This window comes from Bos indicus, chromosome 3 (assembly GCF_029378745.1).
Source record: "Bos indicus isolate NIAB-ARS_2022 breed Sahiwal x Tharparkar chromosome 3, NIAB-ARS_B.indTharparkar_mat_pri_1.0, whole genome shotgun sequence".
Classification (NCBI taxonomy): domain Eukaryota; kingdom Metazoa; phylum Chordata; class Mammalia; order Artiodactyla; family Bovidae; genus Bos; species Bos indicus.
This window is the reverse complement of record NC_091762.1, coordinates 54,584,643-54,656,731: the sequence shown is the minus strand read 5'-3', so window position 1 is coordinate 54,656,731 and position 72,089 is coordinate 54,584,643. Positions and strand designations below refer to the sequence as shown.

The 72,089-nt window shown below is 39.2% G+C and overlaps 2 pseudogenes; one reads left to right on the top strand and one right to left on the bottom strand.

Annotated features, from left to right (window-relative positions):
- Positions 1-23,579: 23,579 nt before the first annotated feature.
- On the bottom strand, positions 23,580-56,321 carry LOC109556816 (guanylate-binding protein 2-like; annotated as a pseudogene).
- LOC139182425 (U2 spliceosomal RNA) lies at positions 23,696-23,859 on the top strand (annotated as a pseudogene).
- Positions 56,322-72,089: the final 15,768 nt, after the last annotated feature.

Here is a 72,089-nt window from a genome sequence, read left to right as displayed (position 1 = left end):
CTTTTGCTACAGGTTGCTTGTCCCAAATGACAATTCCCCTGCTATTCCTGAGTAATTCCATTTTTACTTGAAAAATCACTATTTTTAAGGTGAACAGATTTAAGCAACAGGAATAGTAGCATTTACTTCTGAGTCAGAATATTCATAAAGCTTTGTAGGAGACCATAAATTTACCATGTACTTTTTTTTTTTTAATTAAAAATATTCTGAGGTTTTCAAACCAAGAAACTTCAAAACTAAATAGAATGAAATAGTGTTACTAGATGGCAGAAAATGATGAACAGTTTCCAATGGTTACTATTCAGTAGAGTTATCTGAAGTGATAGTTAAAAGTACCCCACACTCTGTATTTTCAGCAAGCATCAGAAGTTATAAGAGACAGTATTTGTACGGGCCAGGTATTAAAAAAAAAAAAAAAAACATGGTAAATACACATGAATAGGTTTACAGTTAGTATTTTTTCATTAAGAATGAGATTGAATTATTTCAAATAATAGTTTTGTATTATTCAAAATATTAAATGTTAAGAAAAAAATAATCCACTGTTTATCTGCTAGGATTTAAATTGTCTGTGGACTACCACCAGTGCCCAGCAGGGTGCAGTCATGATGGAGGGGGCTGGAGGAGGAGACTGCACCCAGGGCTTCTGCGAGGGGGCTGGGAGTTTGGGCCCTCAGTCCTAAAAAGGACTTCAGCCCCTTTTTCTCAGAAGATGAAGCATACTCTCTTCCTTGTCCCATGCCAGATTTTTGCTCCAGCCCTGCTTAGGGGGTTTCCTTGGACAACAAGGAGATCAAATCAGTCAACCTAAAAGAAATTCAATTCTGAATATTGATTGGAAGGACTGTTGCTGAGCTAAAGCTCCAATATTGGCTACCTGATGTGAAGAGCCAACATATTGGAAAAGACCCTGATGCTGGGAAAGATTGAGGGCAGAAGCAGAAGGGGTGAAAGAGGATGAAATGGTTGGATGGCATCATGGACTCAGTGGACATGAGTTTGAGCAAACCCCAGGAGGTAGTGGAGGCTGGGGTGCTGCAGCTCATGGGGTCGCAAAGTGTCGGACACCATCTTAGCAGCTGAACAACAGCAACTCCTACATGATCCAGGAGGAGCAGAGCATCAGGGTGACATGCCTCAAAGCCAACCCACTCTGAGCTGCTTGAGCTACACTCTGACCCCACGGGGCCATCCTTGCCTCCCCTCCCCCAGGATAGGGCCTGCACTGGGGGATTTTATTGTTGTTATTTAACAGAAGAGTGCTTGGAAGGTCAAGTTTAGGAGCAAACTTACTTGGAGCAGACACTGCAGCTAGGAGTCAAGTCAGCTGCTCCAGATCGCCCCTAGGGCTCATTTTGCTTCTGGCTCCTCTGGATACTACTCTTACTCAGAAGCTGAAAGCCAGTTGGTTATTAAAAGTCACCTGGTGTGGGTGGGGTTTATGAGAATAGTAATTGAAAAGACAGAAGGACTTGTATTTTTTTTTCCCTTTCCTGGAGGCAGTAACCTAATTGCCTTCCAGGAAAGCCAGGGAGATAAGGGTTCCTCCCTGCCTGGCTGGGTAAACCCAACTTCGTCCCTCCTCCACAGGTGACTTAGGCATTCCTGACCCCACAGTGAATGAGACCCAAATAATGGTAGGATGAGAGTTCAACAGCCCGTCTCTCGGGGTGTTTTTATGAAAGAAAGGGTTTATTTATTAATTTTTTTTCAGTTGAAAAGCCTTTAATTCTTTTATTTTTCTCTTTCCTTTTTAAAAAAGTACTTTCTTTTTAACTCTATGATTTCTTTCTTCACTGGAGAAGAAAATGGCAACCCACTCCAGTGTTCCTGCCTGGAGAACTCCATGGGCAGAGGAACCTGTGTATTTAACCCTTGATTTTATAGCCCAGAAATATTCACTGTTTTTTGTTTGCTTGTTTTTTTCCTGCTCTTTTACTAAGGTGGATCCACCTTTGGGGTTTGGGGGTTGATTCAGATTTCTTCCATTCTTTTCTATATCCTAAGGTGTTGTACTAACCTACAAGTTAAAAGCCTGACTGCTGCTGTTAGGAAACCAGGTTCTTTTGCCCAAGGAGCTACGAGCCAAAACACTGAGACACTAAGGTTTGCAGCAGAGGCCACCCAGTAAGGAGGCAAGAGAACAAGTCTCAGGTCTGCCTCCCAAGAGGACAGGGGCTTAGAATATTAACAGAAGCAAGAAGCAGAATGGTCTTAGGCCTTAGAGAAAGGTGATTGGTGGTAAGGAAAAGTGAGATAATTGGTGTTCTGTGCAAGTTTATCTTGGTTACATGCTTCTTCATGGGACACGTGCAAATACAGAGGATTCAGTGTGAAACAGGTTGGTGAATTTTGGGCTGTGATGACAGTGGGTCACCTATGGGACAAAAGGTCTCTTCTGTGCAGATTCTGATGAGCTGTATTGGTTTGACCTGGTATCGGCCAGTTTTATTTTGTTACAATAGGAGTTTTCAAACAACCTGTTCCCTTACCTGCTGTTCTGTAAAAGGAGCTCAAGAATTTCACTTAGTCACCAGTTTCTGTTACAGGTCTTTAACCCTGTGAATCAGGGTTTGGTTATCTGCCAGGAGCCAGCATGGGAGTTCCCACCCATGACAAAGGTCATGCGGAGAGGATTTGACATGCAAAGGCGAATCAGAACTCGAGAGGCCCCCTGGACCTGCCCAAGCATCTACCCCAAAAACAAAATCTGTCTGTTTTGCTATTTCACGGCTTTCACCAACTCTTCTGACATTAACGGGGGGCTATCCCCGATCACCTTTCTCTGAAGAAAATCAACTTAGAGCTCTAGTTAATAAGTCTCCTGGGCATAATAGGAGTGTTTCAGTTCAAACCCCTCTGATGACTTTCTAGCTTGCCTGACAGGTTTGTTCGGACTCCTGCAGCTACGCATGTGATTGTTCACAGCCTCCCAACCATGAGAGGCACGGGAAGCTTAAGATATTCTAACAGTGCAGAGCTTCTCAGAGAGTTAAAATTGTTAGAATAGAACTAGTAGAGGATTTCTTTTTTGAGCTAATGCTTGTTGCCAAGTTTCCATATCCCTTACCTACTGTGTCCCTGGGAGTGTATTGATTAATATAGTTGGTATATAGAAATGTAAGGAGTAGCTTTAATGTTTGTAACCTTGGACCCTTGAGTTAATTCTTTTCTTGTTATAACCCACCACACTTTTGCCCTATAGGCATGCAACTTTATCTAATGCTTTCAGAGGGTGGCGCCTGACTTTAGAATAATCACCTTTAGAGAAAACAAGTTTTCTGATTGACTAACCATTATTCAGAAGAAAGGGTCATAAAATGTTAACAAGCCTCCTGGCCAGAAGATGATGTAAATCACCTAAAGCCTTTGCATATGATAAGTTTTCAGAAAGAAAACCTGGCTTCGATAAGGGTCAAGGACTGTTGACCTTGCATGACTCCACACCCCCTATTATCCTCTATGCACAACTTAAGTTATAAAAGCTACTTTGGAAAATAAAGTTGCGGGCCATGCTCATCAAACTTAGTCTCCCCATGTTGTTCTTTCTTGTTTCCTTTTCTCTCCTTTTCTTCTCTGTTCTTCCTTCAGAATGACTAATTTGGAGCACAGGGGCCCTCTGAGACCATTTATTTGCCCGGGCTTCTAAGACCCACTCGAGAAGGTGCCTAAGGTGGGGCACTTTCCATGATTTGAGAGGGTGCCTGTGGCCTCCATGGTCAGTGCAATCCTGATGTCCCAGGTTTTATTGGCTTTCTGCGTAAACCAGTTAGTTCAAGCTTCTGTCTCTTTCTCCTTTTATCTATCCTTTTGCCAATGCCGTCCTCCCGAGGGAGTCCCTGGATCCAACCGGGCATGGGCACCGGTAGTTATCCCATCTGTACCTAGACAGCAATGAGGAGAAAGGAAGGACAGGCAGAATGTAGTCTCAAAGTTCTATGGCCAAGACTCCCCAGGAGCTAGTGCTTTGGCACGTATTCCATATGCAGACTTTTCTAGCTGCAAAATCAGCTAGAACAGTATTAAAATCCTTAGTCAGATTGCCATATGCTTATTTTATAAAATAAAATGATACTGTATTTGGAGCTGCAGAGTGTGTTGTAACTGTAAAGGTATATGTGACAATATCAGGGACAGATTTTTCTAGAATTCTGAGACTACACTGGGTAGATTCAAGACTTAAATCCAATCTGGGAAAATTACTGTGGCCATATAATTCCTGAGCCACCAAGACTGATTTAGGGGGGAGATTAAATACGTGAACTGTGAACTTCCAGATGTTCAAGCTGGTTTTGGAAAAGGCAGAGGAACCAGAGATCAAATTGCCAACATCTGCTGGATCATGGAAAAAGCAAGAGAGTTCCAGAAAAACATCTATTTCTGCTTTATTGACTAGGGTAAAGCCTTTGACTGTGTGGATCACAATAAACTGTGGAAAATTCTGAAAGAGATGGGAATACCAGACTACCAGACCTGCCTTTTGAGAAACCTGTATGCAGGTCAGGAAGCAACAGTTAGAGCTCGACAGGGAACAACAGACTGGTCCCAAATAGGAAAGGAGTATGTCAAGGCTGAATATTGTCATCCTGTTTATTTAACTTATATGCAGAGTACATCATGAGAAACGCTGGACTAGAAGAAGCACAAGCTGGAATCAAGATTGCCGGGAGAAATATCAATAACCTCAGATATGCAGATGACACCATCCTTATGGCAGAAAGTGAAGAGGAACTAAAAAGCCTCTTGATGAAAGTGAAAGTGGAGAGTGAAAAAGTTGGCTTAAAGCTCAACATTCAGAAAACGAAGATCATGGCATCTGGTCCCATCACTTCATGGGAAATTGATGGGGAAACTGTGGAAACAGTGTCAGACTTTATCTTTTGGGGCTCCAAAATCACTGCAGATGGTGACTGCAGCCTTGAAATTAAAAGACACTTACTCCTTGGAAGAAAAGTTATGACCAACCTAGATAGCATATTCAAAAGCAGAGACATTACTTTGCCAACAAAGGTCTGTTTAGTCAAGGCTATGGTTTTTCCAGTGGTCATATATGGATGCAAGAGTTGGACTGTGAAGAAAGCTGAGCACCAAAGAATTGATGTTTTTGAACTGTGGTGTTGGAGAAGACTCTTGAGAGTCCCTGGGACTGCAAGAAGATCCAACCAGTTCATTCTGACAGAGATCAGTCCTGGGTGTTCTTTGGAAGGACTGATGCTAAAACTGAAACTCCAGTACTTTGGCCACCTCATGCGAAGAGTTGTCTCATTGGAAAAGACTCTGATGCTGGGAGGGATTGGGGGCAGGAGGAAAAGGGGACGACAGAGGATGAGATGGCTCAATGGCATCACCGACTTGATGGACGTGAGTTTATGTGAACTCCAGGAGATGGTGATGGACAGGGAGGCCTGGCATGCTGCTATTCATGGGGTCACAAAGAGTCGGACATGACTGAGTGACTGAACTGAACTGAGGCATATGACCTAAAATAGATAAAACTAATCATTTCTCAGTTACATGGATCCAAGAAAAAAAATTTTTTTTATTGCTCTTGCTCTTGTTCTGTTTCTCTGAATCTCTTCTCTTGTTTTCATCAACTTTTTGTTGTTGTCAGTGAGGGTATAAAGATTTGTGTTTCTAGATGAAGACTGTAAGCCATTCCGATATGTTTGGCTCTGGAACGTGATATATACTATTACCAAAGTATCTACAAGTGTTATATGGAAACAGATTATAGTGTGTGAGAGTAATACATATAGCAGCATATAAAAATAGATTTTAAGAGCAAAAATGCCTGTCTATAGGCATGCAGAAATTTGAAGACAATTTCAGCTTTATAGAAAACATAATATTGTTGTATTTGTATGTACCTTGTGGCTCAACTGGTAAAGAATCCACCTGCAATGTGGGAGACCTGGGTTCGATCCGTGGGTTGGGAAGATCCCCTGGAGAAGGGAAAGGCTACCCACTTCAGTATTCTGGCCTGGAGAATTCCATGGACTATACAGTCCATGGGGTCACAAAGAGTCGGACACGACTGAATGACTTTCACTTTCACTTTATAATATGGCTTCCAATAAATTGAGAAATGGCAGAACTGAAAGAATAGGGAAAGTCACAATTTTAAGGACACACTTATCCCACTTCAGAGATTAATTAATAGAACGCACACACAAAATCAGTAATGGTGTTGAAGACTTGAAGTGAAGTGAAGTGAAGTGTTAGTCACTCAGTCATGTCTGACTCTTTGCAACTCCATGGACTGTAACTCATCAGGCTCCTCTGTCCATGGAATTCTCCATCAAGAGTACTGGTGTGGGTTACCACTTTATTCTCCAGGGGAATATTCCTGACCCATATCTCCTGCATTGTAGGCAAATTTTTTAACATCTGAGCCACCAGAGAAGCCCAAAGCTTTGAAGAGGATAATTAGCAAATTGAACAAATATTTAATATGCTGATAATTGTGATCAAACACTGTAGAAAACATTTTTTTTAGGTTAACAAATTAAAGTTAAGCAGAGTATACCAATTTACCATAATACTATGTTAAAAAAATATTCCCTGGTGGCTCAGATGGTAAAGAATCTGCCTGAAATCCAGGACACCCAGGTCCAATCCCTGGGCTGAAAAGATCCCCTGGAGAAGGGAATTGCTACCCATTCCACTATTCTTGCCTGGAGAATCCCATGGACAAAGGAGCCTGGTAGGCTATAGTCCATGAGGTTGCAAAGAGCTGGACATGACTGAGCAACTAACACTTTCACTTTTCAATGTTATAAAACAGTGACAAAAAGATAACTAAAGATTCTTATATTTTTATGTTATAATTCTAAATAATCTATACGCCACAAAGAATTTTATTTTGAAAAATAGAAAATATTTTTAAATGAGCAATACTGATAATACTATATTTCAGACTTCAAGATGCAGTTAAAACACTAATTTCAGTGAAATTCATATCCTCAGGCCATAAACTAGTAAAGAATTAAAGTAGAAAACAAGCTAAATATCAACCTCTTCAAATGATTCAAATGCAGAAAAAGTAGAAGAAACCAAAATAAAAGCAAAACAGACTTAGTGAAGTAGATAACCACTATATAATAAGAGAGTCAAAGCAACCAAACTGTTTGTAAAATTGGTAGTTTATGAAATTGGTAAACCTAGAGTGACTAATCAAGAGAAATGAGATCCATGTTCCAAACTACTAAGAATCCAAAATGTCTCAAGAGAACATTGATCCAATCTGAAAAGAAAAAAAGGTCCAAATAACCTATAAAATCATTTTTTTAAAAACCTATCCCAAATTAGGTCACAAAGCAAGAAGATAGAATTTCAAAGAGTTGCAATCCCTTTTGATAAGATGAGCCACATAAACAAGTTATCTTTTATCTGATTACAGATATTAGAATAACAAAAATTTTAATAAACTTCTTGCATATTGCACAATGGCCAGAATCCCCAATAAACCTTGACATAAGAGAAATTCACACACACTCATAAAATCTTCCACTGGCCTCCATCAGGTATCATAAGAAATAGTAGATGGAGGGCAGGAGATATGCAATAAGCTTTGTTGGGCAGACTGACTGAGTTTTTCAAGGTTTGAGGTGCAACAGATTTACCTGGAAAACCTAAGAGTATGCAGGCATTCAACGAAGCCTTGCAGTAAGTAAATAAACAACAACAACAACAAAACAAAAACAGCAGTCTACCATTGGAATAGGTCAAGAGCACAGAGACTGCCCACAAGACAAGTATGCAGGGTCTGCTAAAGGTTTAGGATGGAACAGGAAAACTAAAAGAGTCTTCTGGTGCTTCAGGTCTTCCACTACAAATAGTAGAATTCCACTGGAGGAATGTGAAGCTTGTGGTGGACTTGATGTAGTGTAGCAACAACAAAACTCAGCACAGATGTATTACTACACTGAATAAATGCCCCCCACAATCATCCTAACCAAAATAGAGGTTGTGCTATTTTTCAACTATAAATCTTATTATCTCAATATCCACTTTTTTTTTACAGTGCTAAGCATATAATAAAAATGGAGTCAAGCAAAAACAAGAAACAAACAAAAACAAACAAACAAAAAAACCCAAGTTAAAACTATGCATCATAATGAGATAAGACAAAGAACAGAAACAATATCAGAAATAAACCTAATGTGGAACAATCAGGGCCTTTGAAATCACTATTACTATGTTGAAAAATCTCCTGGAAAGGTGAATAACACACATGAACACATTAAAATTTTTAAAGACTGCATGCTATTAACAGAGTTAAATGGAAATCCTATAAAAGTAAAGCACAATATCAGTGACTAAGAATCCTTTTAAAGGAATTAACAGAAAATATGTGAACAAATTGGTGGAAAGAACCATACAATCTGAGATAGATCAATAGTCATTAACCACATGGAAACACAGAAACAGAGAGAAAAAAATATTCTGAGCCTTCAATAGTTTAGGATATCCCCCAGTACAATGACAAAAGGTTTCCGTGCACATAACTGGAAAAATAAAAATAGAAGAAGTAAAGAAAGAGGCAGGAAAAATACTTGAAGAGAAAATTTCCCAAAATTAATAAAAGAGACAAATGACCAATCAAAGGTTCACAGAACCCCAAACAAAACAAATATAAGATAAATACGGCCTTGCACCCCACAGACTAGTAATAAAAGCCTATTATGAACAGAAAATCTTAGAGACAAGCAGTGAAAAAAGAAACATTGCATACAAAAGAGCAAAAACTAGGCTTGGAAAGAAACATTGCTGGAAATTACATAAGTTAGGAGAAAGTGGAATAACATCTCTTTTAAAGTGTTGAATGAAAAATGTCAACCAGAATAATCTACAGAGTAACAATGCCTTTAAAGTGAATGCAAAAGGTTTTTAAACTATAGCGTTTGTTATGTACCCTATTGGTGGGAATGTAAATTGATGGAGTGACTATGAAAAACAGTATGAAAGCTCCTCAAAAGACTAAAAATATAACTACCATAGCAAGGGTATGGTATGGGCATGGTACGTGGTATGAATTTATGTAAACATTACACTCATTCATGATTGTTCTGGGCTCATGAACTAATCACTTCCTAAAGGCCCCACCACCAAAACCAGCACATTGGGCATAAGTTTTTCAACATATGATATTTGGGGAGACGTACTGATTTTCATGGTAGTATAAAATGATATCCAATTAACCCTTGAGTTAATTCTTTTCTTGTTATAACCCACCACACTTTTGCCCTATAGGCATGCAACTTTATCTAATGCTTTCAGAGGGTGGCACCTGACTTTAGAATAATCACCTTTAGAGAAAACAAGTTTTCTGATTGACTAACCATTATTCAGAAGAAAGGGTCATAAAATGTTAACAGGCCTCCTGGCCAGAAGATGATGTAAATCACCTAAAGCCTTTGCATATGATAAGTTTTCAGAAAGAAAACCTGGCTTCGGTAAGGGTCAAGGACTGTTGACCTTGCATGACTCTACACCCGCTATTATCCTCTATGCACAACTTAAGTTATAAAAGCTACTTTGGAAAATAAAGTTGCGGGCCATGCTCATCAAGCTTAGTCTCCTCATGTTGTTCTTTCTTGTTTCCTTTTCTCTCCTTTTCTTCTCTGTTCTTCCTTCAGGATGACTAATTTGGAGCACAGGGGCCCTCTGAGACCATTTATTTGCCTGGGCTTCTAAGACCCACTCGAGAAGGTGCCTAAGGTGGGGCACTTTCCATGATTTGAGAGGGTGCCTGTGGCCTCCATGGTCAGTGCAAACGTGATGTCCCAGGTTTTATTGGCTTTCTGCGTAACCCAGTTAGTTCAAGCCTCTGTCTCTTTCTCCTTTTATCTATCCTTTCGCCAATGCCGTCCTCCCGAGGCAATCCCTGGATCCAACCGGGGCTGGGCACTGGCAGTTATCCCATCTGTACCTAGACGGCAATGAGGAGAAAGGAAAGACAGGCAGAATGTAGTCTCAAAGTTCTATGGCCAAGACTCCCCAGGAGCTAGTGCTATGGCACGTATTCCATATGCAGACTTTTCTAGCTGCAAAATCAGCTAGAATAGTATAAAAATCCTTGGTCAGATTGCCATATGCTTATTTCATAAAATAAAATGATACCATATTTGGAGCTGCAGAGCGTGTTGTAACTGTAAAGGTATATGTGACAATATCAGGGACAGATTTTTCTAGAATTCTGAGACTACACTGGGTAGATTCAAGACTTAAATCCAAGTTGGGAAAATTACTGTGGCCCTATAATTCCTGAGCTACCAACATTGATTTAGGGGGAGATTAAATACGCGAACCGTGAACTTCCAGATGTTCAAGCTGGTTTTAGAAAAGGCAGAGGAACAAGAGATCAAATTGCCAATCATGGGATCATGGATCCCATGGGAAAAGGGATCATGGGAAAAGCAAGAGAGTTCCAGAAAAACATCTATTTCTGCTTTATAGACTATGCCAAAGCCTTTGACTGTGTGGATCACAATAAACTGTGGACAATTCTGAAAGAGATGGGAATACCAGACCACCTGACCTGCCTCTTGAGAAACCTGTATGCAGGTCAGGAAGCAACAGTTAGAACTGGAAAGGGAACAACAGACTGGACCCAAATAGGAAAAGGAGTATGTCAAGGCTGAATATTGTCACCCTGTTTATTTAACTTATATGCAGAGTACATCATGAGAAACGCTGGCTGGAAGAAGCACAAGCTAGAATCAAGATTGCTGGGAGAAATATCAATAACCTCAGATATGCAGATGACACCATCCTTATGGCAGAAAGTGAAGAGGAACTAAAAAGCCTCTTGATGAAAGTGAAAGAGGAGAGTGAAAAAGTTGGCTTAAAGCTCAACATTCAGAAAACGAAGATCATGGCATCCGGTCCCATCACTTCATGGGAAATAGATGGGGAAACAGTGGAAACAATGTCAGACTTTATCTTTTGGGGCTCCAAAATCACTGCAGTTGGTGACTGCAGCCATGAAATTAAAAGACGCTTACTCCTTGGAAGGAAAGTTATGACCAACCTAGATAGCATATTCAAAAGCAGAGACATTACTTTGCCAACAAAGGTCTGTTTAGTCAAGGCTATGGTTTTTCCTGTGGTCATGTATGGATGTGAGAGTTGGACTGTGAAGAAAGCTGAGCACCAAAGAATTGATGCTTTTGAACTGTGGTGTTGGAGACGACTCTTGAGAGTCCCGTGGACTGCAAGGAGATCCAACCACTCCATTCTGAAGGAGATCAGCCCTGGGATTTCTTTGGAAGGAATGATGCTAAAACTGAAACTCCAGTACTTTGGCCAGCTCATGCGAAGAGTTGACTCATTGGAAAAGACTCTGATGCTGGGAGGGATTGGGGATAGGAGGAGACGGGGATGACAGAGGATGAGATGGCTGGATGGCATCACTGACTCGATGGACGCGAGTTTGAGTGAACTCCAGGAGATGGTGATGGACAGGGAGGCCTGGAGTTCTGCGATTCATGGGGTCACAAAGAGTCGGAAATGACTGAGTGACTGACCTGAACTGAGGCATATGACCTAAAACTGATAAAGTTAATCATTTCTCAGTTACGTGGATCCAATAATTTTTTTTTTTTTTGCTCTTGCTCTTGCTCTTGTTCTGTTTCTCTGAATCTCTTCTCTTGTTTTCATCAACTTTTTGTTGTTGTCAGTGAGGGTATAAAGATTTGTGTTTCTAGATGAAGACTGTAAGGCCACACAGATATGTTTGGCTCTGGAACGTGATATATACTATTACCAAAATATCTACAAGTGTTGTATGAAAACAGATTATAGTATGTGTGATTAATACATATAGAAGCATATGAAAATAGATTTTAAGAGCAAAAATGCCTGTCTATAGGCATGCAGAATTTGAAGACAATTTCAGCTTTATAGAAGACATAATATTGTTGTATATGTATGTACCTTGTGGCTCAGCTGGTAAAGAATCCACCTGCAATGTGGGAGACCTGGGTTCGATCCCTGGGTTGGGAAGATCCCCTGGAGAAGGGAAAGGCTACCCACTTCAGTATTCTGGCCTGGAGAATTCCATGGACTATACAGTCCATGGGGTCGCAAAGAGTCGGACACGACTGATGACTTTCACTTTCACTTTATGATATGGCTTCCAATAAATTGAGAAATGGCAGAAATGAAAGAATAGGGAAAGTCAAAATTTTTAGGACACACTTATCCCATTTCAGAGATTAAGTAATAGAACCAGCACACAAAATCAGTAATGGTGTTGAAGACTTGAAGTGAAGTGAAGTGTTCATCACTCAGTCGTGTCTGACTCTTTGCAACTCCATGGACTGTAACTCATCAGGCTCTTCTGTCCATGGAATTCTCCAGGAAAGAATACTGGTGTGGGTTGCCACTTTTTTCTCCAGGGGAATCTTCCTGACCCAGAGGTCAAACCCATATCTCCTGTATTGTAGGCAAATTCTTTAACATCTGAGCCACCAGAGAAGACTAAAGCTTTGAAGAGGATAATTAGCAAATTGAACAAATAGATATTTAATAGGCTGATAATTGTGATCAAACACTGTAGAAAACATATTTTTTCAGGTTAACAAATTAAAGTCAAGTAGCATATACCAATTTACCATAATATTATGTTAAAAAAAAATATTCCCTGGTGGCTCAGATGGTAAAGAATCTGCCTGAAATCCAGGACACCCAGGTCCAATCCCTGGGCTGAAAAGATCCCCTGGAGAAGGGAATCGCTACCCATTCCACTATTCTTGCCTGGAGAATCCCATGGACAAAGGAGCCTGGTAGGCTACAGTCCATGAGATTGAAAAGACTTGGACACAAGTGAGCAACTAACACTTTCACTTTTCAATGTTATAAAACAGTGAAAAAAGATAACTGAAGATTCTTATATTTTTATAGTATAATTCTAAATAATCTATAGGTCACAAGGAATTTTATTTTGAAAAATAGAAAATATTTTTAAATGAGCAATACTGATAATACTATATTTCAGACTTCAAGATGCAGTTAAATCACTAATTTCAGTGAAATTCATATCCTCAGGCCATAAACTAGTAAAGAATTAAAGTAGAAAACAAGCTAAATATCAACCTCTTCAAGTATCCAAATGCAGAAATAGTAGAAGAAACCAAAATAAAAGCAAAACAGACTTAGTGAAATAGAAAACCATTATATAATAAGAGAGTCAAAGCAACCAAACTGTTTGTAAAATTGGTAGTTTATGAAATTGGTAAAGCTAGAGTGATTAATCAAGAGAAATGAGATCCATGTTCCAAACTACTAAGAATCCAAAATGTGTCAAGGGAACATTGCTCCAATCTGAAAAGAAAAAAGGTCCAAATAATCTATAAAATCATTCTTTTAAAGACCTATCCCAAGTGAGATCACAAAGATAAAATTAGATTAAAATTAGATTGAAATTAAGATATTGAAGATAAAATTTCAATGAGTTGCAATCCCTTTTGAGAAGATGAGCCACATAAACAAGTTATCTTTTATCTGATTACAGATATTAGAATAACAAAAATTTTAATAAACTTCCTGCATATTGCACAATGGCCAGAATCCCCAATAAACCTTGACATAAGAGAAATTCACACATACTTATATAAATCTTCCATTGGCCTCCATCAGGTATCATAAGAAATAGTAGATGCAGGGCAGGAGATATGCGATAACCTTTGTGGGGCAGACTGACTGAGCTTTTCAAGGTTTGAGGTGCAACAGATTTACCTGGAAAACCTAAGAGTATGCAGGCATTCAACGAAGCCTTGCAATGACTAAATAAACAAAAACAAAAAGCAAAAAAAGCAGTCTACCATTAGACTAGGTCAAGAGCACAGAGACTGCCCATAAGACAAGTATGCAGGGTCTGCTAAAGGTTTAGGATGGAACAGGAAAACTAAAAGAGTCTTCTGGTGCTTCAGGTCTTCCACTACAAATAGTAGAATTCCACTGGAGGAATGTGAAGCTTGTGATGGACTTGATGCAGCAACAACAAAACTCAGCACAGATGAATTACTACACTGACTAAATGCCCCCCACAATCATCCTAACCAAAATAGAGGTTGTGCTATTTTTCAAATATAAATCTTATTATCTCAATACCCACATTTTTTTTACAGTGCTAAGCATACAATAAAAATAGAGTCAAGCAAAAACAAGAAACAAACAAAAACAAACAAACAAAAAAACCCAAGTTAAAACTATGCATCATAATGAGATAAGACAAAGAACAGAAACAATATCAGAAATAAACCTAATGTGGAACAACCAGGGCCTTTGAAATCACTATTACTATGTTGAAAAATCTCCTGGAAAGGTGAATAACACACATGAACACATTAAAAATTTTTAAAGACTGCATGCTATTAATAGAGTTAAATGGAAATCCTATAAAAGTAAAGCACAATATCAGTGACTAAGAATTCTTTTAAAGGAATTAACAGAAAATATGTGAACAAATTGGTGGAAAGAACCATACAATCTGAGATAGATCAATAGTCATTAACCACATGGAAACACAGAAATAGAGAGAAAAAAATATTCTGAGCCTTCAATAGTTTAGGATATCCCCCAGTACAATGACAAAAGGTTTCTCATGCACATAACTGGAAAAATAAAAATAGAAGAAGTAAAGAAAGAGGCAGGAAAAATACTTGAAGAGAAAATTTCCCAAAATTAATAAAAGAGACAAATGGCCAAAGTTCATAGAACCCCAAACAAAACAAATATAAGATAAATATGGCCTTGCACCCCACAGACTAGTAATAAAAGCCAATTATGAAGAGAAAATCTTAAAGACAAGCAGTGAAAAAAGAAACATTGCATACAAAAGAGCAAAAACTAGGCTTGGAAAGAAACATTGCTGGAAATTACATAAGCTAGGAGAAAGTGGAATAACATCTCTTTTAAAGTGTTGAATGAAAAATGTCAACCAGAATAATCTACAGAGTAACAATGCCTTTAAAGTGAATGCAAAAGACTTTTAAACTGTAGCATTTGTATGTGCCCTATTGGTGGGAATGTAAATTGATGGAGCCACTATGAAAAACAGTATGAAAGTTCCTCAAAAGACTAAAAATATAACTACCATAGCAAGGGTATGGTATGGGCATGGTACGTGGTATGAATTTATGTAAGCATTACAGTCATTCATGATTATTCTGGGCTCATGAACTAATCACTTCCTAAAGGCCTCACCACCAAAACCAGCACATTGGGCATAAGTTTTTCAACATATGATATTTGGGGAGACATACTGATTTAGATGGTAGTATAAAAGGATATCCAACCAGTCCATTCTGAAGGAGATCAGCCCTGGGATTTCTTTGGAAGGAATGATGCTAAAGCTGAAACTCCAGTACTTTGGCCACCTCATGCGAAGAGTTGACTCATTGGAAAAGACTCTGATGCTGGGAGGGATTGGGGGCAGGAGGAGAAGGGGACGACAGAGGATGAGATGGCTGGATGGCATCACCGACTCGATGGACGTGAGTCTGAGTGAACTCCAGGACTTGGTGATGGACAGAGAGGCCTGGCGTGCTGCGATTCATGGGGTCGCAAATAGTCGGACACGACTGAGCTACTGAACTGAACTGAACTGATAAAAGTTCTCTAGGGCAGGCAGGGGTCTCCAACTCCCCTCACCCCCTGCTGCAGACTGGTACTGGTCCATGGCCTGTTAGGAACTTGGCTGCACAGCAGGAGATGAGCTGCAGGGCAAGAAAGAGAAGCTTCATGTGCCACTCCCCATCACTAGTATCACCACTTGAACTATCCTCTACCTCCACTCCCATTGTCTTCCATAAGACCAGTCCCTGGTTCCAAAACGTATCGGGACCACTCTTCTAGGGAAACCAAAAGATAGCAAAGAGACAAAAACATTAACAGTAAGGAAATTTTATTTCCTGACACAGCAGCTAAAACAAGTGGTAAACACAATCTAACCTGTTGACCGTTAACATAAAACCTCACACTATGGACATATTTACCTCAGGTCCTTCAAAATATTAAACTATGCCAGCTTTCAACAAAAAATTACTAGACATGCTAAAAGGCATAAAAGCAGTCTGAAGCATCAAATCAAGTATCAGAACCAGACTCAGACAAGGCAGAAATTTGCAAATTATCAGACAGCTAAATTTAAAATTACTGTGACTAATATGCTAAGAAATCTAATGGAGAAGAGGAAAACGTGAATGAACAAGTGAGTAATGTAGGGAGAGAAATGGAAACTCCCACAATTGTAAGGAGATACAAGAAACTAAAAACATGCTGACAGAATGAAGAATGTCTTTGGTGGGTTCATCAGTAGACTGAACATGATTGGGACGGACTCAGTGAATTTGGAGGTGTGTCAATAGAAACTTTCAAATTGAAAAGCACATCATATTCAACTACAGAAAATCAAAGGCAAAGAGAAAATCTTGAAATAAGCCAAAGAGATTTTATTTTACTCATAGAAGCACTAGGGTAAGAATTATATCAGACGTCTCCTTTGAAAGCATACAAGCAAGAAGAGAATGCAGTGAAATAATCAAAATCATGAAAGAAATAGCAACACCAAATTAGAATTCTGTGTCTACTGAAATTATTCTTCTGAGTGAAGGAGAAATAAGTACTTCCTTAACAAGCAAAAATTGAGGGAATCTCTCACCAGGAACCCTGATTTGTAAGAAATGTTTAAAGTTCTTCATAGGAGGAAAATGATATATCAGAAATTTGGATCTACATAAAGACTGGAAGAGCACTGAAGGAGGAATAAATGGCAAGAAAATAAAAATATATTTCTCTTAATCTAAGTTGATCTAACATACAACAATTTACTAAAACAATAATAGCACCAACGTATTTGAAGATTGAAGAGTATGTATGAGTGAAATGAATTATAGCAATGATACAAAAGACCAGAGAGAAGAGTTAGGAATATTTTGTTATTTTAAGGTGCTTGTGCTATTGGTGATGTGGTATAGTGTTATTTGACACTGTTATTTAACATGGATTGGTTAGAAATGTATATTGCAATCTCTAGGGCAAACAGTTTAAAAAAAATTTTTTTAAAGGTATAATTGCTATGCTAAGAAAGACTGCAAGGAGATGCTAAGAAAGGATAGAAAATGGAATCATATAAAATGCATAATTAAAACCAAAAGTTAGAAAAGGAGTGAAAGATTAAAAAAAAAGATATATATATGTCATATACGGTATATATAGATGATGGTAGATAACATCAGTTTAGTTCAGTTCAGTCCCTCAGTCATGTCCGAGTCTCTGCAACACCGTGGACTGCAGCACGCCAGGCTTCCCTGTCCACCACAAACTCCTGGAGCTTGTTCAAACTCATGTACATCGAGTGGGTGATGCCATCTAACCATCTTAACCTTCTCCTCCTTCCCTCAATCTTTTCCAGCATCAGGGTCTTTTCCAATGTGTCAGTTCTTCACATCAGGTGGCCAAAGTATTGGAGTTTCAGCTTCAGCATCAGTCCTTCCAATGAATATTCAGGACTGATTTCCTTTCAGATTGACTGGTTTGATCTCCTTGCAGTCCAAGGGATTCTCCAGAGTCTTCTCTAACACCACAGTTCAAAAACATCAATTCTTTGGCACTCAGCTTTCTTCAGAGTCCAATTCTCACATCCATACATGACTCATGGAAAAGCCAAAGCTTACTCTAGACAAAAGTTTTGTTGGCAAAGTAATATTTCTGCTTTTTAATGTGCTGTCTAGGTTGATCACAGCATTTCTTCCAAAGAGCAAGCCTCTTTTAATTTCATGGCTTCAGTCACCATCTGCAGTGATTTTGGAGCTCCTCCAAAAATAAAGTCTGTCACTGTTTGCATTGTTTCCCCATCTATTTGCCAGAAGTGATTGGACTGCATGCCATGATCTTAGTTTTCAGAATGTTGAGTTTTAAGCCAACTATTTCACTGTCTTCTTTCACTTTCATCAAGAGGCTCTTTAATTCCTCTTCACTTTCTCTCATAATGGTGGTGTCATCTGCATATCTGAGGTTATTGATATGTCTCCCAGCAATTTCATTCCAGCTTGTGTTTCACCCAGCACAGCATTTTGCATGATGTACTCTGCATACAAGTTAAAGAAGCAGGGTTACAATACACAGCCTTGATGTACTCCTTTCCAGATTTGCAACCAGTCTGGTGTGCCATGTCCAGTTCTAACTGCTGCTTCCTGACCTGCAAACATATTTCTCAAGTGCAGGTCAGGTGGCCTGGTATTTCCATCTCTTGAAGAATTTCCCAAAGTTTGTGGTGATTCATACAGTCAAAGGCTTTAGCATAGTCAATAAAGCAGAAGTAGATGTTTTTCTGGAACTCTATTGCTTTTTTGATGATCCAATGGATGTTGGCAATTTGATCTCCAGTTCCTCTGCCTTTTCTAAAACCAGCTTGAATATCTGGAAGTTCACAGTTCATGTAGTATTGAAGCCTGGCTTGGAGAGTTTTGAGCATTACTTTGCTAGCATGTGAGATGAGTGCAATTGTGTGGTAGTTTGAGCATTCTATGACATTGCCTTTCTTTGGGATTGGAATGAACACTGACCTTTTCAGTCCTGTGGCCACTGCTGAGTTATCCAAATTTGCTGGTATATTGAGTGCAGCACTTTCACAGCATCATATTTTAGGATTTGAAATTGCTCTACTCGAATTCCATCACCTCCACTAGCTTTGTTTGTAGTGATGCTTCCTAAGGCCCACTTGATTTCAGACTTCATGATGTCTTGCTCTAGGTGAGTGATCACTAGTTAGCTGTGTCATGAAGATCTTTTTTTGCATAGTTCTTCTGTGTATTCTTATCACCTTTTCTTAATATCTTCAGCTTCTGTTAAGTCCATGCGATTTCTGTCCTTTATTCTGCCTATCTTTGCTTGAAATATACCCTTAGTAGCTCTAATTTTCTTGAAGAGATATCTCAGTTCAGTTCAGTTTAGTCGCTCAGTCATGTCCGACTCTTTGTGACCCCATGAATCCCAGCACGCCAGGCCTCCCTGTCCATCACCAACTCCCGGAGTTCACTCAGACTCACGTCCATCGAGTCAGTGATGCCATCCAGCCATCTCATCCTCTGTCATCCCCTTCTCCTCCTGCCCCCAATCCCTCCCAGCATCAGAGTCATTTCCAAAGAGTCAACTCTTCGCCTGAGGTGGCCAAAGTACTGGAGTTTCAGCCTCAGCATCATTCCTTCCAATGAACACCCAGGACTGGTCTCCCTTAGAATGGACTGGTTGGATCTCCTTGCAGTCCAAGGGACTCTCAAGAGTCTTCTCCAACACCACAGTTCAAAAGCATCAATTCTTCAGCCCTCAGCTTTCTTCACAGTCCAACTCTTGCATCCTTACATGACCACTGGAAAAACCATAGACTTGACTAAACAGACCTTTGTTGGCAAAGTAATGTCTCTGTTCTTCAGTATGCTATCTAGGTTGGTCATAACTTTTCTTCCAAGGAGTAAGCGTCTTTTAATTTCAAGGCTGCAGTCACCATCTGTAGTGATTTTGTAGCCCAAAAAGATAAAGTCTGACATTGTTTCCACTGTTTTCCCATCAATTTCCCATGAAGTGATGGGACCAGATGCCATGATCTTCGTTTTCTGAATGTTGAGCTTTAAGCCAACTTTCCCACTCTCCTCTTTCTCAAGAGGCTTTTTGGTCCTCTTCACTTTCTGCCATAAGGGTGGTGTCATCTGCATATCTGAGGTTATTGATATTTCTCCCTGCAACCTTGATTCTCAGCTTGTGCTTCTTCCAGCCCAGCACTTCTCATGATGTACTCTGCATGTAAGTTAAATAAACAGGGTGACAATACACAGCCTTGATGTACTCCTTTTCCTATTTGGAACCAGTCTGTTGTTCCATGTCCAGTTCTAACTGTTGCTTCCTGACCTGCATACAGGTTTCTCAAGAGGCAGGTCAGGGGTCTGGTAAGCCCATCTCTTTCAGAATTTTCCACAGTTTATTGTGATCCACACAGTCAAAGGCTTTGGCATAGTCAATAAAGCAGAAATAGATGTTTTTCTGGAACTCTCTTCCTTTTTCCATGATCCAGTGGATGTTGCAATTTGATCTCTGGTCCCTCTGCCTTTTCTAAAACCAGCTTGAACATCTGGAAGTGCACTGTTCACGTATTGCTGAAGCCTGGCTTGGAGAATTTTGAGCATTACTTTACTAGTGTGTGAGATGAGTGCAATTGTGCAGTAGTTTGAGCATTCTTTGGCATTGCTTTTCTTTAGGATTGGAATGAAAACTGACCTTTTCCAGTCCTGTGGCCACTGCTGAGTTTTCCAAATATGCTGGCATATTGACTGCAACACTTTCACAGCATCATCTTCCAGGATTTGAAATAGCTCAACTGGAATTCCATCACTTCCACTAGCTTTGTTTCTAGTGATGCTTTCTAAGGCCCACCTGACTTCACATTCCAGGATGTTTGGCTTTAGGTGAGTGAACACACCATCATGATTATCTGGGTCATGAAGCTCTTTTTTGTACAGTTCTTCTGTGTATTCTTGCCACCTCTTCTTAATATTGCTGCTTCTGTTTGGTCCATTCTATTTCTGTCCTTTATCGAGCCCATCTTTGCATGAAATGTTCCCTTGGTATCTCTAATTTTCTTGAAGAGATCTCTAGCCTTTCCCATTCTGTTGTTTTTGTCTATTTCTTTGCACTGATCGCTAAGGAAGGCTTTCTTATTTCTCCTTGCTATTCTTTGGAACTCTGCATTCAGATGCTTTAGCTTTCCTTTTTTGCTTTGCTTTTCACTTCTCTTCTTTTCACAGTTTTTTGTAAGGCCTCCCCAGACAGCCATTTTGCTTTTTTGCATTTTTTTTTTCCCATGGGGATGGTCTTGATCCCTGTTTTCTGTACAATGTCACAAACCTCTGTCCATTGTTCATCAGGCACTCTGTCTATCAGATCTAGTCCCTTAAATCTATTTCTCACTTCCACTGTATAATCATAAGGAATTTGATTTAGGTCATGCCTGAATGGTCTAGTGGTTTTTCCTACTTTCTTCAATTTAAGTCTGAATTTGGCAATAAGGTGTTCATGATCTGAGCCACAGTCAGCTCCCGGTCTTGTTTTCCTGACTGTATAGAGTTTCTCCACCTTTGGCTGCAAAGAATATAATCAATCTGATTTCGGTGTTGACCATCTGGTGATGTCCATGTGTAGAGTCTTCTCTTGTGTTGTTGGAAGAGAGTGTTTGCTATGACCAGTGCGTTCTCTTGGCAAAACTCTATTAGCCTTTGCCCTGCTTCATTCCGTATTCCAAGGCCAAATTTACCCTTTACCCCAGGTATTTCTTGACTTCCTACTTTTACATTCCAGTCGCCTATAATGAAAAGGACATCTTTTTGGGGTGTTAGTTCTAAAAGGTCTTGGAGGTCTTCATAGAACTGTTCAACTTCAGCTTCTTTAGTGTTACTGGTTGGGACATATACTTGGATTACTGTCATATTGAATGGTTTGCCTTCGAAACGAACAGAGATCATTCTGTTGTTTTTGAGATTGCATCCAAGTACTGCATTTCGGACTCTTTTGGTGACCATGATGGCTACTCCATTTCTTCTAAGGGATTCCTGCCCACAGTAGTAGATATAATTGTCATCGGAGTTAAATTCACCCATTCCAGTCCGTTTTAGTTCGCTGATTCCTAGAATATTGACCTTCACTCTTGCCTTCTATTTGACCACTTCCAATTTGCCTTGATTCATGGACCTGACATTCCAGGTTCCTATGCAATATTGCTCTTTACAGCATCGGACCTTGCTTCTATCACCAGTCACATCCACAACTAGGTATTGTTTTTGCTTTGGCTCCCTCCTTTCATTCTTTCTGGAGTTATTTCTCCACTTATCTCCAGTAGCTTATTGGGCACCTACTGATCTGGGGAGATCCTCTTTCGGTATCCTATCATCTTGCCTTTTCATACTGTTCATAGGGTTCTCAAAGCAAGAATACTGAAGTGGTTTGCCATTCCCTTCTCCAGTGGACCACATTCTGTCAGACCTCTCCACCATGACCCCCCATCTTGGATGGCCCCATATGGCATGGCTTAGTTTCACTGAGTTAGACTAGGCTGTGGTCCATGTGATTGGACTGACTACTTTCTGTGTATATGGTTTCAGTGTGTCTGCCCTCTGATGCCCTCTTGCAACACCTATCATCTTACTTGGGTTTCTCTTACCTTGGACATGGGGTATCTGTTCACGGCTACTCCAACAAAGCACAGCTGCTGCTCCTTACCTTGGACGAGGGGTATGTCCTCACGGCCACCCTCCTGACCTTGGACTTGGAGTAGCTCCTCTTGGCCATCCTGCGACCACGCAGCCACCACTCCTTGGAAGTAGGGTTGCTCTTCTCAGCCACCACCCCTGACCTCGGGCATGGGGAGCTTCTCTCGGCCACCTCCCCTGACCTTGGGCTAGGGGTAGCTCCTCTTGGCCATGCTTCTGCACGGTCCTTCTCAAAGCAAAAAGCACCATGTTCAGATGAGTTCAATGGTGGATTCTACCCAACATTTAAAGAAGAAATCATGTGAATTTTACATGATCACCTTTAGAAAATAGAAGCAGAGAAATATTACTGGCTCATTCTGTCAGATCAACATTACGTTAACACCAAAGCTATGCAAAGGCATTACAAGAAAATCACACAAACATTTCTCAGGAATAAAGATGCCAAAACTCTCAACAAAATATTAGCAAATTGAATACAGTAATGTCTACAAAGAATAATACATATAATACAACAAGTGGGATTTGTACGTGAAATATCAGGCATTATGTACAAAACAACAGAGGAAAAGTTAAAAAGAATATTGAGATCATGGTAAAGAAAAAAATTTAAAAATCACATTGTATGTGATGTACATGATAATACTATTGGGTTATTATCATTATTTCTAACATAGTGTGTATCTCCAGAAATCTACCTAGAAGAATCAATTGACACTAACATGGATGGAAATGGCTCACATTATGAGACTATAGTTTCCCACGTGGAAGGGAGACAACTCTCATTTCTAGATTCCAGTGGGGAGGCATATGATTTATTTTCTGCCAAGCAGGTACACTTCTGTGAGATTGAGATGGAGACATGACGTGAAGTGAAGTCACTCAGTCGTACCCAACTCTTTGTCACCCCATGGACTGTAGACTTCCAGACTCCTCCATCTATAGGATTTTCCAGGCAAGAATACTGGAGTGAGTTGCCCTATCCTGGATCCCATGGACTATACATTCCATGGAATTCTCCAGGCCATAATACTGGAGTGGGTAGATATTCCCTTCTCCAAGGGACCTTCCCAACCTAGGGATTGAACCCAGGTGTCCTGCATTGCAGGCGAATTCTTTACCAGCTGAGCCACTAGGGAAGCCCAAGATGGAGACATAGCAACCCTCAATGCAACTTTTCATGGGGGGTTTATTTACTTCAGATGTAAAGGTGGAAGCATCCAATACTTAGAGCTGACATTGGTAGAGCATCTGACTTGTGATCTGGAGATCACTGTACCAGGTGGTAATGGATGTGCTGTTTTCTCTGGTAATGGATGAGATGCCTTCCCATGTGGTTGATATTATTCTTGGTGAAAGATCAGTAGAGTTTGACTCCCTTACCATCTTGGAGAATCTGTCTGCTACCTACCAGGCTTAAAAGTCATTTTCCGATCGCTTCTCGGCCTTTTGGCTAAGATCAAGTGTAGTATCTGTTCTTATCAGTTTAATATCTGATACGTCCTCTATCCGAGGACAAAAAAATAAATAAAATAAAATAAAAGTCATTTTCCTTTTAAGTTACTGAGAAGATACTGTTTTTTGCAGTGAGAACCTTAAGTGATACATGTCCTAAGACAATTGTGGTAGGTTAATAAAGTTATGACCAACCTAGATAGCATATTCAAAAACAGAGACATTACTTTGACAACAAAGGTCCGTCTAGTCAAGGCTATGGTTTTTCCTGTGGTCATGTATGGATGTGAGAGTTGGACTGTGAAGGAGGCTGAGCACCAAAGAATTGATGCTTTTGAACTGTGGTGTTGGAGAAGACTCTTGAGAGTCCCTTGGACTGCAAGGAGATCCAACCAGTCCATTCTAAAGGAGATCAGCCATGGGATTTCTTTGGAAGGAATGATGCTAAAGCTGAAACTCCAGTACTTTGGCCACCTCATGAGAAGAGTTGACTCATTGGAAAAGACTCTGATGCTGGGAGGGATTGGAGGCAGGAGGAGAAGGGGATGACAGAGGATGAGATGGCTGGATGGCATCACTGACTCGATGGATGTGAGTCTGAGTGAACTCCGGGAGTTGGTGATGGACAGGGAGGCCTGACGTGCTGCGGTTCATGGGGTCACAAAGAGTCAGACATGACTGAGCGATTGAACTGAACTGAACTGAACTGAATATTTTTTGTATTAATGAATTATTTTTATTTTTATTGTTTTTTGTCCTTCCATACTAGCTATATATTTGCCTTGAGTGGCTCCCAGGCTGTGATGTCATAGCAAACAGGAAGAAAGAAAAATGGAGTTAGGTAAGGTTTTGAAGAATTATAGTTATGATTCTCAGAGGAATAGAAAGGAATTTTGAGCTAAATTTTCCTTTTTGTGATTGTAGAAGTTATTCTTGGAACTGTGGGTGAGGGGGAACTAAGAAAAGAAGAGTAAAATAGAGAGACATTGTGTGGCCTAGAAATGGGGCAGTAATTATCTAGAGGGATTCTCTAGACAAAGAAGTTTGAACATCCACTCATATATCCATTTCACACAGGTGCAAGTAATGCCCCTACCAGTGTTCAGGAATCCCATCAGTGACCACGGCAATGCAGCCTCCACCCAATGGAGAATTAAACACTGTCTGCACCCTGAAGTTAAATGTTCCAGGTCTCCCTTATTGGAAGCCGCCATGTGACCCAGAGACCACTTGGCAGGAGTGATGCTTAACTGTGCTTCGTGACTTTGTACACTCCTGTCAGACTTTTCCTGTGTATACAACACTCCAACTCCATCCCAGTACCAAAGTAAATCCTTGAATAAGACCATGGAGCTGAGACTATCTAGAGGGGTGGTTTATGTGTGGGGAAACAGTCTACACTGAATAGAACACCTCTGATATCCCCAAATTCAATGTAAGTGTATCCCAATTACACAATTAAAATTCTCTCTAGAATCAATATGCATGATTTCAAACATAGGTTCTACTGAGGTATCATATTAGTCATTTATACTATATTTAATCATGAATTGAATTCTTCTGTAGGTTAAACACTGCCTTCACATTTTATTTCATCTTTGCAAACTTTAAGTCTCAATGAAAATGCATCTTATGACTTCAACTTTAGTGGCAATTGTTTGACATCTTGAAGTTGCTCATTTAACTTGTTCTTAACAGATAGAAGCTGGTTAGGAAATTATGGTCCTTAGGTTTTTAGAGAATATTACATGATGGTGATTCTTCCTGTTTCTTCCGGAGGGCTACAATCTCTTCCTGAAGTTTCATGCTTTCCTTTTGGAATCCCTCACGGAGAAGTCGTCCCTGTTCCTAAAAGGGAAAGTGGAGACTGAATACAACTTAAAACACTTCCCACATTTGCTAAATATATCTATATTAATCCCTCATGGGTTGTGAAACTTCTTTTTGAAATCTCTTCTTCCTTTAATTTTCATTATATCCCTCTTTCTTGAGTCTACTATCAAACTTTTTCTGGGATTTATTTAGCTTCAGAAATATTCTTCTCTTGTGGTTTCTAAAATATTAGTGACCCCTAGAATTAATTTTTTACCTCCTTTAACCTGAAACAACAGTCTTTAAAGAAAAACTGTCCTTTTCTATCTCAGCTCTATATCACACGAACTCCCAAATGTGTATCTAAGAAGGCAAGGAAGATGAAGAGACAATATAGGAAGGTTACTACAAAATTCAGAATCACAGGAGGTGTTTGATCAGGGAATTTAGTACAAATCTCCAAATTTTTGTAGCAGAGATAACAGAAATAAGTTCAGGAGGTAAAGCCTACACTGGTCCATGCTCTATTACAGGGTAGACATCCCGACTCAGCATAGAGTTGGAGAACAGCCCAGAGATCAGGAAGAAACTAGCAGCCTGGGTATGTGGTTCATTGTATGATATGGAATCTCCTGATGGCTCAGATGGTAGAGAATCTGCCTGAAATGCAGGAGACCTGGGTTGGGAAGATCCCCTGGAGAAGGAAATGGCAACCCACTCCAGTATTCTTGTCTGGAAAATCCCATGGACAGAGGAGTCTGGTAGACTAGAGTCCATGGGGTCCAAAAGGGGTCGGGCACCACTTAGCAACTAAACAAGATAGACTTCAATAACCAGAGATGGTTAGGGGTAGAAGCAGTAAGGAAATGAAGTGTCTACTAGTGCTTGGGCTAGAACAGTCCTTAAACTGATATAATGCTCTAACTTCTAAGAGCTTTTGATTCAGCACAGTGGAAGATAGAATGGAGATGCCACAATTGAATACCTCAAGTTTAAGGGCTAGCACCCTCTCTTGGTCTGCTATTAACTGGGCCCTCTCCTTTTCCATCTTCTTAGTCAGTTGCTTCAAACGTTCCTGATAACTCGCTTCTTTGGCTCGCATCATCTGTTCATTCTTCTTTTCCATTTCCTCTAACATTTTCTTTGCAGCTTCTGCAGCTTCAGACTTTATACGTTTCACTTAAGAAGAAAAATAAGCAGAGAAATATGAGAATCTTAATTTATTTTTATAGCTTTATTTCTGCTTTCACCCTTTTTACTTGTTTGCTTATCTCATGAAGAAAGCCTCTTGTGTTCATTTTTGCACTGAACAATCAGAATCTGACTGCCAATGCAGGAGATGTGAGTTTGATCCCTCGGTGGAGATCCCCTGGAGGAGGGCATGGCAACCCACTCCAGTGTTCTTGCCTGGAGAATCCCATGGGCAGAGGAGCCTGGCAGGCTACAGTCCACGGGGTTGCAAGAGAGTTGGACACAAATTAGCAACTAAACAACAAGAATAAATCAGAAGACAGATGAACATAAATATTGGTTAAGTAAATAATCCTTTAAAAATATGAAATATACTTGCTATTTTTTGCACTATAGTAATATTTCAGGTGGATGAATGTGGCTAACATTAACATTTCTGGGGCTTTCTAACTATCTAGAGTGTTTTCACAGAGAAGGCAATGGCACCCCACTCCAGTCCTCTTGCCTAGAAAACCCCACGGAAGGAGGAGCCTGGTAGGCTGCAGTCCATGGGGTCGAGAAGAGTCGGACACTGAGAGACTTCACTTTCACTTTTCATTTTCTTGCATTGGAGAAGGAAATGGCAACCCACTCCAGTGTTCTTGCCTGGAGAATCCCAGGGACAGGGGAGCCTAGTGGGCTGCCGTCTATGGGGTCACACAGAGTCGAACACGACTGAAGCAACTTAGCAGCAGCAGAGTGTTTTCAGCTGTTCTCACCTTCAATCTCTTTTTCCTTTTCTGTCAGCAAATGATCAGTCTGTAGAAGTGCATCAGCCACACCGTCTTTGGAATCCAAATATTTGCTCAGTGTCTCTCCTGTCTATTGATGCAGACCAAGTTAGAATTAGGAAATATATAGAGACTATGGGTTAAAGGAAAACCTAGCAGTACATGTTTCAATTCAATTTCATTTTACCCATTTTAGAATTTATTAATGAATACTATATCAAACTGGCTTAAAACCCAACTCTAGATCCATCCTTAAATTTGCTTCATTCTCAGTCACCCCAATGTTAGAAATGTAATCAGTAAAGCTAATCTTCTAATTGTATGGATTACAAACCTTATGGCTGTTCTTTACATCAGCTAATGGTATTTGCTTTGGATTCAAAATAAAACCAGCAAGAGCCCGTCGGTTGCAACCTATTTCTCCCAAACACACCGGTCCAGGATAGTATCTCTTCTTGCCTGGACCATGGTATTAGCATCATAATTGGTCTCCCTACTTCCTTCTACTCTTGCTCCCCTACAGTCTGATTTCCTGAAAGCAGCTGGCATCATATCACTTTAAGAAAGATTACTTCACTCTGATGCACCAAATCCTCTGCTGATTTTCTAGCTCTTTTCAAGTAAAACTGAAACTGCTCTCGGGGCCCTCCAGGATACTACCTAGTTAGCCTCTGGCTTTGAGCATCTCTCTGACCTCACCTCCTGCCACCTCTTTCTTTGCTCATTGCCCTCTTGCCACATTTGTTGGACATAAACCAATTCATCCTTCTGGGATTTTCTGTCGTTTGAAATTATCTTCTTCTAGATGCTCGCTTAGCTTACTTCCTGACTTCCTTGAAGACTGTTGAAACAGCATCTCACCAGAGAGGCCCTCTCTAAAATCCTACATATAAAATAGGACCATGTTCCCTTCCTCTCCTAGGCCTGTACCCTGTTTATTTTTCTTCAGGGCAATTTTTAGCTCTGCGATAGCAGCTTCTAGAGTCACCCTAATATTTTTCCCCCTTTGTTCTCAGTAATAGAACCTATTTTTTTTTCCAATCAGGGCACATCATAGGCCATGATAAAACACTGCATTTTTTTAGTCAACCTCCCTGGTAGCTGGAGGTGGCCATATGATTAAAATTTGGCTAATACCACTTATGCAATGGTGTTATATTGGGCTTTTTGCAGTAAAAAAGCCTTAAAGAGAGTTGATCCAGAGACTTTTTACTCTTCTATTTTCCCCCTTTCTTCCTATCTGTAATATGGAAGGAATGGGTGAAACTCCAACAGCCGTCTTACACCATGAATTGACCTTGAAGATGGAGGCTGGGTGCTAAGGTGCTGGAGCAGAACAGGAAGGAGTCTGGGAACAGCATGATTGTGGATTTATGATAGCAGCCTGGACCCCTCTGCCTTACTTCTTGTATATAAGAGAGAAAGAAACTTTTGTGTTCTTAAGACACTCTTTTTTTTTTTTTTTTTAATACTATGTGCCCAAACCTAATTCTAACTGATATAACCTGAGTATACTGGCACAGAAGCATACTTATGAGCCCAGAGTTTCCTATTAGTGTTTCCATTTTATCTGTACCACTTATTACCTGTACATCTTAGGTGAGTTATTTTACTTACTTCAGTTTTCTTATTTATAAAATGAGGACATTGATATCATGTACTTCAGAGTGCTCTTGTGAGGACTGAATGAGCTAAGCCCATTTGTTTCCTAACACAAAATAAGGTCTATATGTGAACTGTTATTATTATTAGATTTGCTGTAAGGTATACTTTGTTGATTGCTGATGAATACTTTGAAAGAACTTGTTGTTTTTAAACTGCACTAATCTCAGTTATCGGAGAAGGCAATGGCACCCCACTCCAGTACTCTTGCCTGGAAAATCCCATGGACAGAGGAGCCTGGTAGGCTGCAATCCATGGGGTCGCAAAGAGTCAGACACAACTGAGAGATTTCACTTGCACTTTTCGCTTTCATGCACTGGAGAAGGAAATAGCAACCCACTCCAGTGTTCTTGCCTGGAGAATCCCAGGGACGGGGGAGCCTGGTGGGTTGCTGTCTATGGGGTCACACAGAGTCGGAAACGACTGAAGCAACTTAGCAGCAGCAGCAGCAATCCCAGTTATATACATATTGTTAGGCCTGAGTAGAGAATTGTTGGATGATAGAGTGACTAAACTATTGAATAAATTCTGCAAGAGTTTTTGAGGGCTCCCATCTGTGCCTCCAAGAAGCACCACCATGGATGAATCAGCTCTTCACCTCATGGTAGTCTGTCCTACTGAGTAAACCAGTGAATAGTCTTGAAAGCCACAGGCACCATTTACCCATTGCATTTTTGTTGTTCCCACTGTAGTTTGAAAGAGTCACTTCAGCGAGGCCCCAGAAAAGGTGATCAGTTTGTACTTTACCTGTACCCCCTTTCTGGGGACCTGGTGGTACTTATTCTTCAGCTCATTCATCTTCTTAATAAATAAATAATAACCTCCTGGTTTAGAAAATTTTCCCTGCTTCACATCTTCATATAGAGGATGAAAAATGTCCTGAATTAAAGCCATGCAGTAATCTGAGGATGCTTTCATGTTTTGTTTACAAAAGTCATCTCGCTTTGCTTCTAACTTGTCCTGTGAGGTGAAAAATAGCACAAATGGCACCGTAAGCAATGATGAGAACGTGAACCAATGTGGATTACTGGGAAATGCTTCTCCTGCAGAGAATGTGGCACATAAATATAACACAGCCCTCACCATGTTGGGAGAGTCTAGACAACTCTTCAATAGAATGCTGGTTTAAAAAACGCATCTACTTCTCCTTGTGTTTATCTGAAGCTTTTTTTGCTATGGTTTTTTAGCTTCAGAGAATGATTCTCAAAGCATAAACACTGCTCATTTGAGACTTCTCTTTTTAAGTTCCTAATAGTTTACCACACAATTGTCCAGTATGATAGGCCTGCAGGAGGTTCTGGGTCTGCCAATTTGTGACTTAGTGACACTCAACCTTTATGAAATGAGATGTCTTTGTTGGTAAAACACAGGAAATTGTATCTATCTCATAGATTCCCTGTCAGGATTATATGCAGTGGTATAAATTGTTAAGCCCAGTGACTTCTCTGTAAGTGCTCAAAAGGGTCAATGATTAGTGGTATGTTCTTTAAAATAATAGTACTTTTGCATATTTTCTCAATAAAAGGCTAATGAAGGTAATGGAGATTGTACTGCAGTTAATGTCTGTATGGAGAAAGCCTACAGAACAGCATTTTTACCTACATTCAATTATAGAAGAGAATTTGCATGTTTCTTTGGTCTAGAAAGATATCCATAGCCTGCAGACCTTCACTATTTAGTTTCATCAGAACCCTTGAAAGCAGGAAGGTATGATTTATAAAATTCTGCCCTACAAGTCAGGGAAGGAATTGTCATCTGTCAAATGATAGTTTGTCATACAACAATCCTTCCTTAATTTGGAAGAACTCAGACTTGAGTCCTCAAATAGAATGCTAATGATTAATTTCTCTTTCTTGTCTTTCTGAATATTTATTGTTGCTTTACATTAAACACAAAAAGTGTTTAGGGTTTTCACAAAGAAGCAAATCCTCCTATGTTATTAGCAGGGAATATGAAAGCACTGTGTCTTTGACTAACTCTAAATTAAAAAATAAGTTAAAATAATCTTACATAAATACAGCGTTACAGTTTACTTGTTTGATTAAAATATGACATCTATAGGGTAGAGATTAATAGATGAGGATATTTTTAATAACCATAGTTGGTCATGGTACCATAGTCTCTAGGACTAAGGCTAAGAACAGTCTGTTCTTTTAGTAAAGAGTGCAAATGAGTACATATAACTGAGGGCTGCTATCCTTGGGTCTGGGAGGACTACTTATAGCAAGAAAGGCTTATTCACATTGTTGTATGGAAGAAACCAATACAATATTGTAAAGCAATTATCTTCCAATTAAAAACAAAAAAGAGAAAGGCCCAGATTTTTCTTCCTCTCATTAACCAGAATAGCAAACATACCTCTAATTTTTTCTGAAACACTTGGTCCACATCCTTGAAAGAGTTCTTCATGAAGACTTCAATGGCCTCTTTCTCAGTGGCCCTGTGCAGGTCCAGCAGTTCCTGGAGGGTTTCCGTGGGCAACTTCAGCTTCTGGCCCATCTGCTGGTCATAGTGGGCAATGGCCTTTTGCACTGCAGCCAAGTTCTCGATCTCGGCCAAGGCCAGGACTGCACTCTCCAAGCAGGGCAGATCCCCACTGCTGATGGAATTGACATAGGTCAGCACCAGGCTCTCTAGTCCTATGAAAGGGAATTTAAAAAACAGTGACTAAGAGTTGGTGAGACAGAGGAACAAGCTGTGTTAGTTTAGTCCTGAGCATGCAAATTTAATCATTCTGAGTCAACTGATAGTGCACTTTTTATGCTTTTCCAGTGTTTCAAACAGTAGTTTTAAGAATTTTTAAGAAGAATTGTGATGAGATATTTTGTTACCCTCTAGGTTCAGAATAGTTTAAAGCTTCCCTTTCCTCCTTCTTCCTTCACCTAAATGGAAGCTATTGGAATGAATGGGTTAGAGTAAGGCTATTTTGCAGACAAGATGGTAAGTCTTAATCTTTTCTTAGCCTTCCTGAATCTCCCGTCTTTTTTTAATGAATTCCTCTTCCTTTCTCAATTCTAAGTAATATAAAGTTCAAGGAGACATTTTAATGTACAATAAGCACATGTGTGTGTAAATGTAAGTGTACATGTGATGCATCTCACTAGTTCTGGGTCTGGCCTAAATAAGAGAGTCTTCCTAGATATTCTTTCATCAGAGCTCCATGCAGTGTGATCAATTCATCCAAGTTTGCCAGGGAATTCTGGTTTTAACACTGAAAGTCTTACATACCAGTAAATCACAGCCTTGGGAAACTGGAGTGATTTGTGGCCCTACAACTATTAGTTCTTGACTACAATAAGCTATCACCTCATACTGGTCAGAATGCCATTGTTCAAAGGTCTACAAATACCAAATGCTAGAGAGGGTGTGAAGAAAAGCGGACCCTCATACACTGTTGGTGGGAATGTAAATTGATGCAGTCACTATGGAGAACATTATGGAGGTTCCCTAAAAAATGAAAAATAGAGTCCTCTTATGACCCTGAAACCCTAATCTTGGGCATATATACAGAGAAAACTATTATATGAAAAGATGTGTGCACACCAATGTTAATAGGAGCACTATTTATAGTAGTCAGAACATGCATGCATGCTCAGTCACTTTAGTCATGTCTGACTCTGCGACCCTATGGATTGTAACCCACAAGACCCCTCTGTCCATGGGATTCTCCAGACATGAATACTGGTGTGGGTTGCTGTACCCTCCTCCAGGGGAATCTTCCTGACCCAGGGATCAAACCTAGGTCTCCCGCATTGCAGGTGGATTCTTTACCACTGAGCCACCAGGGAAGCCCCAGTCAGGACATAGAAGCAACCAAATGTCCATCAACAATGAATGGATTAAAAAAAAAAAAAAAAAAACAATGAATGGATAAAGAAGATATGGTACATATATATAATGGAATATTACCCAGCCATAAAAATGAAATAATGTGCTTTGCAGCAATATAAATGGGCCTAGAGATTATCACACTAAATGAAATAATCAAACAGTGAAAGATATCATATGATATCACTTATATGCATGTGTGCTAAGTGACTTCAGTCATGTCTGACTTTTTGTGACCCTATGGACTGGACCCTGCCAGAGTCCTCTGTCCATGGGATTCTCTAGGCAAGAAAACTGGTGTGGGTTGCCATTTCCTCCACCAGGGGATCCTCCCAACCCAAGTGGTTGAACTCAAGTCTCTTATTGTCACCTGCATTGGCAGGAAGGAAAATCAATACTAAATAATCCAGATCTAAACAACTTCATCCATTCTGGGAAACTATTCCACATATTTCTTTTAGTAAATAACATTTGTTCAAGTAATTGCTTAAGTTCAGAATCCTGGAGTTAAGCTTAACACTGCCATATCATTACTTCCACACACCCATATGCCTTCCATCATCAAAACTTATGGATTTGATATTCAAAATATGTGAGGATTCTGTTAATTTTGACAATCTCTATTGCCACTATTTAAGCCTACATAGTCACCATTTATTATAAAATACTACAAGTACCATTCATCTTCTTGTTGCTTCATGTACATCCCTCTAGCACGTTATCTATAAAACATTCTGAAGGACTGTATGAAACATAAATTACATATCTTTACCTCTTTGCCTGTCATTCCTCAAGATCTTTTCACTGGGCTCAGACTTTAACCTCCTTGAAGTCACGCGCCGGTCCTTTCAGGTATGGTTCCCTGTACTTATCAGTGTTTAATCATTAGGGTTACATAAATTGCTTAAGTACCTTTTGTTCCCATCAGGTTGGAATGAGGATTATGCCCAGTGGTTGGTACATGGCAAGCACTTCTAATCAGAGTGCCTAATCACACATTTTTGCATTGATTAACAAGAGAATTGTGTTAAGGTGAGAAGCAAAGCCTCACATACATGGAATATTTGCCTTTTCCTGACTTTGTCAATAATACACCTCTCCTGGAAGGAATTTCATAAAAATGGAGTTGAGAAGTTGGTGGAAAACATTACTACACCAGGGTTAGATTCTACTTCTTTTTCTTTATTCAGCTGACTCATGTGAATATTAGATAATACCAGAAATAGTTTTAGTTCATATGTAAAATTCACAATGTGACCCTTGCAGTGTGTTTTCCTTGGCATCATTAGACTCTGTATTTGTCAGAAGTAATCCTCATGCCTCCCAATTCTGTTGTCTATAATGGGCAGTAGGAAAGTCCAGGTAACTAAAGAGACTAAGAGGGACTCACGAGGCCCATTGACTGTGATACCGCCTGAGAGAGTCTTGGCCTTGGAATGGCTGAGGATGTAGAAGCAGAAGTCTGCAACTTGTTCTCTGAATTCAGGGTTCAAATCTTCCTCTTGTAGCTGCTCCAGGTGGATGAGGTACTTCCTAGGAGCAGGCCGATCAAAGATGAAGCACTTTTTCTCTGGGAAGAACTTTCGGATACATAACCGAGGTTCATTAAAGTTTTTAGTTTTTTTATCATTTCCTAGAGGAAAGAAAATCAGAGGTTTTACAAATTCAGGCTACTTCAAATATATACCCTTCAACTTTGTAATTTGCACAAATCCTATATAAAGAGGTAAAAATTAACTAATCATGGATCAGACCCAATAATTAAAGGGGTAGAGAAATGAAATTTCTTTCCTTCTCCAAGAAGGAAGTAACTTAAAATTAGATTGCACTGATTTATCTAAGAAACATTTCATTTCCTCTAATAGAACAGCCAGGATAACAAAGTTATAAAATTATAATTTTCAGCATCTGCATTTTGAAATGGTCATTCTGATACTGTTTTCTCTTTTTTTGTTTGCCAACCATGAGTCCCAGTAACCTTGTTTTAGCTTTAGTGAATTCTCCAGGTACTCATCAGTAGTGATGTATTGTCCATCTGCTTCCAGCCCCAGGGAGAAATCTCTCAGAGTCCACACAAAGTCTGGAAAAAAAGCTCACAAAGTTGGCTGAGTCTTGGACCTCATGTTTATCAGGCGAGGATTTTGCCCTGATTCGATGTGTCAGCTCTGTCACATAGCTGGGATGCTAACATAGGAAAACTTCAGAAAAGGAGTAGCACCTTTTATGCTATACTGTTCCCCAAAGCTTATCTAAAATAATTTTTGTTAATTAGCTCATTCATTCATTCCACAAACATTTATTGAGCAATTACTATAAACCAGGAATTGTCCTAGGGATAAATAACATTACAATGAGTGAGAAAATGCTACCATCTACATTCTAGTGAGGGCTTCCCTGGTGGCTCAGAAGGTAAAGAATCTGCCTGCATTGCAGGAGACCCAGGTACGATTCCCAGGTTAGGAAGATTCCCTGGAGAATGGAATGGCAACCCACTCCAGTATTCTTGCCTGGAGAATTCCATGGCCAGAGGAGCCTGGCTGGCTATAGTCTATGGGGTCGTAAAGAGTCAGACATGACTGAGTGACTAACGCACACACACATGCACACACACACACACACACATACACACACACACACATTCTGGTGAGGGGGACAGATGATAAACAAGTAAACAAATATGTAATAAACCTGAGATATTGATAATAGTTGCCTTGAAGAAAAATGAACCTCAGCTAAACTTTAGAGAATAACTATGTGTATCTGTGCATGGTGCTGGTTTATGCGGTGGTTCAGGTAAATTCATTCTGAGGTGATCATTGTGCAGAAATCTAAATGAACTGAGAGAGGCTGCCATGTACTAATCCACTGGAGAAAGCTTCCTGGCAGAGGAAATAGCTCCTGCAAAACCTCAGAGGGGAGACCATTGAGTGTGTCTAACAATACAGCAGGGAGGCCAGCGTGGCTAGGGCAGATGTCCTGGAATAGCTAAGGTCCAGACTATGTAGGCACTGTAGGCCATAGAAAGTGTTTGAATTTTAATCTAAATTTAGTGAGAAGCCAAAGAGAAGCTTTAAATTGAGAGGGGAATATGACCTGATGTTTGTTTTTAAAACAAAACTGGCAGGTGCTGTACCTATGAGAGGCAAGAGAGAAGAGAAAGAGAAGCTTAGGCAGTTAAGAAGATAACCCAGAGGCGAGAAGATGGAAGCTTAAACTGAAATTACCATTGAAGAAGTGGTGGGCATTAGCCAGCCTTGGCAAATACCTATGACAGGGGAGCTGACCAGACTGCGAGCAATAGTTTGTAAGGGATTGTCTAGGATGAATACTAAGCTTTTGATCCAAAAATCTCTATGAGTGCTATGGAAATTTACTGTGATGTTGAAGGAGTGCTTTTGGTCAAAAATTTAAGACTTTTCCAGAGATAATTCCACACACGTATGGACACCTTATCTTTGACAAAGAAAGCAAAAATATACAATGGAGAAAAGATAGTCTCTTTAAGTGCTGGGAAAACTGCTCAACCACACGTAAAAGAATGAAACTAGAACACTTTCTAACACCATACACAAAAATAAACTTGAAATGGATTAAAGATATAAGTGTAAGACCAGAAACTATAAAACTCTATAGAGGAAACTATAAACTATAAACTCTTAGAGGAAAACATAGGAAGAACACTTGATGACATAAATCACAGCAAGATCCTCTATGACCCACCTCCCAGAGTAATGGAAATAAAACCAAAAATAAACAAATGGGACTTATTTAAACTTAAAAGCTTTTGCACAACGAAGGAGACTATAAGCAAGGTGAAAAGACAGCCTTCAGGATGGGAGAAAATAATAGCAAATGAAACAACTGACAAAGATTTAATCTCCAAAATATTCAAGAAGCTCATGAAGCTCAACACTGAAAAAGCAAACAATCCAATCAAAAATTAGGCAAAAGAATTAAACAGAGATTTCTCCAAAGAAGACATATAGATGATTAAAAAACACATGAAAATTCCATATATATGCGTTAGTATACTGTATTTATGTTTTTCCTTCTGGCTTACTTCACTCTGTATAATAGGCTCCAGTTTCATCCACCTCATTAGAACTGATTCAAATGTATTCTTTTTAATGGCTGAGTAATACTCCATTGTGTATATGTACCACAGCTTTCTTATCCATTCATCTGCTGATGGACATCTAGGTTGCTTCCATGTCCTGGCTATTATAAACAGTGCTGCGATGAACATTGGGGTACACGTGTCTCTTTCCCTTCTGGTTTCCTCAGTGTGTATGCCCAGCAGTGGGATTGCTGGATCATAAGGCGGTTCTATTTCCAGTTTTTTAAGGAATCTCCACACTGTTCTCCATAATGGCTGTACTAGTCTGCATTCCCACCAACAGTGTAAGAGGGTTCCCTTTTCTCCACACTCTCTCCAGCATTTATTATTTGTAGACTTTTGGATCGCAGCCATTCTGACTGGGGGCTAGTGCACTGGGACGACCCAGAGGGATGGTATGGGGAGGGAGGAGGGAGGAGGGTTCAGGATGGGGAACACATGTATACCTGTGGCGGATTCATTTTGATATTTGGCAAAACTAATACAATTATGTAAAGTTTAAAAATAAAATAAAAATTAAAAAAAAAACACATGAAAAGATGCTCAACATCACTCATTATTAGACAAATGCAAATCAAAACCACAATGAGGTATCATCTCATGCCAGTCAGAATGGCCATCATCAAAATGTCCACAAACAATAAATGCTAGAGAGGGTGTGGAGAAAAGGGAACTCTTTTACACTGTTGGTGGGAATGCAAACTGGTACAGCCACTATGGGGAACAGTGTGGAGTTTCCTTAAAAAACTGGGAATAGAAGTGCCATACGACCCAGCGATATTACTGCTGGGCATACACCCCCAAAAAAACCCAAATTGAAAGAGACACATGTACCCCAATGTTCATTGCAGCACTATTTACAATAACTAGGATATGGAAGCAACCTAGATGTTCATTGGCAGACGAATGGATAAGGAAGTTGTGGTACATATACTCAATGGAATATTACTCAGCTATAAAAAGGAACACATTTGAGTCAGTTCTAATGAGGTGAATAAAACAGGAGCCTATTATACAGAGTGAAGTAGTCAGAAAGAGAAACACAAATACTGTATATTAATGCATATATATGGAATTTAGAAAGATGGTAATGATGATCCTATATGGAGGGAGCAAAAGAGAAACAGATGTAAAGAACAGACTTTTGGAGTCTGTGGGAGAAGGCCAGGGTGGGATGATTTGAGAGAATAGCATTGAAAAATGTATATTACCATAGGTAAAATAGATGGCCAGTGTAATTCAATGCATGAAGCAGGACAACCAAAGCCGGTGCCCTGGGATAACCCAGAGGGGTGGGGTGGGGAGGGAGGAGGGAAGAGGGGTTCAGGATAGGGGGCACAAGTGTATCCATGGCTGATTAATGTCAATGTATGGCAAAAACTGTCACAAAATTGTAAAATAATTATCCTCCAATTAAAATATATTAATTTTCTTAAAAAAGAATCCCCCATGTATTTCTACTTTAATAGTGCCAGAAGCATGATAATATTCAATTCATTATGGTCACTTAAATATTTAAGACTTTTGTGTTGTTTTTGCATGTTAAGTTTGAGATGTTTCTTACACATCTAAATGGAGACTTGTAATCAACTAGATACACAATTTTGTACCTGAGAGTGGTGGTCATGATTGCTTATATAAATGTCATGGTAACTGACATAAAGGTGCTAGTGAAAGTCCAAGGCTGGATGAGATGCCCTAGGGACTAAGAAAAGAAGAATAGAAGCCCAAGAATCAAAGAACCACCATACTTAAAGGCCAAGAAGAAGCTGAATGAGAACTTGAGTTTTAGAGGATACCGAGGGTTTGTCAATGCACATTTGTAGGGGGAGGTGATCAAATATGACTGCAGTTTCATCCCCTGAGGTGGAGCCAGGCAATTGGAGTATGCTCACCCTCTTCTCCATCTTTGGAATATGCATTGCACTTGCCTTCCCCATGCTGGAAGCTGCACACGGACACAGCCTCTTTGAGATAGTAATGTGGTGCTAAGACCATCTGGACTGTGTACTCACCGGATCCAGTTTAGGAGTCTAAAGAGACCTTTAAAATTTGGCGGGTGGGTCCAAAATTTTTGGTGGGTGGGAATCTGTTAGTCTTCCAGTCACCTAAGAAAAGATACCTAAGTAAATCCTCTTGCTTATTAAACCTGCCACCTGCCAATCTCAAGTGATCTGCCATCCTCTTTTGTCTCTCCTTACTGTCTGGGTGAGCTTCCCAGGTGGTACCAGTGGTAAAGAACCCTCCTGCTAATGCAGAAGACTTAAGAGACATGGGTTTGATCTCTGGGTTAGTAAGACCCTCTGGAGGAGGGCATGGCAATGCACTCCAGAATTATTGCCTGGAGAATCCCTTCGACAAACGAGCCTGGTGGGCCACAGTCCATAGGGTCACAAACAATCAGACATGACTGATCGACTTAGCACACACACATATACATGCTATCTAGGGACTAGGGTCAGCTTCAGATTACACACAGGAAGCTCCTGAGGAGATTGTGACCCAAAAATATTAACTCAGATAGAAGGCATACAGAACCTTGTGCAGCTAAGTTGCCAGGAGCCACCACGGGAGATCCCACCCATGACAAAGGTCATGAGGAGAAGACCTGACAGGCAAAGGTGGATCAGGATTTGAGGGACTCCCTGAACCTGCTCGAGCATCTACCCCAAAACCAAAGTCTGTCTATCTACTGTTTACTATATTATGCCTTTCACCAAACTTCTGACATTAACAGGGGGCTATCCCCGACATACCTTTCTCTGAAGAAAATCAACTTAAAGCTCTAGTTAATAAGTCTCCTGGGCTTGAAAGGAGCATTTCAATTCTAACCCCTCTATTACTATTTTAGCTTGCTTGGCAGGTTTATCTACACTCTTGCAACTAACACACATGATTGTTCACAACACCCCAAGCATAACCTTTGAGTGATAAAAAAGCTTTACTAGAATAATACTGCATTGTTAAGCCAATGTTTGCTACCGAGTTTCCTTGTCCTTTACCCAATGTGTGCCTGGGAGTGGATTAGCTAGTATAGTTGGTATGCAAGAAATACAAGCAGTAGCCCTGGCATTAGCAACATAAGACCCTTGAGTTAATAACGTTCGTTCTTTGTTGTAACCCACTGCACCTTTGCTCCATAAGAATGTAGCTCTGTTTCCTGAGGGGGACTTCAGACGGGAAAGATAAAGAGAAAGCAGGTTTTCTGGTTGATCAACCTTTATCAAGAAAGAGTTACAAAATGTTAAAGGCCGCAGTGCCAGAAGACAATGTATATAACATAAGACCCTTGTTTATGAATAGCTATGCAAAAAATGTCCTGGTTTTGATAAAGGTAAAATTTATGTAATGTTGAGCTGATTCTGCATGGCTTTGTATCTTTCACTTCTGGAAATGTGTAACTCAGGGTATAAAATCCCCTTTTGAAAATAAAGCTGCAGACCCGTTCCACCTAAGCTGGGTCTCCCCGTGTCATTCTTTCTCTCTCTCTCTCTCATTCTCTCTCTCTGTTTTTTCAGGCTGATTCCCTGAAGCACAGAGGCTCTCTGAGTTCACTTTTTTCCCCAGGCTTCTAAGACCCAATCGAGGAGGCACTCTGCGTCTCCACTCTGGAGGGAAGTTGCTCTGCATTTTTGCTCCATCAAGAGGATGCCTGTGGCCTCTGTGAACAGAGCAAGTCCCATGTCAGGGGATTTATTGGCTTTCTGTGTAAACCAAGGAATATCAGCCTCTTTTTCTCTCCTTTACTTTCTCTCTTGCTGACGCTGTCCATCCTGAGGGTATCCCTGGATCCTGCTGGGGCTGGACTCCGGCACTAAGTGTCTGAGGATGATGTGTGATCAGAAAGGCTTGGGCTTTGGGGGGTGATTGAGGTAAACAGGGATGGTGAGCATAAGCATAATGGGGTTCATTAAGGAGGGGACTCCTGAATTCTTCTGCAGTGGACCACCAGTGTAATTGTTGATAAAATGAAGCTGTTCTTTTCTAGATTTTATGTTGTCTAGTCCACAAAAAGGATACTGTAGTTGGTCCATGGCATGCTGATTGATGGCTCCTATGCTGTTGTATACAAATGTGCTGCTCAGGAGAATTGCCAGGGCAAAGATCCAGGAGTCATTCTGGTTGTCTCCCTAGAAGTCATTGGAGAAGCCACATCAAGTAACTAAGAGCACATGATTCCAGTTCAGATGGACAGAATCTGAATCCATCTGTCTCTATTTGGAAACACATTAATCATTTCCCTATGCAAAGTTTTATCCATCTGTACATGATTTTAAAAACATAAAATCAATGCTGTAGTGAAATTTAAATAAGACTTTATATAACTGCATATGAGAGTGTAAAGAAAATAAGCACTTGATCAGGTAATAGAATTCAAACCTCTCTCCTGAACTGAGACTATGATCTTCTATTCCCATGACATATCATGATGAAGCATCTTTTAAACAGTAGTTAAAATGTACCCCTTTAACAAAAATTTTCTAAGACTTCTAAGACTAGCAATGTATGATCCTTTATGAACAAAGCTGTTGTCATTAGGTCTTATACTCTGCTTCTCTCACTAATCTTACAGCTGCAGATAACACTATTTCCACGATCTTTCTGGATTCCCACTCTGACAAGTCAGACATGTTTATAAACTTTCTAGTTAGGTTTAGATGCACCTTCAGTAGCTTTATTAGAATGTTTTCCTACAATACGAAAGGAAATGACTTAAGAAATCATTAGTCATTATTTTATGGGTTACAAAAAATATCAGTGGGCCTTGCTGACCACTCTCAATGCTTATATGTGTGGCCAAGATATGCAACAATTCTTAAATTAGCCCATTATTCTCATATTTAGTGTTTAGTGCTCTCACATAAAGCTCACTTTGGATTGCTTCAAATTGCATTTGAGGTCAAATCTTGAGCACAAACAAGTAAATAAAATAAAATAAAATAAAACTATAATGCTGCTGCTATTAGTCGCTTCAGTCGTGTCTGACTCTGTGCAACCCCATAGATGGCAGCTCACCAGGCTCCCCCATCCCTGGGATTCTCCAGGCAAGAACACTGGAGTGGGTTGCCATTTCCTTCTCCAATGCATGAAAGGGAAAAGTGAAAGTGAAGTCGCTCAGTTGTGTCCGACTCTTAGCGACCCCATGGACTGCAGCCTGCCAGGCTCCTAAATCCATGGGATTTTCCAAGCAAGAGTACTGGAGTGGGGTGCCATTGCCTTCTCCGAAAACTATAATACATTAATAGTATATATTTGAAGCACAATTCAAAGGGTGGGAAGTGATAGTGTGAGAAGGGCTACTGATTTGACATAAACAGGATTAGAAGATTTATTTCTTTACCTTCTCCACATCCCCCAGGCCCTCGGTATCAAGCAGAACCAGAGTATGGTCTGGCTTCTTCGGATGAGGCATACACCACATCCAGATGCCCTTCGTGTTAGACTGCACCGTGGAGCCCACAGAGAAGCCTGCAAGGGGTCATGGGGAAAAGAGAGGATGGATTTTTAATAGCAGGTGGATTAGATCTGGAAATTGAGACATTAGGTAATAAAGTCAAGGTTTAAATAAATAAATGAAAGCATAATCAATATTGATCTTAATTATGAGAAAAAGAATTTGGAGCATTTAGTACAAACTGAAATTTTTGTATTACCTTAGAGATCACTATAAGCTTGATGTTAATCCACATACATTTTAGTAAATGTTTTATTGTTTATTATTAACTATGTTAGTTTTATTTATAACTACTGTACTCCTTTCAGAAAGACATGTTCATACTTTAAAGAGGAAGTTAAAGCAAAGTGGGAAGAAAGAGTTGACTCTTATCCTTCAGCACAGAATGAATGTTAGAAGCCCATCACCAAAATGAAAATTAGCTTTCAATATCCCTCCCAGGTCTCTCACTTCCTCTCCTCACATCACTGTGCTGCACGCAGGGAGTGTGGGTGGACAGAAGGGACTTGGCTGGGCTCTGCCCATGTCACTCACCCTTGTTCTTCCCAGCAAGCTTGTTCAACAGGTAGGACTTGCCTGTGCGGTAGAGGCCCACGATAGCCACCACCACAACAGGCTGCTTGATGGCAGACAGGATCTTCAGAGCTTCTGGATTAACCAGCAGTTGCCCATTGATGTTCTCAATGAGGCACTTTGGGGCTGGCATGTGGATCTCTGAGGCCATGTCCAGGGTGTTCTCTGATCTTCAAGGGAAAAGATGGTATGGAAAGCAACATTTAGTCAGTGAGCTGAGTGAGAACTTTACAGTTAGGACCAAAATTTGGTTTTCTCCTTGAACTTTTTTCCTTATGTGTTTTAAAAAGCCCAATGGCATGAAATGTCCTATAGATATCAATTAGGTCTAACTCGTCTACTGTATCATTTAAAGTTTGTGTTTCCTTGTTAATTTTCTGTTTAGTTGATCTATCCATAGGTGTGAGTGGGGTATTAAAGTCTCCCACTATTATTGTGTTATTGTTAATTTCTCCTTTCATACTTGTTAGCATTTGTCTTACATACTGCGGTGCTCCTGTGTTGGGTGCATATATATTTATAATTGTTATATCTTCTTCTTGGATTGATCCTTTGATCATTATGTAGTGACCTTCTTTGTCTCTTTTCACAGCCTTTGTTTTAAAGTCTATTTTATCTGATATGAGTATTGCTACTCCTGCTTTCTTTTGGTCCCTATTTGCATGGAAAATCTTTTTCCAGCCCTTCACTTTCAGTCTGTATGTGTCCCCTGTTTTGAGGTGGGTCTCCTGTAGACAACATATGTAGGGGTCTTGTTTTTGTATCCATTCAGCCAGTCTTTGTCTTTTGGTTGGGGTATTCAACCCATTTACGTTTAAGGTAATTACTGATAAGTATAATCCCGTTGCCATTTACTTTATTGTTTTGGGTTCGAATTTATACACCGTTTTTGTGTTTCCTGTCTAGAGAATATCCTTTAGTATTTGTTGGAGAGCTGGTTTGGTGGTGCTGAATTCTCTCAGCTTTTGCTTGTCTGAAAAGCTTTTGATTTCTCCTTCATACTTGAATGAAATCCTTGCTGGGTACAATAATCTGGGCTGTAGGTTATTTTCTTTCATCATTTTAAGTATGTCTTGCCATTCCCTCCTGGCTTGAAGAGTTTCTATTGAAAGATCAGCTGTTATCCTTATGGGAATTCCCTTGTGTGTTATTTGTTGTTTTTCCCTTGCTGCTTTTAATATTTGTTCTTTGTGTTTGATCTTTGTTAATTTGGTTAATATGTGTCTTGGGGTGCTTCTCCTTGGGTTTATCCTGTCTGGGACTCTCTGGGTTTCTTGGACTTGGGTGATTATTTCCTTCCCCATTTTAGGGAAGTTTTCAACTATTATCTCCTCAAGTATTTTCTCATGGTCTTTCTTTTTGTCTTCTTCTTCTGGAACCCCTATGATTAGAATGTTGTAGCATTTAATATTGTCCTGGAGGTCTCTGAGATTGTCCTCATTTCTTTTAATTCGTTTTTCTTTTATCCTCTCTGATTCATTTATTTCTACCATTCTATCTTCTAATTCACTAATCCTATCTTCTGCCTCTGTTATTCTACTATTTGTTGCCTCCAGAGTGTTTTTAATTTCATTTATTGCATTATTCATTATATATTGACTCTTTTTTATTTCTTCTAGGTCCTTGTTAAACCTTTCTTGCATCTTCTCAATCCTTGTCTCCAGGCTATTTATCTGTGATTCCATTTTAATTTCAAGATTTTGGATCAATTTCACTATCATTATTCGGAATTCTTTATCAGGTAGATTCCCTATCTCTTCCTCTTTAGTTTGGATTGGTGGGCATTTATCCTGTTCCTTTATCTGCTGGGTATTCCTCTGTCTCTTCATCTTGTTTAAATTGCTGAGTTTGGGGTGTCCTTTCTGTATTCTGGCAGTTTGTGGAGTTCTCTTTATTGTGGCTTTTCCTCGCTGTATGTGGGTTTGTACAGGTGGCTTGTCAAGGTTTCCTGGTTAGGGAAGCTTGTGTCGGTGTTCTGGTGGGTGGAGCTGTATTTCTTCTCTCTGGAGTGCAATGAAATGTCCAGTAATGAATGGCGTCCGCAGGCGTCTGCACTGCTTCTCTGTTGGGGGAGTTACCGTAGGGCTTGCAATCTGTGAGTTTTAATTGTTTATTTATTTTTCCTCCCTGTTATGTTGCTCTCTGTGCTTCCAAAGCTCGGCACAGATTCGGCAGTGAGCATTTCATCCCAAAACAATGAATTTCACCTTTTTCTCAAGCGCACATGGAACCTTCGCAAGGATAGATCACATCCTGGGCCATAAAGCTAGCCTTGGTAAATTCAAAAAAATAGAAATCATTCCAAGCATCTTTTCTGACCACAATGCAGTAAGATTAGATCTCAATTACAGGAGAAAAACTATTAAAAATTCCAACATATGGAGGCTGAACAACACGCTGCTGAATAACCAACAAATCACAGAAGAAATCAAAAAAGAAATCAAATTTTGCATAGAAACGAATGAAAATGAAAACACAACAACTCAAAACCTGTGGGACACTTTAAAAGCAGTGCTAAGGGGAAAGTTCATAGCAATACAGGCACACCTCAAGAAACGAGAAAAAAGTCAAATAAATAACCTAACTCTACACCTAAAGCAACTAGAAAAGGAAGAAATGAAGAACCCCAGGGTTAATAGAAGGAAAGAAATCTTAAAAATTAGAGCAGAAATAAATGCAAAAGAAACAAAAGAGACCATAGCAAAAATCAACAAAACCAAAAGCTGGTTCTTTGAAAGGATAAATAAAATTCACAAACCATTAGCCAGACTCATCAAGAAACAAAGGGAGAAAAATCAAATCAATAAAATTAGAAACGAAAATGGAGAGATCACAACAGACAACACAGAAATACAAAGGATCATAAGAGACTACTATCAACAATTATATGCCAATAAAATGGACAACGAGGAAGAAATGGACAAATTCTTAGAAAAGTACAACTTTCCAAAACTCGACCAGGAAGAAATAGAAAACCTTAACAGACCCATCACAAGCACGGAAATTGAAACTGTAATCAAAAATCTTCCAGCAAACAAAAGCCCAGGTCCAGACGGCTTCACAGCTGAATTCTACCAAAAATTTAGAGAAGAGCTAACACCTATCCTGCTCAAACTCTTACAGAAAATTGCAGAGGAAGGTAAACTTCCAAACTCATTCTATGAGGCCACCATCACCCTAATACCAAAACTTGACAAAGATCCCACAAAAAAAGAAAACTACAGGCCAATATCACTGATGAACATAGATGCAAAAATCCTTAACAAAATTCTAGCAATCAGAATCCAACAACACATTAAAAAGATCATACACCATGACCAAGTGGGCTTTATCCCAGGGATGCAAGGATTCTTCAATATCCACAAATCAATCAATGTAATACACCACATTAACTAATTGAAAAATAAAAACCATATGATTATCTCAATACATGCAGAGAAAGCCTTTGACAAAATTCAACACCCATTTATGATAAAAACTCTCCAGAAAGCAGGAATAGTAGGAACATATCTCAACATAATAAAAGCTATATATGACAAACCCACAGCAAACATTATCCTCAATGGTGAAAAATTGAAAGCATTTCCTCTAAAGTCAGGAACAAGACAAGGGTACCCACTTTCACCATTACTATTCAACATAGTTTTGGAAGTTTTGGCCACAGCAATCAGACCAGAAAAAGAAATAAAAGGAATCCAAATTGGAAAAGAAGAAGTAAATCTCTCACTGTTTGCAGATGACATGATCCTCTACATAGAAAACCCTAAAGACTCCACCAGAAAATTACTAGAAATAATCAATGACTATAGTAAAGTTGCAGGATATAAAATCAACACACAGAAATCCCTTGCATTCCTATACACTAATAATGAGAAAACTGAAAGAGAAATTAAGGAAACAATTCCATTCACCATTGCAATGGAAAGAATAAAATACTTAGGAATATATCTACCTAAAGAAACTAAAGACCTATATATAGAAAACTATAAAACACTGGTGAAAGAAATCAAAGAGGACACTAATAGATGGAGAAATATACCATGTTCATGGATTGGAAGAATCAATATAGTGAAAATTAGTATACTACCCAAAACAATTTATAGATTCAATGCAATCCCTATCAAGCTACCAACAGTATTCTTCACAGAGCTAGAACAAATAATTTCACAATTTGTATGGAAATACAAAAAACCTCGAATAGCCAAAGCAATCTTGAGAAAGAAGAATGGAACTGGAGGAATCAACCTACCTGACTTCAGGCTCTACTACAAAGCCACAGTTATCAAGACAGTATGGTACTGGCACAAAGACAGAAATATAGATCAATGGAACAAAATAGAAAGCCCAGAGATAAATCCATGCACATATGGATACCTTATCTTTGACAAAGGAGACAAGAATATACAATGGATTAAAGACAATCTTTTTAACAAGTGGTGCTGGGAAATCTTGTCAACCACTTGTAAAAGAATGAAACTAGAACACTTTCTAACACCATACACAAAAATAAACTCAAAATGGATTAAAGATCTCAACATAAGACCAGAAACTATAAAACTCCTAGAGGAGAACATAGGCAAAACACTCTCTGACATACATCACAGCAGGATCCTCTATGACCCACCTCCCAGAATATTGGAAATAAAAGCAAAAATAAACAAATGGGACCTAATTAACCTTAAAAGCTTCTGCACATCAAAGGAAACTATTAGCAAGGTGAAAAGACAGCCTTCAGAATGGGAGAAAATAATAGCAAATGAAGCAACTGACAAACAACTAATCTCAAAAATATACAAGCAACTCCTACAGCTCAACTCCAGAGAAATAAATGACCCAATCAAAAATTGGGCCAAAGAACTAAATAGACATTTCTCCAAAGAAGACATACAGATGGCTAACAAACACATGAAAAGATGCTCAACATTACTCATTATCAGAGAAATGCAAATCAAAACCACTATGAGGTACCATTTCACACCAGTCAGAATGGCTGCGATCCAAAAGTCTACAAATAATCAATGTTGGAGAGGGTGTGGAGAAAAGGGAACCCTCTTACACTGTTGGTGGGAATGCAAACTAGTACAGCCACTATGGAGAACAGTGTGGAGATTCCTTAGAAAACTGGAAATAGAACTGCCTTATGATCCAGCAATCCCACTGTTGGGCATACACACTGAGGAAACCAGAAGGGAAAGAGACACATGTACCCCAATGTTCATCGCAGCACTGTTTATAATAGCCAGGACATGGAAGCAACCTAGATGTCCATCAGCAGATGAATGGATAAGAAAGCTGTGGTACATATACACAATGGAGTATTACTCAGCCATTAAAAAGAATACATTTGAATCAGTTCTAATGAGGTGGATGAAACTGGAGCCTATTATACAGAGTGAAGTAAGCCAGAAGGAAAAACACCAATACAGTATACTAACACATATATATGGAATTTAGAAAGATGGTAACAGTAACCCTGTATACGAGACAGCAAAAGAGACAGTGATGTATAGAACAGTCTTATAGACTCTGTGGGAGAGGGAGAGGGTGGGAAGATTTGGGAGAATGGCATTGAAACATGTAAAATATCATGTATGAAACGAGATGCCAGTCCAGGTTCGATGCACGATGCTGGGTGCTTGGGGCTAGAGCACTGGGACGACCCAGAGGGATGGTATGGGGAGGGAGGAGGGGGGAGGGTTCAGGATGAGGAACACATGTATACCTGTGGCGGATTCATTTTGATATTTGGCAAAACTAATACAATTTTGTAAAGTTTAAAAATAAAAAAATAAATTAAAAAAAAGCCCAATGGCTTCTTTAATCTTGTACTATAGACTAGCCCACTGGTCTCTTTTAAAATAACTTTATTTTGAAGGAGATTACCCTTACACAGAAGCATACATTGGCTACAGAGAACTTCCAAATGCCATTTCCCCAGCTACCCTGCTATTAATATCTTATGTAACCACAGACAATGATTGAAAGAGGACTTTCAGATTGAAACAATACTATTAACTAAGCTATACACTTTTCCCCATGTCATCAGTTTTCCTTTTGTCCTAGTTGTTTTTGTCCTTTCTTTCCTTTTGTTCCTAGTGTCCTTTTCTGATCCAGGATGCCATTCAGAATCCTTTGTCACATTCACTCATTACCTTCGTTTAGTCTTCTCTCATCATTGGCAGTTCTTCATTTTTATTTTGTCTTTGATGACATTGTAATTTTAGAAGAGTATTGGCCTGTCATTTTGCAAAATATCCCTCTGTTTGGGTTTTTCTTATGGTTCCTCATAATTAGATTGAGGTTATGTTTTTCCCTTTTTTGGCAAGAATGCCGTGATTGTGATGTTCTGCCAGTCTCGGTGTATCATATCAAAGGTTTCATAATGTCTATAGAACATACTCTGGTGCTGTGATGTTAACTCTGCTCACTGAGTTTAGGTGTTGCCTGCCAGATTTCTCCACTTTAAAGTTACAGTTACCTCCTTGTAATTAAAAAAGTTAACATGGGGGGAGATATTTTTGAGACTGCAGATATATTCTCCTCAAAGTTTCATATCGTTTTTTCAGTACTGATTTTAACATCCACTAATAATGATTCCTGCTTATAACAGTTATTACTGTGGTGCTTGACTGTAGGTTATTTGTACTTCACCATTCCTTCAACATTAGCTGAGGTTCTACTTCAAATAAGAGCTATCCCTTCTTCTCTATTTTTTTTCCTCATTCAATTATTTAGTTGTATCAGTATAGACTCATAGATAATTTTATTTTATTCTGTGGGGTTTAGTACTTTACTATCATTCCCTTGTGGCTCAGAAGTAAAGAATCTGCCTGCCAAGAAGGAAAGTCACGTTCAAACCCTGGGTCGGAAAGATCCAGAGAAGGAAATGGTAACATACTCCAGTATTCTTGCCTGGAAAATCCCATGGACAGAGGAACCTGGTGGGCTATAGTCCACAGGGTCACAAAAAGTCAGACACAACTGAGTGACTAAACAACAACAAACAAATTATTATTTACTTACTGCTTAATTTGCCCCAGATTTGTTCTTTGAGAGCTTCTTCGACCTGGCTCCTGGGTCGTTTGGCCATGCTTCCATCATATTCTAAGCACTTTTTTACTTTGTGGCACCACAAGGTATTCCTGGTCCATCTTGTACTTTGTCTGAGTCAGCTCTAGATTTGGCCATTTCTCCCAGAAACCCTGATTCCTTTCTTTGGATAACAGAACTTTGATGCCAGGATATAACTCTAGGTGTATACCTTATTTCTAGGTCCCCTCAGTGGGCCAAATTCAGAAATACATGTATGAATACTAGCACATGTAGATACATCTGTATTTATTTCTGTCTTTCTGTATACAGCCTTAATTTCCTGCTGATGTTTTTAATTGGAGGATAATTGCTTTACAATGTTGTGTTGGTTTCTGCTATGTAACAGCATGAATCATTCATAAGCACATACATATCCCCTCCCTTCTGACCCTCGCTTTCACCCCACCATCCCACCCCTCTAGGTTGTCACAGAGTGCCAGGCTGGACTCCCTATGTTATATACTGCTCATGTTTCTTATTGCAATTCAACGCAACAGGAATTACTCAAGCTTTACCTTGCAACTCCATACTCTGACTATGAAAGCCACAGCTCTTAGTATCATAAATTTGCTTATGTGCTCAGTCCTAGTATATGTATAAAGTAGTTTCAAAGTTGCTAATCCATATCTTGGTGATAAATAGATTTACTAATGAAAGTGCATTATTAAGATACAGTTGTTTTTGTCTTTAATCTAATATATATAGTCAAAACACTGTATTCTGAAATTCTTAGATTAGTTCTTTCCTTCCTCATCCTCTTGAGCTGTTAGTTTATTCATTTGTAACACAGTCAGTTTCATTTGTTACTATATGTGCTTCATTTAGGACTCCCCCACATCTTGGTTGGGCTTCTGTGGTAGCTCAGAATCCACCTGCCATGCGGGAGACCTGACTCCCTGGGTTGGGAAGATCCCCCAGAGAAAGAAATGGCTACCCACTCCACTATTCTTGTTTGGAGAATTCCATGGACAGAGGAGTCTGGCAAGCTACAGTCCATAAGGTTGCAAAGAGTCGGACATGACTAAGTGACTGACATTTTCACTTATTTCATATCTTGGCTAATTTTAGTATGTGATTATTTTTTGAGTATGTGAAACATTATGTAGTTGTGAGAGTCAGAGCTTTCCAAAAAGGTATACTCAGAGAAATGTCACTTTGTCTTCATCTGATCACTCCATTCCTGTTCCACCCTTCTATTCTTGAAAGCCCAGTAGTGTTCAATTCTGTGCGACCCCATGTAGCCCACCAGGCTCCTCTGCCCATGGGATTTCTATTCTTACTACCTTATAATCACCCATTCCCTGAGAATAAACCAATCTCATTAGTTTCTGGTTGATACTTCCTAGATATTCTTTCCATAAATCAGATATATTTTCTTATTCACAGTTTTAATAAGAAAGATCACATTTTACAAATATATGGAAGTCACTCTATATCACTTCATAGAAAGCTTGCTCACTCTTTTTGATGGATGTCTACTCCATTAAATGTATATACCATAGTTTACTTAACCACTCCTATGTGTGGGCACTTAGATTGCTTGTAGTGTTTTTCAATTACAGTGCGGCAATGAATAACCCTGCTTTCATATTGTTGCAGATGTTTCTTCAGAATAGATTCCTGGGAATGTGGTTGCTCTGTCAAAAGGCAAGAGTATATACTTTTGTTGCTTATTGCCAAATTCTTTTGTAGAAGAAGGGTATCAGTCAGTTCACTGACTCCAGTTCACTGGAGTCACTCAGTCGTGTCTGACTCTTTGCGACCCCATGAATCGCAGCACGCCAGGCCTCCCTGTCCATCACCAACTCCCAGAGTTCACTCAGACTCACGTCCATCGAGTCAGTGATGCCATCCAGCCATCTCATCCTCTGTCGTCCCCTTCTCCTCCTGCCCCCAATCCCTCCCAGCATCAGAGTCTTTTCCAATGAGTCAACTCTTCTCATGAGGTGGCCAAAGTACTGGAGTTTCAGCTTTAGCATCATTCCTTCCAAAGAAATCCCACGGCTGATCTCCTTCAGAATGGACTGGTTGGATCTCCTTGCAGTTCAAGGGACTCTCAAGAGTCTTCTCCAACACCACAGTTCAAAAGCATCAATTCTTCAGCACTCAGCTATCTTCACAGTCCAACACTCACATCCATTCATGACCACTAGAAAACCATAGCCTTGACTAGACGGACCTTTGTTGGCAAAGTAATGTCTCTGCTTTTCAACATGCTATCTAGGTTGGCCATAACTTTTCTTCCAAGGAGTAAGCGTCTTTTAATTTCATGGCTGCAGTCACCATCTGCAGTGATTTTGGAGCCCAAAAAAATAAAGTCTGACACTGTTTCCCCATCTATTTCCCATGAAGTGATAGGACCAGATGCCATGATCTTAGTTTTCTGAATGTTGAGCTTTAAGCCAACTTTTACACTCTCTACTTTCACTTTCATCAAGAGGCTTTTTTGTTCCGCTTCACTTTCTGCCATAAGGGTGGTGTCATACCAGACGGCATTTCCACTGGCTCAGCTTGTATTACATTTCCATAACACGGAGATTTTTTTTCCTTGTATCTCACATATTCTGACTTCATTACAAAATTTCCTTTCAAAGCTTCTCACCTTCAAATTTTAATCTTTGGACAGGACACCCTGAGCTGTCTCACCTCAAGCATATATAACAGGCAGCCTGCTCCTGGGGAATATTATGTCAAACATTTATATAATGTGAAACACATGCCATCCTAACCCAGTCTTGGACCTGGTTTCTCCCAAGTCTGTTCCTAGGCAAGCTCTGGATCAGACTGAGACTCAGGGTCCCCAGTGGCTTCCTCCTCAGGCACTCCTGAGCTGCCATAATCCACCCTGTCTAGTGACTCACTGGTTCTTAACCATTGATCTGCATCTGAATTCATGTGTTTTGGTCCAAGACTGATACCTCTAATCTGAATCTCACTCTTCATGACAAATTAAAATTACAATGGAGTAATCATAGTTCAGACATATAAAACTAGTGTTGAGTGCCATTAAGAATTTAGTCTAAGACATATCCTAGCACCATGAAAAGCTTGAATTTTCTCTGACCTGTATCACACCTAAGGACAGCATCAGCTGTATTTGGGACAACATCTGCTACTTGCAACTTATGGTTCAGGATTCCCTCCTCCCCCCACCTTGTGGAACTTTAAAACCATGTCAGCGATTTAAACCAATTTAAAATCAACTCAGTAACCAATTCAGGTCCTTACTTTTTTGTCTTAATTATAATCCTTAACACAGAATTGTAAATAACTGTTCTTAGTTTTGACCTTACTAAACTTTTTCTATTTTGTAGTCAAGAGGAACACAAGCTTTTAAGTGCTTCTTGAACTTGTCTCCCAGGCTAAAGTCCTAATAAACCTTGAGTAAAACACCTCTTCATTTTAATCAGGTCATAGTTTCTGAAATTTTTGTTAACACTTTATATTTCACTTAATTATGTTACCAAATTTTGACCTCCTTGTGTTTGAAGATCAATTCTTTATTATCTCCGCATATATCAACTGGCATATTGCTTTTAATTACCTCAGGTAATGAAGCTACTCTTATGAAACATGATCTTATAAACAATCATGTTTCCTCTCTGAACTCTGTTCTATATAAAGTATTTATTCGCATGATTTTAGTCATGACCTCTTTAACCAGGACTTGATGATTTGATAATTTTATAGCATTAAGAGAAATTGAAGTTTTCTTTTAGTAATGCCCTACTTACCTTGTTAACTTCAATGTCTCAATCCCTGTAACCAGAAGTGATCATGATAAAATTTTTATTAACTTTTTGAGATATCAACAAAGACAGTCTAAGGGATGCTGGTTTTTATTCTTATCCTATAAGAAAGCATGATTGCTTCTATTATAGTTGATTACTTCTGACTCTGGCTGAAGACTGGAATCTTATATGATGCCAGTCTTGCCACCTTTCTGGCTTCCCATTTCTCTAGGGGTGGCTAAAAATAAAGCTTTTTTTTGTTTGTTTTTCCTATGACAGTACTGTACTCATTTCCTCTTATAACAGTGGCCCACCAGGACTGCTGGCAAGAAGATTGCCTGGTTTTAACATGAGACATAGCACTTTTATAAAATGAGAATCAGTTACTAACCAGAAAAAGTGGCTGCATAAAGATTTTGTAAGCTCCCAAATTACAATAACCTGTAGCTTTTTTTTGTAGACCCCAAGTTCTAGCACTTGGAAAGTTTGCAATAAAGACAGAAGTGAACTCTGAGCTTTAGTTAGTGGGTTTTATAAAAAATAAAGACACTTTAATAAAGTATCAAGAAAGAATCTTGAAGCATTCCTGGCTCTCAGTTTAGACTCTGTCTCTGCTGGAACCTAATTCAGCACAGAGCTCAGCAGTGGGCACTTAGAGGACACCCTGCTGCCCAACATCAGATTTTCATCTGAACTCATGACAGATCAGGCTCTGCGCAGCCTGTCTTGGTATGATTGCTTTAGAGAAAGTGTGCTCCCTCCCGTAAATCTCTTCCCACCCAGCCTCAGTCTTACCCGGTGGAGAGATCCTGTAGAGGTGAGCAGAAAGCTGCCTCAACTGGAAGGTTAGAAGAGCTTGTCCTCTTCATGTTTCTTCTGAGTTTGATTTCACTTTTCTCTCTCACTGGCAATTTGGCCTTTATTTTATCCCTCCAATCTCCTGGGGCTTCTCAGATTTTCCTCACCCAATGATAAGAAAGTGAAACTATCAGGCAATGTCTGCAAAGAAATAGCACTGAAACTGAAAGTAGAATCTAAGGCTACAAAGGAAATGCAAGAGCTATGCTAGTGAGAGAGCATGACATGATTTCTCAACTGGAACCTTTAACTTTTATAATTAGAAAACATCTTAGAGACTGCTGAAAAGAAAAATCAGAGAAAGATCCATTGGATCAATTAAAATAATGCTGTTTATTTCTTGTTTGGAGACAGTTTGAAAAGTATTAGGATGAGAAAACCTACTATAATGATTTTCTAGGTCCAGTTAGATTCAGTCACAATGTAGCTGGTTACTCGTGTTTAGTAAGTGAGAACTGTAAGTTCTCCAGGGGAATGACTGTGTCATACATTTTTTTTTTTTTTTTTAATTCTCCATACTTAACCCTAGTACTGGCACTTAGTGCTTAATAAATAATAAAAAATGAGGTTATATTCCATTTTTTGCACACTTGATTCATACCCAGTGACAACTTCTATACATACATTATCCCCTCTTAGTCTTATACCACAATATTTTTACCACAATATTATTTACTTTTACCACAATATTAGAGAGATTTAATAATGTGCTAAAACCACAAGGTAGTAAGTATGATTGAACCCCAAAAGTCTTTCTCCAGAACCCATGCTATCAACCACCTCACTTAATACCTCTGTTGTTGCCAAGTGAACAACAGTAATAATAATGTTTCTTATTTATCAATTGCTTCCTAGGCCAAACTCTTCACATATTATTACCTATTACATATAATAATTAGCCAGCTTGAGTTTGTAGTCCTTGGGCTTTTGGGGGCTTCCCTTGTGGCTCAGCTGGTAAAGAATCTGCCTGCAATGCAGCAGACCTGGGTTTGATCCCTGGGTTGGGAAGATCCCCTAGAGAAGGGAAAAGCTACCCACTCCAATATTCTGGCCTGGAGAATTCCATGGACTGTATAGTCCATGGGGTCCCAAAGAGTCAGACACAACTGAGTGACTTTCACTTCCACTTTCTTTCACTTGGGCTCTTTTGATTGAGGACTTCCTTGGGAAAAGGCCTCTGTGCTCTACATTAGGAGGTCTAAGCCAGGATTCCCCAAAGGTCATTCTACTGAACAGTGAGCCTCTGGAATGCTCCTTGATAAAAATATTTCATGGCCAAATAAGTTTGAGAAGTATCTTGTTCCCCTGTTAGAGCTTTACTAGTAATAGAAAAGAGCAGAGGTAGGAAGGAAGGGAGGGAAGAAGGATTCTATAACTTATTTCTCACGTAATCCTTTTTCTGCTTCAAGTAACTGATGTTTCTGTATCCTGCTCTGTGTTGATTCATATAATCTTGTTTCAATGTTCAATCCATTTTCTGAGTTTGAGTTAAATTCTTTGAGTGGTTTCATTACTCTTTTCATGCTACCAAGGTCCCGCATATTTATCTGATTATATGGGAAGAGCACCTGGGAAGAGCAATTTTTCTTCTCTGTCTTTGAAAGTACCTAGCAAAGTTCTCAGCACATAGATGATGCACAAACACTTTTGATATAACAGCAGATGACTGAAAAACAGTGGCACCTAAACGTAATCAAATCCATATTATGCACCAACATTTGTTCCATGCATTCGGTATTAGTATTAGAAACAGTAAATGTAGAAATATAAGCAAAGTACCAGATTTGTCCCCATTTTACAGATGATAAAACCTGAGGCCCTCAGAGACTGTGAATTGTCAGAAGTCCCAGACTAGTAAACATGAATTTGGACCTGAATTTGAAGCCATCTAGATCTGTCTGACTTTGAAGCCAATGCTCTTTCTATTAATGTATAGTTTAAGGCTCATAACAATACTTATATATGGGGTACTTACTATCCCCATATTTAATGAGGAAAAAGAGTCAGAGGGTAAGAAATATGTCAGCCTAAATATTCTTGTGTACTTTAAAACATACCCTTCATATGCTGGGTACAGTGTTCTATGGATATTCAATAGATATTCAGTAGAACTTAATAGAATTCAGTGGAATTCCTTTCTTTGCTCTCATTCCATTCTATGTCTCCAAATTTCCATCTAGCAGTATATACCAATAAATAGTAATATAATATAAATATGAATAAAACTAACCTTCACCTCCTATTTAGTTGAAGAAAATAGGAGGTAAGATTACCTCCTATTTAGTTGAAGAGAGAGTTAAATAATCAACTACTAAATGGCAAAGATGAGAATCAGTGGGAATAAGAAAAGCAAGTGTGGACAGAACAAATTATAATGCTTACACTGTGGTGGATGCTCATTTAAAATATTATCTGAGACTTATGCCTCAACTGAGAGCTTGAGGACCAGCCAGTAATCATTTAAAACTGGCAGAAATGATGATTTTTAAATGAATGATCCTAGGCTAATGAGTATCCACAAGGAAAAATGAGAAAATGACTTCCACGTCATACCATACACAAAAAGTTATTCCAGAAAGATTGCAGAGTTCAATATAAAAGGGAAAACAATAGCCTCTAGAAAATAGTATGAAACAATAGTTTCAAGTATTTGAGGCTAGGAAATGTATTTTTAGGGCATAAAATGTATGAAACAGTTGTAAAGATTAACAAATTTGACTATATAAAAATAAAGATATATTGTTTATCAAATGACACCATTAATAAAAGAAAAAGGTAAACTGCATATGAGAAGGCATAAATAAAGAATGACCATATATAAACATATAAATAACTTTTAGAAAGATAGATACTCAATAGAAAATTGAAAATGATAATTCAGCTCTTCAAAAAGAAGGTCTCCAAATGATCATAACATTTGAAAAAGATCTAATAGCTAAATCATAAGATAAATCAAGTTAACATCACTAAGATATTGTAGCACACTCCTATTACAATGGCCTAAATGAACAATACTGATAAATGGAAATGTAGACTAAGACACGGAGCTACTAGAATTCTTAGACATAGTTCCTAAGTAAATTTAGTACAACCACTCAGGTAGCTTTGGTATTGATACTGGTGGCACCAGAAGAAGTCTCCTAGTACTTATGCCCTGTGTAGTCCCCTCCACATTAAGTTCATGCTTAGCCATGTGACTTGACAATGATATGTCAGCAAACATGACCCAGGGTTGAGAAGTATTCCTGCAACTTTCATTTCCTATTAATATAAGTGAAATTGAATGTGAAAGTAGGACAGGGCTGAAGTAGGATTAATGCTGAGAAATCACCTGTTGCTTCTCCAGACCAATGAAATCTGTTGCTTATATCAGGCACCAAGAACTAATTCCGGTAACAGTTTAATCTTCCTGTGAATTATATGTAATGAGAATGTGCTTATAAACTGGAAAAAGTTCATTTCCCTATCCCCTTTTCAGAGGTTCTCTTTGCTTCAGAAATTAATGGATAGTTTCTTTTCTCTAAACTTCTAAACGTAAATAAAGGTCTAGGGTCAAAATAAAATTACTGGCAGCTTTAACATTCAGGAAAGTCTCCAAGTGTCTAGGCTTCACCCCTATTGAAAAATGACCACCCAGAAAGCTAAAGCTTCAGGCTCCCTAACACTTTGGGAGTTTAACCTAGGTTCAGTCTTGGCTAACGCTATTTCTACTTAGGGAGATAAGAAAAGTTTTTTATTATTCTTTCAGATGAGAGAAATTAACTGGTAGCTACCTCAATTGTCCAGTGAGATTAGGGTGAACTCTGTAAAGGAAGGCATGGGAAGTTCTGGATGTCATAGCAAATGGTGCTGCCCCATACTCACTGGAAAACAGGACACTGTTGGCCCAGGGAAACATGTCCCATACCAGCTAAAACAGTGCAAAAGAATCTTACCTGTTCGGCTATAGAAAAAGTGTAACATTTCATGCTACTTACTAGTCACTTTCAGTCTACCTATATGCATGTACTTAATTATTTTTACCCTAAAATGAGATAGTCTTCTTTCTTTTCTAAATTGTCATGATGAGGATTTTCTCTATTGATAAAAATTTTAATGCACCAAAAATATGAAACAATTGAATTTGTATTCTACTCCATATCCCTTTCCAGATGAACTAACTAAAGATATTTATCATAATAAATTTGGAATTTTGGTTAAGAATAATTTAATTTATGGTAGGTACAAAATTATTTATGAAAAATTTATAAATCAGTAATCAGTATAGAAAAGGCTGGAAACATATATTGTATACCCCAAATTAATCTTATTTTTCACTGATTGATGGCGTTAGAGATTATTTTGTGTTTCTGAGCTTTGTGGATTCTTTAAATGACAATATAAAATTATTTTATAATAGTAGAAAAACATACACAACAAAAAGTAATTTCCCTTTTGAAAAAGAAAATCATTTATTCAAGAAATATTTTCTTGAGTATTACAATCCGTTGCTCACTCTTTTATTATGCAAGTATTTAATAAACAATGATGGTATACAAAGCCTGTCATACATTAGTGTTCAACAGGGAGTTATTATATTATATTAATGATTAATAATATATTAATAATATAATAATATATAACCATAATATAAGGGGAGTTATTACATTAATATTAAGGTAGGTCATATAGGAAAGGCAGCTTGGAATGAGAATTGTATTGATTCCTTTTGTTTGGACAGAAACCAATTTTGTTTGCTATAGTTGCAGCATCCAGTGCTTTATCTTCCTGGAAATCAGGAAGAAAAATTATTATATTATTGTTATATTATTCATTATTCTAATTTGATTTCAGAATAAACAGTGTGCTGTGTGTGTTTTCAAGCTATCTCTAATTTAAACCCATGGAGTTGTTAATGAACATGTGACTCGCCCTAATCTGAAAACATCACTTTAAGAATTGATGATTTAGCACAGGAAGTATTCTTTTCTGAACTAAAAAAAATGAATTTGTTAGTTGACATGAAAGTTGGCAGAAATAATGAAGTCACTAGTGTTCACAGTATGTGACAGCTAGGGAGAAGTGAACAGGAGCAGATACCCTGCCAGCTGTGCATGTCCCTGGACTGTATCCTGTGGTCCTATTTCTCCCCTCAGAGAGAGGCTCCTGTCCCTGCTGCAGAATCTCACTGCCCTAACCTGGGGATGAAACTCTGCCTGACACAGAGGAACCTCCCCATGCTGCAGAGAGATTGCTTAAATGCTCTAACCTTCTTGTTATTTTCAAGGTACACATGTTGCAGAATTTTATCTGAGTCTGAGAAGGCTGCAGTAGTCCACTCAACACTCTTAGCAGCTCTCCTGAGCTTCCTTAAACTCTTTCCTGTGTTCTGGTCTCCTCTATTTTTCTTTGCATTTTCCACAGGTTCCTGTCCCTAATCCCTACTTCATCAATGAAGTGTTTCCTTAAGAAATACTCTGTCTGAGTGCAGTTTGAAACCAGGTTGACAGGGGACAAGACAGCATCAGTGAGGTAAGCTGTAGACTAAATGGAGAAAGTGTGGAGAGAATTCTAGGAGTGGTCAAGCTGCTAATTTGGTGTATAAAATACCACATGCAAGGAGAGGTGTGAACCTAGCTTCCAAAAAATTGTGGAAAAGTACTTGAAATTGATCTCTTATTCCTTCATTCAGTCAATAATTATTGATTAGCTTTCAAGCTTGTGAGAGGCCTTTTGCCTGAAGCCTTTTCTTGGGGTGTACATAAACTTTGACAATAGATGACAAGTTATACTTGAACTTGTAAAGTGGGTACATATTCCTTTTACTCAGCTTCATTGTCCTTTGCCTCACTCTTGATCCCTTCCTAATCTATAGACAGCTCTATTCCATGTCAACATTATTGTGCTATTTCATATTCCCTTTGCTGGTTCCTGTACTGGGGAAATTGATGGGGACATAACCCTTTTGCCTGCCTTCTCATCCCATTTCCAGACCATCCAGACATGCCACATGGAGCAGATTTCTTTGGTGAGACCTATGGGCTTCAGGACTGGCTCAGCTCTGACTTCTCATTTCAGTGGTGGTAAGAGAAACCAAAAGGTGACTGAGAGTTATCTCACTTTCCTCAGAGCAGCACAGCTGTGCTCTTCCTTCTGCTTTTAGAAGGAAAGAAAAGATGAAGACTGATTACAGAGTTTCTGTTTCATGGCTCAATAGCCAGTGTTCAGATTCCATGTTATCAGCCTGTGAGTACCAAATGCACGGAGATATTGGTCTCATAGAAAAAGTATGATTTTATTTCAGAACACCCTGAACTGATTTAAAAAAAAAAAAACTATGGTGGAAATATGAGGGATTTTCATGATTCTGGTAATTTATGTACTATTTTAAACACCACAATTACTCTGTGAGCCAAAGGCAATGGGTTAAGTTCTGGCAGTTAACCTGGAGGAAATTTAAGAACACAGGGAACATGGAGTTCCTGCCCCTCGGAGAGAACAGCATAGCACGTTCAGATGGGTGAGCATGTCTTTTCTGCCTCAGGGAGTCCCATCTGCACTAGTTTCTAAACTGTGGCCTGTGTTTTGAGAATCCTGAAGAGCAGGGAATAGAGTGGAGGCATGGTAAATTGAATGGCAGTTCTTTATTTATTCAACTTACACCAGCTTTTTTATGTGGTGGATTCTATACTGGGAAATAAAGAAATATGATGGAGACCAAATACCTGAGATCAAGAGACAGGGGAGACAAAAGTTTACAACAATTTCCATCTCACAATTATATAAAAGGTGCTGCTGTAGGAATGACAACATGCAAATTGCAGCACGGAGGTGGTCACCTCATCGAGGCTCAGGAGGTTAGGCAGTAGGGAACCATGAGGAGGAACAGAAGTAACAGGTAAGGAGTATCAGATGGGGAAGCAAGAATGCCTTTTTAAGAAATCTGTTCATTATGCTGCAAAAGCCTAGAGTTAAGAGAATATGTCCAGCTTCTAGAATTACAAGGGGTTCATTCTAGCTACTGCAGAGTCTAAGGCAGTAGACAGCATTAGCGCTCCCCCAAAATGGGTGGGCCCTGAAGAAAAAAAATTGCTTTCCAATTCACCAACTTTATAAATGTGGGACTTGAATTTAGATGCCATTCCAGGCAACCTCCATATGACTTTATATCTAAAGAGATTGGGGAGTCAAATTTTAAAGCCTTACTGAGAAACCATATACTGATGATCCCACAATATAATCAAAGTTCCACCACACATACTGTGCAGAGATATGTTTGGGACAAAGGTGACTTCTGGTTCCCAGTGACAGTCATCCCCTTTGAGGGTCTTAGTCATTGCATAAGTAAAGAATATGAATAAAAATTTTTGAATGCACCTGGAAATTACTATTCAGCTGGTTTTCTGGCATGTTATCAAAATGGAATAAGATTTTTGTCACTTGTTAGTTGGTCAAGGACAAGGCACTTCCATTTTAGAAAGAACTGTCCGATACATGGTGGACATGTTGGATTTGGGGACTTTTACCTGCAGACATGGAAAATCAGTGATCACTGAAGGGACAGCCTTCAGTTGAAGAGGTTGAGCACTTTCATTTCCAGGGAGCTTTGCATCATTGCAGCTCCTATGCCTTTCAGTTCAGTTCAGTTCTGTTCAGTCGCTCAGTCGTGTCCGACTCTTTGCAACCCCATCCTTTAATCCAAACCAGTGTTACCTTATGGTAAATCAAATTTAGGTTAATCCAGCAAAGACAAGGATAATTATTTTTTGCACAGGCCAAGAGTCAAGGATGTACTTCAGGAGAGAAAGGAGAGGCATGCAGCTCAAGTGAAGAAGTTTGTGGTTGGTTTTCGTAGCACTGGTATGCAGTTGCTGCTGCTGCTAAGTCACTTCAGTTGTGTCCAACTCTGTGCGACCCCATAGACAGCAGCCCACCAGGCTCCCCCATCCCTGGGATTCTCCAGGCAAGAACACTGGAGTGGGTTGACATTTCCTTCTCCAATGCATGAAAGTGAAAAGTGAAAGTGAAGTCGCTCAGTCGTTTCTGACTCATATCGACCCCATGGACTGCAACCTACCAGGCTTCTCCGCCCATGGGATTTTCCAGGCAAGAGTACTGGAGTGGGGTGCCATTGCCTTCTCCGGTATGGAGTTAGGTAAATTAAATGTTTACTAAATACTTATTGAATGACTGATTAATGAAAGTATTGTCATAACTCCTTGTGATCCTATTGTCTCCATGGCAAAATTGAAAAGTGGGCCCTGGAATAAAGCATGGGTATGTGTGTGTGGGTGTGTGTGTGTGTACACATACATACATATGCCATAAATACATTGGAAAGTCTCTTAACAGAAAACACTAAAGAATGAGGTTAACCTAAGTATAACTTAGAACTCACCCCTTATCTATATCAGATTATATTGTATTTGACAATGCCTTACAGACTGATTTTGTGGTCCTTATTATGTGTTTAACAAACATTTGTGGGTGGAAGGAATAAATGAATGAGTAAACAAAAATGGATATTCTTTCTTGGTGCCATCAGTTATCCACTGTGCCAAATACAACAAATGTATTAAAATTATAATAGCAAAATGGGTACTGTAATGTGTGAGGCTGCAGAATGAATAGTTAAGTCCTGAGGAAGGTAAAATAAAAGATGTGATAGTCTTCTGGAAGGATACATCATTTGGGGGAAAACATTTAGGTATAAATATCCTTTCTCTGAAAGATGCAACTGTCCAGGAACTAGTAAAATATGCTTTATGAAACATATTTTTTAAATGACATAATTTTATTTCTTGAGACTCTATGTTTATTAACCACTGCTCTGATGAACTCTTTTTGGAAGTAAAGAACAGGAAAAGCACAGAATAAGGAACATACATATGTGAGCCTTGGAAAGTTATAGCACTTACTATAAGCTGGAAAATTATTTTCATGGTATCAATTGGTATAAAATTATTTGTGCCAACACTGGTTCTCAAATTTGGGGATTGTTCATTTTATAAGTCAAAGAGCTAAAGGATGCCTAGAGAACTGGCAAACATTTTTTCTGCATATGTCTGTGAGGAGGATTCTGGAAGAGATTAACATTTGATTCAATGGACTAAGTGAAGAAGGTCCAGTCTCAGCAATATCAGTGGGCCTCATCCAATCCCTTAACAATTCAAATAAAACAAAAAGACAAAGGGAAAACAAAGTTCCTTCATCCTTCTCCATCCTTCAACATCAGGAGGATGTAAGAACTGGCACTTATATCAGCCTCCCTCTGGCTCCTAGACCCTCAGCCTTGGACTGAGTATTATATACCATCAGTTTCCCTTGTCTCAGGCCTTCAGACTCAAACTGAATTATACCACTGACTTTCTTTATCTCTAGCTTACAGAGCATGGTACTACTTGGCCTCCATAATTGGAAGAAACAATTCCTGTAATTTCTATAATTATATATAGTTTTTCTGGGGAACCTTGACTATTTCTTCAGTGAGCTTATCCAGGGTAAGAATTGAATATCAATCACCAATTGCCACTTAACAATCACTATATTACTTTGCCAACAAAGGTCCATCTAGTTAAGGCTATGGTTTTTCCAGTGGTCATGTATGGATGTGAGAGTTGGACTGTGAAGAAGGCTGAGCGCCGAAGAATTGATGCTATTGAACTGTGGTGTTGGAGAAGACTCTTGAGAGTCCCTTGGACTGCAAGGAGAGCCAACCAGTCCATTCTGAAGGAGATCAGCCCTGGGTGTTCTTTGGAAGGAATGATGCTAAAGCTGAAACTCCAGTACTTTGGCCACCTCATGAGAAGAGTTGACTCATTGGAAAAGACTCTGATGCTGGGAGGGACTGGGGGCAGGAGGAGAAGGGGACGACAGAGGATGAGATGGCTGGATGGCATCACTGACTCGACGGATGTGAGTCTGAGTGAACTCCGGGAGTTGGTGATGGACAGGGAGGCCTGGCGTGCTGTGATTCATGGGGTCGAGGAGAGTCAGACACAACTGAGCGACTGAACTGAACTGAACTGACTATTAGTATGAATCTCATTTCAGGCTCAGAAGTTGAAGTCAAGTTCAGAATGATGGTACTTAGTTTATCCTATCCACTGCTGAAACCTCCACCATCCAGGCCATGCTCTGGTACCTTGACTCAACTTCAAGGCATCTTCCAAGTACTCCTCTATCTTTATCTCCAAGGCAAAAACAAGATAGGCCAAACAAAATTTGGAAAGACATTTTAAAACTCAGTGGAATCCTTTATTTCATCAGGTTTCAAGGAACATTTTGTTCTAATTAGCTCTGTTAGTTGAGTCACATAGCTGGGGACTTATAAGGAAGCCAAAGTATTCTGCATCCCACTGTCCAGATCTCAGAAAAAAAATTATAAGCATTAACTTTTGCCCCAGGCCCCTTTCAACTATGACCACTGAGGCACAGAAAAGAAGAAATAGTCTCCGTTGCCATATCTTAACTGAATAACACAGGGTTAGTTCATTCACCTGGTTGTTGATGGTGCCCATACTACTATAGACAAAGTTGTTACTCAGAAGCACAGCCCATGCAAGGATCTAAGAGTCATTCTTATAGTCATTCTAGAAATTATATTAAACGACTTGAAGTCAGTTCTTTCATTCATTCACTCACTGTTTAATTCATTAATATAAAGACTAGAAGATAGTAGGTGTGAAATAATAAGCAAAGAATTATATCTTTAGCAAATTTAATCCATCATGGCAATATTAGAAACACAGAGCTCTTCAATTAAACTCAAGAACTATTCATTGGGTATGTACTAAATGCCAGGCAGTATATTTAGTTGTGTTTAAGAAAAGTTCCTTATGACAGTCCCTGCACCCAAGAAGATGACTTTGTGGATGGGCAGACCAGTAAGTAAACGTACAACTGCAAACGAGTTTAATATCTCTGCCAGAAGGAAACCAAAGCTATAATGAAAAAGAAAAAGGAGTAAATCCAGTTAACATAAAAAGATGTAACAAGAATATATCTTATTATGAAATGACAGTAGTAGGCAAAAAAAGAAAAAAGTTGAGCATGAAAGAGGTGGTAGAATATGGACTCGTGGAAACAAAAGGATCGTGCAAGTAGGAGGACCAACACAAGCCAAGTCAGAATTCTTAAAAGCACCATCATATGAAGGTATTATAAAGTCCTTACATTTGACTGAAGGATTGGCTACCTCTCTGGGAATGGAAGTCAAGGAAATTTAGGCAAGACATGAAAGACCCTGAGGCTGAACAAACAGAATTAGACATTACTCAAATCACACTATGGGTCCTGAAGTTAATGAGCAATTTTATTTCCATTGTCATGAATAATTTGATGTGATTTGGTGCCTTGAACAATGCAGCTAGATAAAAATAAGTAAGTTTAAGTTAAAGTACAGTCTATTTCAACACTAGGAGTCCATCTTAGTTTTATACTTTATACTGAAAACTTTAAATATTGAGAGTTTGAATACTTTAAAACTTCTAAAATTAAAGATAATTTAATTCAGAACTTTTAAATTATTTCTCTTTTTTTTTCAATAAAGGAAGCCTATTGTTATGGTACTATACTCAGTGTAGATTCAGACTCAGTCTAACATAAAAATGACTGATTTCATCTACTATATAAAGTCAGTGTATCGAAAATTATCACATTTACTGTGTTTTTCATTGCTTCAACTTGGGCTTTTGAGGAGACAGTAAAGAATCAATCTTCAAAGCCCAAAATTTGCACCAAAATCTTTATGAATGTTTCTGGAGCAGCTAAAGCCTTACTAGATACAGTTTAAATATATTCCTTTACAGTTTACATATATTGAAAGCCTGTTTTCAAGGCTCCTGTATCCAACCTCATAACTCCACACATTCTAACTGGTGGCTCCTACTGGCCTCACATGTTACAGTTTAGCGGTTGTCTCACAGTGAAACTTTCTCTGTGTGTGCAGCAGGGCTGCATCCATGGCATCCTACACTGATCACGCTCTATACTGTCATCTCCCAAACTAGCCTCTGGTCCTTTCTTCACTGCAGTGTCTGTAAGACTTAATACAGAGCCCTGCATTCCACAATTCAGTAAAGCATTTATTAAATTGTGTTATTCTTCCCAGTGTTAAAAATCAGATGAAAATCTTGCCTTAAAATACAGATGTTTCTACTGATCAATAAAACATGTTTAAGGTAAGAGAATTTAACTTTATTATCCAACATTAACGTTGGATGGATAATGTTGGCTTCCCAGTTGGTGCTAGTGTTAAAGAATCCTCCCACCAATGCAGGAGATGCAAGAGATGGGGGTTCAACCCCTGGGTTGGGAAGTTCCCCTGGAGAAGGGAGTTGCAGCCCACTCCAGTATTCTTGCCTGGGAAGTCCCATGGACAGAGGAAGCTGGTGGGCTACTGCCCATGGGGTCGCAAAGAGTCAGACACAACTGAGTGACTGAGGACATGCACATCCACCATTTGGGTTTACAATTTGCAGGAATATGTCACAAAAGTTGAATTAGGAAGGCAAATTAAAAGCCCTGGGCAAATAAAATTTTTTTCCATGATCCTCATTGTCCAAATCCTCTGTGTCCATAAGAAACACTATTTGTAGGAATGGAGTACATAACATTTAGATGACCTTGGATTCAGATCACACTGTGGATCCCAGATGGAAACCTGCAAGGGAAGAGAAGTACATGACATTAAGTCACAGCTGGTAATCCAGGTGGCCCCAGGGCTAAAGGAGTTAAACTAGTAAGAAATTAAGGGCCCCAAAGGGAAATAAGTTGCTTCCATTTCAGCAAAGACAGGCAATCAAAACTTTATACATATTAAATACTTTCTCAGGAAACATGCTCTGTTCCCTATTCACCACACACCTTTATAAGCTAAACTCCGTAACATTACAGAATTAATGTAACCTCTATAAATCTATATATTTTTACCTGATGCCCCACAAAGAAGGGAAAGACCTGCATCATGTCTAGAGAAAGATATGTATCAAGGTTTAATTTATTTAACTGGAAGAAGAAGACATTTCTTGTTTATAGGTTGACAGGAAGAGAGAAAAGAATAGCGAGGGTGTCTGAGGATCTCCCAGGTCTGACAAGAGTCCCACGTCTGAGGGAGGCTCTCCTTTATATTTTTTCATCTCAATAAGTGGGACATTTCATGATCTCAAGAGATGGAGAGCAAAAAGCATGGTTACCCCTTTATTCTAAGACAGTGTTATGCAGCATTCACATGTTCTCACACTGCTTCCAGCCCTCTGCCTAAGGTGGGGTAACTTTAGACAGTCATTCAGGCCCTCCTGGAGCCCATGTCAGAGGAGCTCTCTTGTCCAAAGGTGCCCCATTAAAAGGTCTGAATGTGTATATTTATAAAACATAAGATTTTATAGTTCAAAATAATTGAGGCTCATTTTTTTCACTGGAATGAATGCAGATTTGGGGGAACCAGAGTTTATATATTTGGGGAGTTCACTTTCAATGATGCATAAATAAAAATTCAAACTCAATCAGTTTCTGTACAGCAGAGATTAACACATTGTAACTCAACTACAATTTTTAAATTTTTAAAAATAAGAAAAAAATCCAAAAGTGAATATTTATTTAAGTGTGCAAAGCAACCATAACCAGTAGATTTTTCATATCTGTCAAATCATCAAACAGTTTCTCTCAGCTTTCAGTTTTTCTTCTATCAGGGTACTTTTCATAATCATTGAATATTAGTGTAATAATTCTGGAGAAGCTAAAAACATACAAATGTAAGGCACTCCCCTGTACTGAATTAGTGAAGTAAAATTACATGATCCATTACCTGACATCTGTTGGCCTCTGGATGGATACAGGTAGGAACTGTGTCAGGGAATCTTTGTGCATATTGGTTCATCAGCCACTTTGCCCAGAATATTCTGAGTGGATGACAAGTCATTAAAAATGGTAATTCCATTTTCAGCAATATCTTTGTATAAAGTTGACTCTGACAATACTGTAAAAAAAAAAAAAAAAGAACTACTAAGATGTTAGAGATTCACTTTTTGTCCTACTGTCAAAAAAAGATTCTTAAAATGACAGATGAATCAAGAAAGATTTTACATGGAAAAAAACCAGGAAACAAATTTCTAACTTAAAAAATTAAATATACCTGTTTCCTTTGACATGTGATGAGATGCAACCAATCACATTTTTCATGAAAAATCTGTCTCTTAATTTGAGTTTATATCCTGTCCTTCCCAATTTGAAGTGTTAAAATATACTCTTTTTTTGTTAAAGTTGAAAGGGCTTCCCTGGTAGCTCAGCTGGTAAAGAATAGCTTATGGTTTTTCTGCAGTACACAGGGATACGTTTTACTGGGACCTTTAATTCAAGGGATTAGGAGGGAAATAAGCAAACATACAGAAGTGGAGTAAGTTGGAGAAGGAAATGGCAACCCACTCCAGTGTTCTTGCCTGGAGAATCCCAGGGACCGGGGAGCCTGGTGGGCTGCCGTCTATGGGGTCACACAGAGTCGGACACGACTGAAGTGACGCAGCAGCACAGAAGTGGGAGTGGGCTTCCCAGGTGGTTCAGTGGTAAAGAATAAACTCCCAGTGTTGGTGCTGCAGGAAACAAGGGTTTGGTTGATCCCTGGGTAAGTAAAATCCCCTGGAGGAGAAAATGGTAATCCACTCTAGTATTCTTGCAAGAACAGTCCCATGAACAGAGAAGCCTGATGGCTACAGTCCGTGGGGTCACAGAGTCAGACACAACTAAGCAAGTCACGGTTTCACCTCACATCATAATCTGAGGGAGTAGAAGGGGAATAAGCAAATATACAGAGATGGGAGTGACCTCTAGGGGTCAGCCAGAATCCGCTGAAGTCAGTGTAGAAGTTCATGAAGAGTTTGCATGATGGGTTGGGACCTGGGCTTTATTTCAGGGCTTTAGAGCTTCAGTACTCTTGCCTGGAAAATCCCACTGACAGAGGAGCCTGGTAGGCTGCAGTCCATGGGGTCGCTAAGAGTCAGACATGACTGAGCGACTTCACTTTCACTTTTTCCTTTCATGCATTGGAGAAGGAAATGGCAACCCACTCCAGTGTTCTTGCCTGGAGAATCCCAGGGATGGGGGAGCCTGGTGGGTTGCCATCTATGGGGTCGCACAGAGTCGGACAAGTAACCTAGCAGCAGCAGCTTTATTTCACAGATAGGGAGGGTCTTGAAGATTATTATTATGCTTGCTCAGAGCTGTGCTTGAGGACCAACTCTCTGATGACAGGAGGAGAGAGGATAAAGGGGACATTGGAGATAAAGGTCAACTAGGAGGCTGTTGCTATGGGCTGGAAGGCATGACTGATAGAGTTTTAACACTCAAGGCTTATGTGAAAGCATTTTCCACAAGGTCATTCAGGGATTGTTTCCTCCCTGTTTGATATTCTGTACCCACTAAGATATTTTGCTTATCTGAAAGGTCAGAACTTGACTACTGCCAAGTCTGTGATCCAGACAATAAGAAGGGAAACACAGACTGGCAGAGTATAGGCTGAGCATTCTATGGCTCCATTCCACATGTGCTTCTGCTCATATTCCATGTTCAAACTTAATCATGCATCTAGACTTAGCTGGAAAGCAGCGAGAAAACTATAATCCCTGGCTGTTTTTCCATTATCTGACTTGTACAATAGAATCATACAAAATTTAGAGCTAAAAGGTATGCAACAATAGCAGAGAAAAAATTTTACATCACAATATTAAACTCACAGCTTCAAGTATTGAACTCACTAGAGCTAAGTATAGTGATTTAAAAATGAGTAGAGGATCTGAGTAGATATTTTTCCAAAGAAGACATACAGATGCCCAACAGACAGATGAAAAGGTGTTCAACATCACTAATCATGAGGGAAGCACATCAAAATGAGAATGAGATATTTCATACCTGTCAGAATGGCTGTTATTAAAAAGACAACAAACAGCAAATATTGACAATGATATGAAGAAAAGGCAACGCTTGTGCACTATTGGTGGGAAAAATAAAGACATAAAGAACTATTAATATCAACTTCCTTCACCAAAGTCTCTCAAAAACTGAAAAGGAGGGATCACTTCCAAATTCATTCTATGATGTCAGCATTTGTTGTTGTTCAGTCACTAAGTCATGTCCAACTCTTTGTGAACCCATGGACTGCAGCACACCAGGCACCTCTGTCCTTCACTATCTCCTGGAGCTTGCTCAAATTCATGTCCATTGATTCTGTGGTGCTATCTAAGCATCTGATCCTCTGCTGCCCTCTTCTCCCTTCAGTCTTTCCCAGCAGTATCAGGCTCTTTTTCAATGAGTCAGCTCTTCCCATCAGGTGGTCGAAATATTCACGCTTCAGCTTCAGTATCAATCCTTCCAATGAATATTCAGGGTTGATTTCCTTTAGGATTGACTAGTTTGATCTCCTTAATGTGCAAGGGACTCTCAAGAGTCTTCTCCATAACCACAATTGAAAAGCATCAGTTCTTTGGCACTTAGCCTTCTTTATGGTCTAACTCTCACGGCCATACATAACTACTGGAAAAACCATAGCTTTGACTATATGTACCTTTGTTGGCAACATGATGTCTTTGCTTTTTAATACACTGTCTAGGTTTGTCATAGCTTTTTTTCCAAGGAGCAAGTGTCTTTTAATTTGTACACTTAAAATAGTGTAAAATTTATATTACTTATTTTAAATTACAAATAAAAAGGAAAAATAATAAGGCATCAATATTCATAATAATTTGAACAGAAATATAGAAAAGTACACAATAATACCAAAAGACTAAAAAAGGCTTTAAATAAAGAAAGCATACTTGAATATTAAAGCAATTAACTAAAAATAGTGCCTGTAAATCAGTTTGTATTTTCCTGTTATATCCAATGTAATCCCAATTATGGAAGAATTTCACAAAGTGGTCCTAAGTGTCACTAAGAATTTGTTGGTAAGAGGAGCCAAAACATGGACCTGAAAAGAATTCACTACATTATTAAAAGAAAATATAAATGATAGTCATTTAAAGTGTGATACTGAGTTTACTAGGATGGACAGAGAGGACAGGATAGATTACCTGAGAAATAATACGAACTGTCAGGCTGTTTTTAAAAATTACTAGAATTCAATCCATTTCCTATAGCTGACATCAAAATAAATTATCTGTATGTGTTAGTCACTCAGTCATGTCTGACTCTTTTTGACCCCTTGGACTGTAGCCCACCAGTCTCCTCTGTCCATTGGGCTTCTTCAAGCAAGAATACTGGAGTGGGTTGCCGTGCCCTCCTGCAGGGGACCTTCCTGACCCAGGGATCAAACCC